Raw genomic sequence first — 72089 nt, 5'->3', positions numbered from 1 at the left:
GGGGAGTGGTGGATTTTCCTGAGTGTTCACGACAGCACTTGAAGGCTCCCAAAAAATTTCTGCGTTGCGTTCTTCAAATTCGCGGAACACGAGACCGTCAGGCCACGTCGCAGAAGCGAGGGCTTTGTGCTTCAGGTTGACATGCACACCAACTTTGAACGAGATAAATCTCATTCTGCTGACGTCTTTGCCTTTGGCGACCAGCCTCTTGACTTTGACGTCTACGACTCCTAGGCGATCGACGGCAAGCTTCGCGATTTGCGCTTCAGTGACATTCCGCGAAACACGGGAGAGGTAAAGCCAGAAACGAGGAACTTCCTCTTCAGTGGCTGTCCCATACCCTTCAGCGACTACTCCTTCCACAACATCGGCAGTTTCCTTGGGTTTACCGGTGTTATGTTGCGGCGGCATGGGATGCGGCCTTAGAGGCGGTGCAGGATTGTTGAAAAGTCGGCGGCTTCCGGAACCGCGAAACCCACCAGCACCGTGACTTGCTGACTTAGGAGTCAACGAGTTCGACGCAATGAGCTTCGCAAAGTTCGCACTTAACTCGGTTTTCAACTCGGATAGGAGTTCCGATTTGAGCTGCTCGACGATGCGATTATGGTGGCTGAGAGATAATTCCTGGCCTGCTTCATACGCGCTTTGAACTGAACGTCGATGCCGCAGGTCCACCATAAGGCTGGAGCAAGATCGGCAGAGCCAAAAGATTTGGCGGTGCGACGCAATTTCCTTCAACAGCTCTGGTTTGGCACTACTGCAATGCAAATGGAACACCGCATTGCAGAAACCCTGGCAGGAAACATATTCGTCCTTTACATCCTCCGTACACGCATGGCAGAGGATGGAGTTCTTGGAGGTGTTTGCAGTTGCAGCAGCCATAATGAAAATGACGATGATTGATCCAGTTCAAGTTGAACGCCGGCAAGTAGGCAGCTTACACACGGGAACTAGTCGCGATTCTGCTATCGGCCAACAGATGGCGCTGATTCGACAAACAAAGTGTTGGGGAGAGTGACGAGCGATCGTGTTTCTCCGGGAGCACTTTCACAACACAACACACTAACTTAAAACCGATTTAACCGACTTAACTCGCGACTAACTTAGCACACTCGAATAATTCCGATGAGATATGCACCCGAATAATAAACTCGACGAAGTTGCGCGACGAGAGTAGTTATTTTACTCAACAAAAATCGACAAAATCACAGCACTGATAATGAGATAAACAACTCACGATAAGTACACGGGAGAATCTCCATTAATAAATTATGCTAATGTGTTGGAACGTCATATTGGCGGGATTTATGACGCTTCTAATCCTCTTCATTTGACTTGTCAGCAAATTGGGCGGTGGAAAGTAGAGCAAAATATACTGGCTGACATTTTTTTTCAAAAAAATAAAAAAAATCAAATTATTCGCTCTACAGCATTGCCTTGGCGTTCTCGATTGCGAGATTCCTACTCGAAACTAGGTGTTCGAAGGCTTGATTGTTGAGGCAATTGAGCAATTCTCTACCAAAACCGGAAATGGATTTTATTTTTTGATTTGGCTCAAACTTTGTGGGGGCCTTCCCTATGACCAAATATGCTATTTTTTGTCATTGGTTCACCCATACAAGTCTCCATACAATTTTGGCAGCTGTCCATACAAAAATGGTATGTAAATATTCAAACAGCTGTAACTTTTGAGTGAATTTTCTGATCAATTTGGTGTCTTCGGCAAAGTTGTAGGTATTGTTGAGGACTTTTGAGAAAAAAATAGGTACACGGAAAAAAAATTGCAGATTTTTTTATCAACTTTTTTTTCACTAAAACTCAATTTCCCAAAATACGTATTTTTTGATTTTCGAGATTTTTTGATATGTTTTAGGGGACAAAAATCCGCAACTTTTGAGCCATAGAGAAACATGGTCAAAAAATCTGCCGCCGAGTTATGAATTTTTGAAAAAATAGTGATTTTTGGAAAAAATCGAAGTTTCATGCAAAAACAAGTTTGACATTATTTTTTAATGCAAAGTTTGATTTTAGCGAAATATTTGCAGTTTTTCAATTTTTTAAAATAGTGACCATGAGTGACCATTTCTAAAAATATTTTTTTTGAAAAGTTCAGAAAATTTGCTATAAAATTGTCTAAGAGACATTGAAGATTGGACCTCTGGTTGCTGAGATACAGCGGCTTAAAGAAAAAGAAACACGAAAATTGAAGTTTTCTAAGTCTCACCCAAACAGCCCACCATTTTCTAATGACGATATCTCAGCAACTAATGGTCCGATTTTCAATGTTAATACATGAAACATTCGTGAAATTTTCCGATCTCTTCGAAAAAAATATTTTGAAATTTTTTAAATCAAGACTAACATTTGAAAAGGGCCAAATATTGAATATTACAAAAGAATTGTTTTTGATGAAGCGAGTTGATTGTTTTGGCTCTTTCATTCCCACATTTATCGATAAAATTTTAACCGCAGCTGAAATTAAGTCACCAACTGCGAGAAATAATCTTTCAAATTATTAGAATGAACTCCAATATATTATTATTTCATCATCGCCGTTTTTGCAAACCATCTCCAATATATCATTTGGCAAGACAAAGACTATTTTTTTTGCCAAAATAAAATTTGTCTGGCATAAAACGTTTGAAGACGTATGTAATTTTAAAGCCTTGCACTCCTATGTAGGTTTTATAAATAGGCCGTGACAACCTTTTGCGGAGGTCCTTTTGGGTTTTAACAGAGGTTTATCGGGGTTCTGGGGAGTCTGTTACGACTAAGTGGTTTTAATGTTGGTTTTGGCTGATAGGTTTTATAGCGGTTGTGACAGCTTTGATAAAGCCTAAAATGTAACCTGCGAATCTTTTTGAATAGCTTAAAAGCATATAAAGCAAGAAAATGAATTCTGTTTCAATAACACTTAAAACTTGTAACTTAGATAATAAATTTAACTGTTCTTGGCGTAAAATTGTCCAAAGAATCGAATAATGCGGCCCGTATTTGAACTCATTTTCTATCGAGAAATCCTGACACATTGAGAGCAATAATATATAAAAATGTTTTCATAATTATAGTTAACCAACTATCAAAACTTTTTTGAAAACTAATTTTGAGGTTCTGTAAACTGTGTCAAATGGACTTGCCTAAACATTTGTAGTTTCAAAACGTGTCCTGGAGTAGGCGAAAAAATGTCCTTGAAAGTTTTTTTTTTTGGTAGAGCCCTTGCAAATACTTTTTAATGTTTATATCGAACCCCCTCCATCAAAATGGGATCGAAATATCAGGGGACAAAAAAATTCGAAAAAGTTAAAAATTTTAATAAAAATATAAATTAAACAACTAAAACCATTCAAATGCATATTTTTAGCATGTTCAACTCCTTTAAAAATATACTGAATTTTATGAAATACAAATTTAAAGCCCCGGAAAGATTTTTTTTTCTTTGGCAAAAAAGTTTTCATCAATACATAGATTTATTGAAAGCTAAAATGAATGCAAAACACTGAACTGGTGTAAAAACGCATTATAATACACTTTTTTCAACCACATGTTGAATCCTTAGCTTGTAATTTAAATTTTATGGTTTTGCCTCATTGAGAAAAGCCAATAAAATCACTTGAAAATGAACTTCTTAAATAGACCCACCTTCACGTATACATATCGACTCAGAATTAAAAACATAACAAATGTCTGTGTGTAGAGGAAAAAAATCAAAAGGTAGATATAGTTCCTAATATAAAGAGAATACTGAAGTTACCGTTTCTTAGAATAAGTTTGAATTAAATGTAACTTAATTGATTGAAAAAAAAAAACAATATTCTTACATTGTCTTTTAAATTATTGTCACTGTTGGCATAGAAAAAAAAACTCCCGGGTCCCAGAAATTCCCGGGAAATGGCCAAATTCAACTCTCGATTCCCGGGAAATTGAAAATCTCGAGAATCGTCACCCTCCATCTGTGTGTGTTTGGATGAGGATGAATGCGCCGAAAAATTTTCACTCAATTATCTCTGCACTGGCTCAACCGCATTATCTGTCTCATTTGATCCGTCTTGGGGTCCCATAAGTCACTATTAAATATTATTAAGTTTAGTAAAGTACTTCAAAAGCTATGATAAAAAAGACACATTTTGAGAAATGTCCGGAAGATTGTAAAAACGGGTGTTTTTTGTAAGATATTTTTGTTATATATTTTTAGAAAGGTATTTATATTCTTTTTTGAGGCCGGATCTCAGATATTTCCATGAAGCTGATGTCCGGATCCATCATGCGACCCATCGTTAATTACATAATTGAAAGGCTTTTCAAATGCGCCTTAAACATGGAAGATCTGATTACCCTATCACTTAAAAACAAATCTCTGTTATTATTTCCTGTGATTATAACAGCAAATCTGGGTCTTTCAATAACAAATAATGATCTTCTGGCGATAACAGAACATGCACTTTTTCAGATTCCACCAACTCGGGATGGCTGTTTGCTAAAATTAACATATGGCTTTAGAATCTAATTATGAGGATGGCACTAACCACCAAACGGATTATGCAACGTTTTTTTTATTGTTTTACACCCTCCCCTCCTTCACGATCCCGACCAGGGACAAAAACTTGAAAAAAATACTTTCAACGCCCTAATGCTTTACAAAAAAAAGTTTCCTTTAAATTGTTATTCATAAAACTTGGTGACTTTTTTTTTATTCATAACTTATTTTTATAAGGTCCTTTTAGGTGCAGTGACCAGGTTGGGACCGAAGATCGTTAAATAACTAATATATAACAAAAAAAAAAAAACAACTCCTTAAACTCCATACTTGGAGATCATGTAACTGACCAGGGTTACTTGGTCCAAGCGGGTCTTGCTGGTCTTGAACCTGGCGATGTACTCGGAGAAAATCCCCCACAGCTCAGCCGAACTGTAGAGTACCTCCCCGGCTTCCTTCTCCGTGGCTTAACCATCTCGGGGGCCACCTTGGCTGCTTCCTGCGGGACGAGGGCGATCCTTGGATTTTCCGTCCGGAACTGCGCCCGGCAGCGGAGGGAACTCCGCCGGCGTAAACGCCGGAACTGCTGGACTCTGCTTCTCCGCCTTCCTTGCCGGCGGTTTCGGTTTCGACGCCTGCTGGCGCCTCTGAATGAAGTCCGCACGCTTGGGGCAGCTGCGGTCCGTGGCTTCGTGAGCTCCAGAGCAGTTGGCACACCGCTTCGGCTCGGCTTCTTGGACTTTGCACTCGTCCGTCTTGTGGGGACCCCCACAGTTGTTGCACCTCTCTTTCAGGTGACAGTTCCTGGTTCCATGACCCAGCTGCAAGCAGTTCCTGCACTGGGTCACGTTCGGCCGCTTGTTCCGGTAGGCCTCCCACCGGATGATAGTGCTTGCCACAACTTTCATTGCAGAGAGCTTCTTCAGATTGGTGTATCCCTTGGGGAAGACCACAATGTACGGAGTTTCGTCCACGGTGGACTTTTCCTTCCGCTTGATGATATGCACCTCCAGCGCGTCCAGCCTGAGATCCCTCTTCAGAAGGTACTTGACCTCGTCCGGTTTCAGTTCATCAGGAAAACCACGAAGAACCACCCGATGATTTCGTTCGCTCCGCCGATCGTGGGTGTAGAATTCCACTTTCTTCTTCTTGAGTAGCTCTTGCAACTTGTCAAAATCTTTGACAGAGAAGCAGGTCACCTTGGTTCCAAATCGGGTTAGTTTGTAAATCGGTTTGAAACCATATTTACAACTTTCCACTATCGCCACGAGCTTGTAAAAATCCGTGGTGTTCTTCACCACCAAAGGTGGTTGCTTTTGTTTACCTGCCGACTGGCCGGGTGATGAACTTGTTGTTGTTGAGCAGGGTCTTCTCAACTTTTTCTCCTTCGATGCCGATTCCAGTGACCTCGCTGGACTTCTTCCGCTTCCGATTCCCGCGGACGGGACGAAAATCTTCCTCCTCGGAGGATTCCTCCACCTCCATCTGTCAAAAAATTCCAAGCACGCGAGATGACAACACGAGCAAAACACGTCTTAACTTGTCGCTGGCTGGCGACTGAATCGAACTTGGTGACTTTAATAGTCTTAGTTTATTTTACAAATTTACACCTAAAATAGTGCAAATTTATTTGATTGCGCCGAATTGACCATTTGTAACGTTACTTTTAATGCTTTATTTAAAACAGCGATTCTCAACCTTCTACTAGGCCGGTACCCCCTGCCATGTAAATCAAGTAGGCTCGGTACCCCCGTTGAGAATCGCTGATTTAAAAGATTCACAATCAAATATTTGTTCAACTGAGTTTAAAATCTTTTGATGAAAATTATATAAATTTGAGATTAAGTTAAAAGAAATTGGTTTCACCATTTCAATATAACATTTTTAGTGCCATCAAAAACAGATACAAAATTATTATTTGATTTATCAATGTTTTGTTGATTATAGGTAACAAACTTTTTGATTTTTTCAATGTATTTTGAAATCAACAATTTAATTTAAATATTTCTTCGCCATGCTCAGTACTTCTCAGTACTATTTGCTACACAACCTTTAACTTATCAACGCAACTCCGGTTTACGGTACGATACCTAAAATATTTTAAAAATTACTCGAATAAAAATGTTTTTCACATTAAAGACTTTGAAAATGCATCATACAAGAACTTGAAAAGCTAAACTAAATTATGTTTAAAAATCCGTTCAGGTTTACAAGATTAATTTCATTATCTCCCCACAAAAAATCTCAACGCAATCATTCAGTTTATTGTTGCACCCGTTGCACATTTTACTCCCACGCTGGGTTTTGCACCATTCAAAGTGATGGGAAAACTTAATTCAAAAACATAAACACAACCAAACAAACCCACATAAATTGTTTCTCTGGTGCCGGTTTCGGCTGCTGCTGCTGCAGTACCAATCATCTGCTTTTATGTGTTTGTGGATTATATTTCCAGCAACCCCCTCCTCACACAAAAAGCTCATCCTCCTCCTTCAAGTGTGCCGAAAGTTTTAATCGAATTCATAACAGAAAGTTGCCGGATTTCAGAATTTTCGTTAAAGCACCAGCATTCGCATTCGGTTGGTCTCTGGTTGAGTGGGATTTCGGATTTTCCCGAGAAGGAAGGAGATATAAAATGAATAAAAGATTTGGGATTTTCCGCCTGTTTCCGGGCGGTTTTCTTCAATGCACCGCACCGCAGTGCCTAAAGTTCTGGGTGGGGGTGCGGGGAGACGTCGGGAATTCTTTGCATAGGATGTGGTCCATTCTTGCCGTTTTTATGTGTCGGATGCTGCTGTTGGAACGGAAACGAGCTTCTTCCGATGTCGTTTTTGAGGATTTAAGAATGCAAGGTTACAATAAATTATTATGATTTTTTTTTTCAAATTAAGTGATGATTCAAACACCAGAGTTGCCAGATTATATCTCAATGTTATTTTTTGGTTAGTTGGAATCTTACCAAATGGAATTCAAATTTCGGTAGCGCAGGCATTTTGCAAACTCAGTTATTGCGAATGAGAATAACTCTAAGCGATTCCTAGAATTCCTGCAGGAGGCATCCGAAAAATCCTCGCTTTGATTTCAACTCTGGGAAGTTCGAATGTAAAGCCCTGCCTCATCAAGGGACTTACAGGTCATAAGTACCAATTTGTAGGATAAAAGGGAAGAACAAGCAATTAAAAGTTGCACGTCGCATGTAAACGGACTTGGATCTGGCCCTGCAAAATGGATATACCGGAAGCACCTTCTCGATTCTCGCTTGACCTCGACCCACAGGAGAAGCAGAACTTTTGCAGGATAAACTTATACGCATGTACACAAACACCAAAAGGATTACTGTCCAATGTTTGGGATTACTGAAAAAGTTTCCAACAATGAATATGGCATCAATAAACATGCAATTAGATTTGCACATTCTTATCTTTTCAAAGGTTGTTATAAAAATCTCATTGAAAAACAAGCACTTTTTATTCAATGTATTGGTTTATAGAAGCATTTATTTAAATTTTGTATGATGGTTTTAATCAATTAAAAAAACAAATTGTATCATATGATTTAACTTTATAAAGCAACAAAGATAATAAAACAGAAAATTTAAGCATTCAATTTTGGTATAAAAAAACGAAACTATTGGCACTACGCCCCCCGGGGCATGGCCTTCCTCTAACGTGGGATTTCTGCTCCAGCGCCTCTGACGAGACAGGAGAAACCGGGACCGACGTTTTACTTCACCATCCGATAGAAGCTCAGTGGATAAGGCGGGAATCGAACCCGCGTCTCATAGCATCATCGGGATCGGCAGCCGAAGCCGCTACCCCTGCGCCACGAGACCCACTTTGGTATAACAAATAGTGAAATCACTTAGTGGCAAATATGTTTGTCCCCTTAAGTGGTTATCCCATACAAATTCCCATAGAAAATTGAATCACTTTGCGCAAAGTGAGGACTAAACCAATCGTTCCCAAACTTTGGGGAGTTGTTTAGGACCTCAAAAGGAACTGAAAAAGTGTTTTTACCATATATTTGTGCTCAAAGTTTTTTAAGTGGCGGGCAAAATTTGAGCTCACATTAGCTTGCGGGCCAAATGTGAAAACAAATGTAATAAAAAAAATATATAACGTTATTTAATCTAATCTAATCAAATCTAACACAAACGCAGCTAGTCCGATGAACGCATGCTGGAAAGTCTTGTGATTAGATTACGCCTCAAGCACTTTTCTTGTCATTATTAATAATTGCAGTACATCCGAGAACACCCGAAAATGTTAGCATAGCATAGCATAGGTGTCTACCCGTAGCTGCTACTTCGTTATTGATCAGGACCCCCAAACATTGCTCCGTGGACCACAGATGAAAAGTAGGAACCAATCATCACCCCTTCGCAATTTTCAATGGTCCCTATCGTGCTGATCAATACCGATGCCGGCCACGACCAGAGGTAAGACACGGGGAAGTGGACGGGAATGTTAGCCGATACTTGAGTGATGGGACCGCTAAATCGACTGCGTCTCCGACAAAGTATCACATGAGTTTTGAGAGGTTAGTAAGATGGGTATGAGGTCAGGATTCACTGTGGTAGGTGATGCGACCATAAGCAATTTGTTTATCGGTTGAAATTTTAAAAATCTTAGGCAGCCGGCTGCGGAAAGATAGCTATATAGAGATTTAAATATAGTATTAATTCGACCGCGATTGTCCAGAAATTCTCCGTCGGCGTGCCTTCCGATCAACAGTGATGTAGGAAGGGCTTCATTCATTAAGATGATTTTATATCAACATATTCGTCGACGTGCCTTCCGATCATCGATGATATGGAAAGGACTTAATCCAGCAATACGACTTGCTTGTCTCAAAAAACAAAAATCGGATCGTTTCTATCGAAAACTATATAAAGAGAACAAAAAAACTCATCGGCCAACGCGCGACTAAAAAAAATGAAAAAAGAAGAAGAAGAAAACCAATCACCCCATGCACTCGAACAGCGACACAAAAGAGACGGAAAATAACACGAAAAAACAGGACTGTGCGTACCGCACTTCTGATCTCACAGAGTCCAAAACTTTAAGAATTGATAAAAACTACAAAAAAGGAAAAATATCAAAAAACAAAAATTCTTTCATTAAAAAAATCTAAAACTCTAAGATTCTAAAGTTTTACCATTCTAATGTTTAATCTTTATGTCTACAAATCCTAAAATTATTAATTACTTAAATTATTTAATTTAGAAAGTTTAAGTTAAATTATGAAATGCCGGAAAAAAAATCATACATTTTTATGCTCATCATACATTTTATAGTCATTATCAAAAATATATTCCTTGATATCAAGGATTTTTTATTTTTGGAACTGTAGCTTTATTAAATATTTTAATTTTGATGTTCTGAACTTTCCACATTTTGGATTTTCGACTTATTTTTAATTTTTAACCTAAAAATGTTGGGGTCTTTGATTTTTTTTTAAATTTCAGATTGTGTTTTTAAATATTTTGAATAATTAATTTTAAAATTTTCGATTTTTTGATTTTTCTATTTTTTTATTTTAATTTATTTTATTAAAGGGTATGTTATTGTTTGAATTAATTTTTAACTTAAACATGATTGGGTCTTTGATTTTTTTTTTAATTTCAGATTGTGTTCTTGAATATTTTGAATAATTTTTTTAAAATTTTCGTTTTTTGATTTTTCTATTTTTTTGTTATTTTTAATTTATTTTATTTAGGGTGTGTTATTGTTTGAATTTTTGATTTTATAAATTTCTGTTTTTTTTATTTTTGAATAAAAAAAGGGGTTTTTTTTATTTATTTTCCCTAAAAGAACACCCAGTTAGCAAAACCTCATCCGAGAACACCCGAAAATGTTTTGCAAAAAATACTACGTTGTGTTTACCGCAGATAGGATACCGTTTTTTTGAAATATTAATGTGAAAGTTGTGATGAGTGTAAAAATATATAATCAAATGTAATATAATGAATATGATCAATTACATTATCTATATATATAAAAAATTTCGACGGTTTTGTTCGAACGCGAATCAATTCAACACGGAACGTCGGATCGAGGTGGTTGGGTTCATATAAGTTCAAGGAAGGTTCTTACGCCAAAAAGTTACAACTTTGGCCACTCTGGAATCGATTCCGGAAAATCTGCAGATTGTATGGGAAAAGTTACGTAAAATCAAATTTTGATCACAGGAGGCTGCATAAGCAAAAAAGGTTAAAACGTCAACAAACGAAAAAAGGCAGAACGAAGTTTGTCGGGTAAGGCTTGTTTTATATAGAAAATTACCTGCATAACATAAGATAAGATGCACTATAGTCGGAAAAAAACATTATTTAATTTTGTTTAGTTGTTATCGTTGTCTAGTTAAAATCGGTTCATTCTTAGACAGCCGGCTGTGGAAATCGTAGATGAGATCATTGTGTATAACCGAATATGTATCAAGGCAAAAAAACCTCACAAAAAGTGGGAAAAACAACGACATCGTCAACAAAAAACCGAAAAGGATTCATGCTTATTGAAAATTAACCACACGGTTCCATTTTTTTTTCTAATTTTAAATTCGCCGAACCGAGCTCATAAAATATTATGAACATAAATTCTAGTGATGGACTCTTAAAGAAAATCAGAAAAAAACACAGGGAAGAAAAAGATACTAGGATAATAAAAAATAAACAACGTTATTTAAAATTATAAATCTGCATAATACATCTATTAGTTGTAGTTTTTTGAAATAGTACATATTTTTTGGACGTTTGCGTTATGGAGGATGTTAGTTTCAAAAATGAAATTTTTCCAACCGTTAAAACTGTTATTTTTAATCTAATCTAATTTAATCTAACCCTATCGCAGCCAGTCTTTCGAGGGCATCCTGGAAAATGCCTTAGGTTGATTAACGCCTAGCACTCTTCTTGTCATTATTGACAATTGCAGTGCCCCAATGCAATAAATTGCTTTGAAACATCACAAACGTTAAAACGGCTAGGCCAACTGCGTAAAGTTTACCGCAAAGATGATTCGTTGAATTGGATTGAGTTTGAGCACGAATGTTCAAACAACAACACATTTCTGAATCGACAGGGGAGTAAGAAACGTGGGGATCCCCCGCTCACGTTCCTGTTTGTAAGAGCAATAAATCCTTGGGAGCCACCAGCTAAGAAGTTTTGGTGCTCCGGGACCCTCAAGGATGGGACACTGTATTTCCACAAATGCCCTGGACACTATTTGCCGTGGTTATAGCGCTACATCTCGCTCATGTTAAAACTGTTATTTTTTAAATAAAAAAACAAAAATATTGTAGTTTTTTATGCTTCAACCAGCAGATAACAATATTATTTTGGTCACCTCTGTTTTAGTATCATTTGACACAATGTCACCTGCTCTTAGGAATGAGATTGGGTCAATTTTTAATCGATTTTCATTTAGGGCAGAGTTCATTACATTCCACCATGTTTTGGAAAAATGTTTGTTTACTATCTAAGAACGTTTGTACGTACATAATTTTAGATGTTATTTAAATTGTATTTGTTATTAAGAAATTACGAGAGGGGTATCGTTTTTTGACCTATAATCATCCCCATTGACGGTATTAGATTTTTTTGTACAGATGCCTTAGCCTTATAAGTGGATCGATCTTTGAAAATTATTTGCAAAAACAGATTTTTGGAGAATGTTCTTACCATTAAAACCCTTTCTGAAACTTGTAAATCTCTTTTGTAAAAGTTCTGCTAAAAAATAAAAACCGACAGAAAATATAAAAGAAATTAAAAAGAACGCAAGTGGCACAAGACCAAATATAAGTTCTAACCAATTTCGGCACACAATTGCTGAAAGGTATCTTTTCCTTTGCAAAATGCAATCTTTTTTTTCCCTCAGATCTCTGTTACCAAACCACAGTTGTAAGAACTGAAAAACAAATTCCCTCAAAGTAAAGGAAAGTGCAAAACTTGAGTAATAAATTAATTTTGATTATGCTGATGAGCACCAATAAATTTATTATCCTTTTAATTGAGTTTCATTCATTTCGTGGTTTCTCACTCTCCTTCGTCCCCCCATCTCGAACTGAAAATACAGGAAATTTCCCTTGCCCCACCTCTCTGAACATCTTTTTTTTTATTTGCCAAACATAACGTTCCTTGTAAAAAAAAGTAAGTATGTGAGAGAAAAGAAAAGAAAAAAATGAACAGTGTTGAACTTCTTTGAAGAAAGTACGCGAGCTGGTTGGATGGTTGCGTTGGCTTGGCGGTAATTTATAACCGAGGAAATCTAATGAATTATGAATGAATTGCGCTCGTTGAGCTCGTTCGCGTAAACGGAAAAGTGTTGTTGCGTGGCCCCCCGCGTTTGCCGAGGTTGATTTTCCGGGTGAAGAAGCCACGGGGGTGAGGTTTCCCGGCCACGAACGGAGCGGAATGTGAATGGTATTATGTCGTCTGAAGTGAGTAAATGAGTGGTGGGAGGTTGGAAGGCAGTAATGTTGTCAAATTTGACAGGTGGTTTAGGCGGTTGAGGGATTGGCTAGACCTATGGGAATGACTGTCTATTTTGAACATTTATTAGAATGGATGTTTTTTCGAAAAGTGAATTTTAAACTTTAGTTGGTTGTAGATTTTGAAAATAATAAAATTTTATAGATGACAGGAAAAGATGAAATGGTGAGGTTTTTTGCAAATCAGATTTTACATTTTCATATCTTTTATCAATACAAATTCTTTGAATATTACCATTATTTTTGAAAGGTTTTGAAATTGCGATAAGTCATGTTTAAAGCAAGAACAAGAAACTTTGGGAAGAGAAAAGTCTCATAAGATGGTTAAGTATTTTTTTCATATTAATATCGAACCAACTTTAAAAATAACACATGACCTGCCACAATCCCACAAGCCCCAAACAAAGACCAACATCATCTTTAATGCTCGCAATCCTTCCAGTAAAAATCAAGTACGCTCCAAAAATCACCTCCACGAGAACGCATAACGCACAGATCAAATAAAACTCTTCGAGTTGATGCTGTAAGCTCCATTTTACGAGGATTCCTCCGGCTCCCCTCCCAACTCTTCAACCAGCTCAGACATTTTTGAAGCAACCCTCTTTTACGATGCACAACCACCACCTTCACCACTTTGCATTCACAACCGTCAGAGGGGAGTGAAATAAAAATCGTTAAAATCACTTGAATTCGAGAGCAACATTGCGGCTGTCTGACTTTTAAACTGCTTCGCCAAAATTGTGCAAAATCAAGACACATTAGAAGTTGAAAAAAAAGACAACTGAAAACGAAAAGACACAAAACCGCACCAAGGTCGAAATTTTATGAACATCGGAATGGGTGTGCTGCGAGCGCTGGCAAACAGAACATGTTCCGGTTATAAACATTTTAAAGCAATGATCTTAAAGTCGGTAAAACTGGCGGAGAGTTGACTCTAGGAACAAAGAGTTGAAGTGCGACACAATTTTATGCTTGCTAAATTTGATGAATTTCTCAATAGCTGAAAGTTAAATACCGGCAAATTAATTTTAAATATTTTTATTACACAATTCAATTTGATCACATTTAGAACCCAAATTTGAAGCACCAAAGACGTACGCACAACCCTCCTAAACGGGCGCCAAACGCAAACTGACAGCATTTCCTTTGCAACGCGAGCTTTGGGGGTTTCGTTTCCAAGAAGGAACGTGCATTCGCACGAGGTCGTGGAGGTAACACGTGATGGGAGAGTCCTCATTGTGAGAGTGTGAGAGAAAAAATGGGAGAGCTTGAGATTTTGTTTTGTTTCGTGTGGAAGTGCGTTACTGGTTCAAACAGCCGAATGTTAGATGTAGAGAAAAACAGTATTCATTTCCAACTTGTTCAAATTGTTTTTTGTGATTTAAAAATATTTTGAACTCAATTTTTCGACAAATGTGATTTGATCAAGACAGTTGAATGATTAGAAGGAACAAAAAAAGATAACACATTTTGTAAAATTATACACCTGAGGTTTCTGAAAAAAAAAAAAAAACACTGAAAGAAAAATACACGCCTATTCTATGAGATTTTTCAATGAATATGCTTTAAAGTTAGATTTTAAGGTGATGTCACGATTTTTTTTTCGTTCAAATTTTTTGAGGAAATAGCCTAAGTCACAAAAAAGTCTCATAAATATGTTTACCGGAAAGCTCGTCCAATTTCTTATAAGTTTGTCTTTGATAGCATTTCAATTGGATGTACAGTATGTAAAAAAAGTATTTACACCCCTTGAGCACTATGCACATTTTGTGATGAAACATGTAAAAAATTTAAAGTTTGACAGGAACCTAGTACTACGTTTTGTTCAGAAACTCATGCCAAACATTTTGCTACAAACAGCTCATGAAAAGATGATTTCTATAAAAAGTTATATAACAAATACTATTACGAAAATAAAAAAGGTGCAAAAAAAGTTTGTACACCTTTCGAAAAATTAACATAAATAATGTTATTTGTTGACAAATCACCATAAATCCAGTCTCCCAACTCCAAATAGGCATCCTTGACTGATTAAAAAAATAATTTGGATTGAATATAAAGTTTACTAACTACTTAGTATAAAAGTTTATATAACTCTGGAAATTCTATATAAAACTTATCTAAACTTAATTTTGCAAACTTTTAATTCAACTAAATGTCAATATATTACCATAGAATTGCTAAATAAACATTTTGGAGTGGGTATAACACCGTTTTGGGGGTATTTGTATCGATAGAATAGATTTTTCGTTGGAATTTCGTACCAACCCGGAATTACGTCGTCGGAAAATCCGCCGGCATTCGAACCGGTCCAAAATTCTTAAGTCAACCTATGTGGCATCGGAAAGGACATAAAATTTCCGATCTTTTGATACCCATACATCTAGGTTTTCTATAAAACCCACGTTTTTAAATACCTGGGCAAAAAGTAAGTTTGATCCACGAGAACAAAAATTACGAAATTCCATACATTTTTGGCAGATTGCTCAAACAAAACCATAACAACGTTTTTACCTAGGTATTTAAAATCGTGGATTTTATAGAAAACCTAGATGTATGGGTATCAAAAGATCGGAAATTTTATGCCCTTTCCGATGCCACATAGGTTGACTTAAGAATTGTGGACCGGTTCGGATGCCGGCGGATTTTCCGACGACGTAATTCTGGGTTGGTACGAAATTCCAACGAAAAATCTATTCTATCGATACAAATACCCCCAAAACGGTGTTATACCCACTCCAAAATGTTTATTTAGCAATTATATGGTAATATATTGACATTTAGTTGAATTAAAAGTTTGCAAAATTAAGTTTAGATAAGTTTTATATAGAATTTCCAGAGTTATATAAACTTTTATACTAAGTTGTTAGTAAACTTTATATTCAATCCAAATTATTTTATAAATCAGTCAAGGATGCCTATTTGAAGTTGGGAGACTGGATTTATGGTGATTTGTCAACAAATAACATTATTTATGTTAATTTTTCGAAAGGTGTACAAACTTTTTTTGCACCTTTTTTAGTTTCGTAATAGTATTTGTTATATAACTTTTTATAGAAATCATCTTTTCATGAGCTTTTTGTAGCAAAATGTCTGGCATGAGTTTCTGAACAAAACGTAGTACTAGGTTTCTGTCAACATTAAATTGTTTAGATGTTTCATCACAATATGTGCATAGTGCCCAAGGGGTGTAAATACTTTTTTTACATACTGTATGGACAAACAGACATAGGGTACACTCAACCCCCGGTGGTTGGTCACTTTTTCGTTTGACACTTTTTTAGTTTGTACCCCGTTGGTTGGTCAAAGTCAAACTAAAAAGTGATGAACTGTCACTTTTTACACGGCGCTCTCGCACACTATCAAAACAAACGTTTGTTAGTGTGTGTGAACTCCGTGTAAAAGGGGTGTCAAACTAAAACGTGACCCCGTTCGTTTGACAACAGTTGGTGTCAAACCATCGGGGTTTGAGTGTAATTCTCCGCCAACTCACACAGCAGTTGCCCCGACCCTTCTTCGATTTGCGTGAAACTTTGTCCTAAGGGGTAACTTTTGTCCTTGATCACGAATCCGAGGTCCATTTTTTGATACCTCGTGACGGAGGGGCGGTACGACCCCTTCCATTTTTGAACATGCGAAAAACGAGGTGTTTTTCAATAATTTACAACCTGAAACGGTGATGAGATAGAAATTTGGTATCAAAAAGACTTTTTATGTAACATAGGACGCCCGATTTGATGGCGTACTCAGAATTCCGAAAAAATGCATTTTTCATCAAAAAAAAAAAAACACTCAACAAGTTTTAAAGACTCTGTCATTTTCCGTTACTCGACTGTAAAAAATTATCGAGCATGTCATTTTGTGGGAAATTTAATGTAGGGGAACTATACCCTTTCTCAGCCTATTTCTATTATCGGCCTATCAGCACTTTGATCATGAATTACAGCTTTCATAAAGTGTGTTTGACTGTTCCAAAGCAATAAATAGCTCAAACAAAAGTGAGCAAGCAACTCTCCATTGTTGATACATCTGAAAATGTTGATTTTATGGCGGAAAACGGCAAAAGTGATGAGAATTGGTCGAACGGCTTAGAGTGATTAAAATGGGCATATTTCCCCTACTTTTCGAATCTACATTGACCCAGAAGGGATTTTTTTTCATTTAGAACATTTTTTTTCATTTCGTGTTTTTTCTAACATTGTAGAGTCATTTTGTATAGTGTAACAATGTTCTACAAAGTTGTAGAGCAGCCAATTACAAAACTTTTGATATGTACATGAGGAGTTTGCTTATAAACATCACGAGTGATCGCGACTTAACGAAACAAAGTTTTGGAAAAGTTGGTCGTCGTTGATCATGGCCGTTCATGGTCACCCGCGACAGACACGGATGACAAAACATAGAGAAACGCAAAAAGTGACAAACTTATGCGAAATTGGTCGAGCTTTCCGGTTAAAAATCAAGTCCGTCTGAAAAATCAAGTCTGTCATATAGAATATGCCCAAACCCACCAAAAAACCTATTTGTTCAACATTTCTCAACATAGGACAATGGTCAATATAAAAACTTTTATGAATAATTGTCTGGAGAATCAATTCCCACTATCGGTTTTTAATAATTTTGACGTTTAGACCACTTTAAAAAAAACAGTTTTAGTAAATGATTTTTGTATTTTTTTAGGAGAGACATACCATCCTGCATTTTTTGTAATTCTTTTTGTAACATCTTAGGCTATTTCCCCAAAAATTATGAACGAAAAAAATCGTAACATAACCTTAAAATCTAACTTTTATACATAAGCATTGAAAAATCTCATATAGGTGGCATGTATTTTTCTTTCAGTGTTTTTTTAGGAAGCCCGTCCAATTTCCTATAAATTTGTCTCTGACCACTTTTTGATACGATGCAACGGCTTCGAGATACAGTAATTTTTAATTTGAAAAATACAAAAATATTTAAATAACTTACGCCCTTCTCAAATGTTATTTTTGAGTTCAATTGGCTCCATACACACAAAAATGGCTTATATAGGCCTAGGATAACATGTCTACAAAGTTGCATTGAAATCGGAGAGGGTCGGGTACAAAAGTACCAGAAAAATTCCCGATTTGTGCTGGAATTGCTCAACTATGTCTTCAAAATGTTCCAATTTATTTATCATTATCTGACATTTTATTAGCATATCGTCGCCATCGTGCTAACTTGTCGTACGTGCATTTTGGGCCAAATTGAGTTAAGAACGCCATTTTGTGCAGCTCACAATGCCTCACCTTTTGACCTTCACAGATCCCCAAAATTCGATTTCAATCCTGAGATATTCACCAAAAACCGAAAAAACTCCGTGCATTTTTGTCACTTTACATATGAAAGTAGTTTCAATCTTGTCGTGCTATCTTGTCACTCCATGAAAATTGATGTAAGTGCGACAATAGGCCAAAGGGATTTCAGTCCAGGAAAGTCAGGATGCGTTTGTCGCACGTACAAGCTAGACTACCGTAAACATTTGTAATTATAACTTGGGACTCTAGCAACCAACTTCAACCAAACTTTGGGACAATGCACAGAATGGTGAGCCAAACAAAACGTGTTTGTTATTGTTTACATTACGTGCTCTCGTTTTTGAATATTCAAGGTCAAACATTAAAACGCGTTTTTCTCGGAACGTCAAAATGGCGGGTGCGACAAGATAGCACGACGACGTCGATATTTTGAACATTTTATTAGAGTTTAACTAATTTATTTATTTTATTTAATAGTTGAAAAAACTTTTTTCTTTATTAAAATACAGTCGACTCTCTGGTTGTCAATATCCAAGAGACCCTCGAGGAAGAGAAGCATCAGTTTACAGAACGCTGCAGAATGAAGACTCGATTGAAATTTGTTTTTTCTTACTAACCAGCTATGGAAGAGAATCATGGCAACGTCCAGCAAACAAAAACAAAGAAATGTCAAACTCCCTTCAAAGCTTCGATTCTCAAAGAACAATGTCCACGCAAGCCATGAGAAAGTGAAATTATTGACAACCGAAATAGATGTTTAAACCAAATTGAATCCAAGGGACCGTCGAGGAAGAGATCCTTCAGCCAGAGAGTCGACTGTATATCATTCACAAATTCTTCAATAGATTGCTGTTATCCAAAATAAACTTTGCTGACGAAATTGTTAGAGTTTGAAAAAGCTCAAATGACTGAATGAAAAATGCATTTTTCTACAAAATTAGATAAATCATGGTTATGTTACATCGAGCAAACTGTAGATGGAATCTTTGTGAAAATACATCAAATTTCACTTATTTTTTTTAAGTTTAGTAAGTTGTTCAAAACTGTTAAATATCTGTTGTAACTGATAATTTCATTAAAAACATATTATACTGGCCATGTTCACAAAAATGTCCCATATGCAAAACGGCATGTTTGTCCCATACATTAGGTTACGTGTTAAGGTTTTGCGAAAAAATCTGGATTCCTCCCGATACTTTGTTTATTTGAAGCAATCTACGGTCAGGGCCAGTATACAACTCTTCAAATCATAACAAATCTTGAATTTAATTGGTTTCAGCGCTTGAAGTCATTACTTTGTTGAACATATTCACTCCTGGAATGAATCAAAGATTGTTTACATCTGTAAGAAAAAAGTGATTCAAATTTTTGGACCTCTTCTAAAACAGGAAGTAAAAGAAAAAAATGCCGGCTGCCGGTTGATATATCAATTAAAAATTCACAAAACCAGCATGAAACGATAATTGCAATGTGATTCTTTTCGATAAAAGGGCTATAAAGTTATACTCTTCTGCACTAAATGGGTTCTAAAAAGTTGAACTTTCGTGTACTTATATCGAAAAGTAATACTTTTCAAAAAAAATTAAACTTAATTAATAGATAGACTTGTCCTAAAATTTCAGCTCAAACTTTTCATTTGGCCGTCACAATCATATCGTCGCCGTCGTGCTAACTTATCGTACGTGCATTTTGAGCCAAATTGAGTTAAGAACGCCATTATGTGCAAAATGCCTCACCTTTTGACCTTCACAGATATCCAAAATTCGATTTCAATCCTGAGATATTCAACGAAATCCGAAAAATATTCCGTGCATTTTGTCACTTTACATATAAAAGTAGTTTCAATCTTGTCGTGCTATCTTGTAACTCTCTGAAAATTGATGTAAGTGCGACAACTGGCCAAAGGGATTTCAGGCCAGAACGCGTTTGACGCACGTACAAGTTAGACTACCGTAAACATTTGTAATTGTAATTTTTATTTATTCAAGGTCAAACATTTTTCTCGGAACGTCGAAGTGGCGGGTGCGACAAGATAGCACGACGACGTCGATGTTGTCCCAAAATACTACCTTCTGTCTCCCAGACCCAGTCGGCCTGGTTTCTAGATGAAAAATGTGTAATCACGCCTTCTATCGAATGGGGAAGTAAAACTTTAGTGCCGGCCTTAGTTGTTGCTAGGCTGTAAAGTCTTTTCGGCTCCGGTGGAATCGCTGGTGACGGTTGGACTTGCAATCCTAAGGTTATCAGTTCGAATCCAGGGATGAAAGGTTCCTTGGAGTAAAAAGCCTTCAGACTCCTTCGAGCAGAAACATGCAATAGAGCCCACAAAAGAACTCGGAGTTGTTAATGATGATGGTGTGTTTTTGGTTCAATCAAAAACGTCAATGTTCAATGTCAAACATTTGAACACGCTTTCGTGAAATGTTAAATAAATATATTCCTTGATAAATACCTCAATTGCGCTGTTCTGTATTTGTTTTACCCAAAACACATTTTATGAATGGTTTATCGGTTTCTCTTATCAGCTAAACTGGCTCGTGAAACTAGCATAATCATGTTGATACCCTTTGATTGGATTTATATTGTCATATTACACGCTTGACAACACTCTTATCTGGAACCATACCTATTTACAAGCTCTTATCATTTCTCAAGTCCGGGACCGTGGTGTAGGGGTAAGCGTGGTTGCCTCTCACCCAGTCGGCTTGGGTTCGATTCCAGACGGTCCCGGTGGCATTTTTCGAGACGAGATTTGTCTGACCACGCCTTCCGTCGGATGGGGAAGTAAATGTTGGCCCCGGTCTAACCCAAAGGGCTAGGTCGTTAGCTCAGTCCAGGTGTAGGAGTCGTCTCCCTGGGTCCTGTCTTGGTGGAGTCGCTGGTAGGCAGTTGGACTAACAATCCAAAGGTCGTCAGTTCGAATCCCGGGGTAGATGGAAGCTTAGGTGTAAAAAGTGGTTTGCAATTGTCTCAACAATCAAGCCTTCGAACACTTAGTTTCGAGTAGGAATCTCGCAATCGAGAACGCTAAGGCAATGCTGTAGAGCGAATAATTTTGATTTTTATCATTTCCCAAAAAATGAGCAACAGGTATAAATGAGCAGTCAGGCTCCAGATTACCTTAATTCACAAGTAGTCCAGCGCAGTGTTCAAACATGAACCCAACGTACGATCGTGAAACCAAAGTTTGGAGTGGCCCACATCAACCTCCGATCCTGAATCCGGAGGCCAGCTTCGGCCAGACGCTGTTCGCCATGATGGGCCTCAACCCGGACAAGGTGATCCAGATCGACGTGGATACGGGACGGTCAATGACCTGCGGTGAGATGCGGCTGCGGGCGATCCGTGCGGCGCAGAATCTGATGGCGCTGAGACTTGGCCAAGGCGATATGGTCTCGATGGCTTGTGCCAACAGTGAGAATCTGGTGCCGATGGCTCTGGGACTGCTGATCAACGGGATGCCGTTCAATCCGTTGGCTCCGGGGTACGGGTTGGACGATATGGCTCACATGATGGAGATTACCCAGCCCAAGTTGGTGTTTTGTGATGCGAACAACTACGAGTTGACCATGAAGGCGGTTGAGTTATCGGTCAAGATCAAACCGCTGATTTATGTGTTCGAGAGTGATATGGAAAACGTAAACAAGGCTGAAGATCTGCTGAAGGAAACGGGGCGTGAACAGCTGTTTTTGTAAGTAATCACTCTTTGTTTGGCAAGTCATTAGTGAAGATAACCGTTTGTCAAATTTCAGACCACCTTATCTTGGAGACTCACGGAAACAGCTTGGAATTGTGATGTGCTCATCAGGGACGACAGGCCTTCCCAAAGGAGTGTGTCTCAACCATGCTCAGCTGATAGCAATTTCTGCAACTTTGTTAGGGTTCAAGTTTGAGTGCATGTTGAACTTTAGTCCCATATACTGGTCATCGGGATTGTTTACAATGCTAACGAGTTTACTTGCCTGTAGTACGAGGTTAGTCACGAGAAGTCCATTTAATGCAGATTTGTGCTTTGACCTGTTGGAAAAGTACCCGGTTGACCTCATATACACGCCACCATCGTACGCAAACATGCTGATTGTACACCCTCGACTAAAGAGCGTGAATTGGACACACATGAAGGTGTGGGTCTTTGGAGGTAGTTTCTTATCTCCTAAGGTTCGAGACTCCATTGCTGCTAAACTACCGAATGGAGTGACGACGAATTATTATGGAAATTCTGAGATTGGAGGATTTGCAGGCGACCTCGTGAAGCAGAAACCGCATTCAGTGGGAACATTGCTGACTAATATCAAAGCAAAGGTTGTTGATGATGATGGTGAAGTATTAAGCAATGGTGAACAGGGTGAGCTGCTGGTGAAATTCTGCGAAGACTTCTCCGGATATTACAACAACTCAAAAGCTAGTGCCGAAAGCGTAGACGCTGATGGTTGGTTCCGGACGGGAGATATTGCATACTTTGACGAGGAGGGATTCCTGTTTTTGGTTGATCGTAAGAAGGATCTGCTTAAATATCGGAACTATCAGATTGCTCCGGCGGATTTGGAGGGCCTTATCGGTAAGATCGATGGGGTTGCTCAGGTGTGTGTGGTTGGACTGCCAGATGAAGATGAATCGTCCGATAAGGTTACAGCGGTTGTAGTTAAGGCCGATGGAAGTAACCTCACTGAGGAAAAATTGTTGGAAATTGTACATGGAACAGTTGCGGACTACAAAAAGCTGAGAGGAGGTGTTTACTTTGTGTCGGAAATTCCACTTACTTCAACAGGCAAACCGCTCAGGAGGAAGCTGAGAAACGATTTAATAGAAAGATTGAAAATGTAATCACCAGTTGATTCGATATCGCAAGTACCAAATAAAGTTTACACAAGTATTAGTTTTGAAACTGTGGTTTTATTTGCTGCATTAAATTATCTCTAACCTTTCTTCGCAGTGGTTTTCCAGCAGAAGAAAGAGGGATTTCCGACACGAAGTAAACACCTCCCCTCAACTTTTTGTAGTCTGCCACTGTACTATGCACGATTTCTATTACTTTTTCCTTAGTTAGGTTACTACCACCAGTCTTAACGATTACGGCCGTTGTCAAATCAGACACTCCATCTTCATCCAGTAATCCAACCACTGCAACGTCTTTAACTCCATCGATCTTTCCGATCAGTGCCTCCATTTCCGCCGGAGCAATCTGATAGTTTTGATACGTTAGTAAATCCTTCTTACGATCCACCAAAAACAGGAATCCTTCATCGTCGAAATATGCAATATCTCCCGTTCGGAACCAGCCTTCGGCGTCAACGCATTCAACGCTGGCTTCTGGGTTATTGTAATAACCAGAAAAGTCTTGACTGAATTTTACCACCACCTCACCTTGCTCTCCATTACAAAGATTGTTACCATTGTCGTCAACGATTTTAGCTTTGACATTCGCCATCAATGTCCCAACAGACAATGGTTTTTGCTTCATAATGTCTGTGGCAAATCCTCCAATCTCAGTGTTGCCATACCCGTTCATGGTTCTTCCATTCGGTAGAAGAGCAGCGATGGGGTCTCGAATCTTTGCTGGTAGGAAGCTTCCACTAAAGGCCCACAGTTTGATGCTTGAGAAGTCGACAGTCTTCAGTCGAGGATGAATCAACAGTATATTTGCGTACGACGGTGGTGTGAAAATGTAGTCCACTGGATACTTTTCCAGCAAATCAAAGCACAAATCTGCACTGAAAGGACTTCTTGTGATTAGCCTTGTGGTGCAATTCAGGAGCGACATGATCATAGTGTAAAAACCGGACACCCAAAACAAGTAACTGAAATTAAGATAGTAATTGAACTTGACTGTTGCAAACATTCCTCCAGCGATTGAGATAAGTTGAGCGTGGGAGACGCACACTCCTTTCGGGAAGCCTGTTGTTCCAGACGAACATATTACTACTCCAAGTTGCTTTCGCGAATCTCCGAGATAAGGCGGACTGAAATTGCAAAATCGTTATCTTTTTGAAACAAACTTCAAAGAGTTAACAACTTACGAGAACATCAGTTCGCGACCCGTTTCCTTCAGCAGATCTTCAGCCTTGTTAACATTCATCGATTCACACTCAAACACGTACACAAGCGGTTTGTTCTTCACCACCAAATCAACCGCCCTCATTGTTAACTCGTAGTTACTCACATCACAAAACACCAACTTGGGCTGGGTAATCTCCATCATGTGAGCCACATCGTCCAGCCCAAACTCCGGAGACAACGAGTTGAACGGCATCCCGTTGATCAGCAGTCCCAGAACCATCGGCACCAGATTCTCACTGTTGGCACAAGCCATCGATACCATGTCTCCTTTGCCAAGTCCCAACGCCGTCAGATTCTGCGCCGCACGGATCGCTCGCAGTCGCATCTCACCGCAGGTCATTGACCTTCCCGTGTCAACGTCGATCTGGATCACCCTGTCCGGGTTGAGACTCAGTATGGCGAGCAGCGTCTGACCGAAGCTTGCTTCCGGGTTCAGGATCGAGGGCTTGTGTGGACCACTCCATACTTTGGTTTCGCGGTCGTACGTTGAGCCCATATTTGAACTAGGTGAAACACTTTTTATGAATGAATGGAAGCAACAAGTTGATAACGCATTTATATTATGGCCGAAGATAAGTGGATCGTCTTCAGTGTTTTTAAAGCTTTTGAGTACTTTTGAAGTGTGTCAACGTGATGATTCTTGGTTTGTATTTGAACTGTAGATGCTAGGAGCTTGTCAAACTAAGTGTTTGGTTTGTTGTAATGATACAGCAAAGTACAAGACCAAAGTTCAAACTTTATGAGGAAACGGATACAATTTTAAGCTACTTCATATTGACAAACTGATGCTTTTGGTGTTGTGATATTTTTGATAGTGTATTTGTTTACGTTCACCATATCACTCTCAAACACATAAATCATCGGTTTGATCTTCCCCGATAACTCAAATTCCTGCATGGTCAAGTCGTAGTTGTTTGGATCACAGAACACCAACTTAAGCTGGGTCATATCCATCATGTGAGCCATATCATCCAACCCATACCTGGGGGCCATCGGGTTAAACGGCATCCCGTTGATATCTCCCAAGAATCATCGACACCACACCCAAAGTTAAAGAACGAGGGGATTGTCCTCACGAAAAGAAACGTGAGGAAAGTGCTATTTTGCAAGAGTATAGTCCTCTTGCGTGTTCATTCGTTCATTGAAACAGTTCATCCTATTGAGTGGCTTATATGGACAAATGACCGTCACTTAGTCACCGAACCATCGTGGCCCATACGGCAATGGCACGGTTCAAAATGCCTAAGGCCTTGGGTTCGAGTCTCGGTACCGGTACTTTTTTTTATCGATAGATGATCTTTTTTGAAGATGAGCCCATGAGTAAAGTACTCTCGGTAATTTCGGGATATATCCTCTCCGTACGCACACAGTGCCATTTTACTTCCGAATCGTGTTCTTTATCCTCTCGTATGCCGATGCCCAGTTCTGGGTGCAGGTTCTCTCTTGCCAAGTCCCCGTCACCGTCAAATTCCGCGCGGCACGGATCACTCTTATCTGCATCTCACCGCAGGTCTTCGACCTTCCCGTGTCTACGTCGATCTGGATCACCTTGTTCGGGTTTAGACTTATCATGGCAGGCAGCGTTTGGCCAAAGCTGACCTCCGGGTTCAGGATCGAGGGGGTTGTTGAGCTCATATTTGAACTCTGTGAGGAATCAATGAAAAGAAGTTACAGCTCGATGCGGTGCGTATGGCACGAGATAATAACTCTCTCACGGAGATATGATCGAAGATAAGTAGATCACAATGCGTGTTCCACAGCTCTGAGCATATTTTGAAGTGTCTCGACGTGTTTATTCTGCAAGCCGAGACTGTAATAATGACTATCATACTTATACTTTCATACTTATCAGAGGCTATCAGAGATAACGAATGAGATTTTTTAACCCTGTTGCCAATGCTCAATGGACTTAAATTAGGGAAAACCTGTTACTCAAGTCGTTAAACAAAACGTGCTTTGGTTTTATTTGAATTAGGAACCCGAGCAGACAGCAATCACTTGGGAATAACATTTTTTGATATTGGAAAATACTAGGCCAATAACATGTTATGTTATTTATAACAAGATTTTTTATTCGTCGATATAATTTTGTTGTTATTGGATTGTTGTTGTAATAACAGACTCATAACACTTTAAGTTATTCTGCGAATAAATCTTTGTTATTATTTTATGTTATTTTAACAACTAATCCGATAATCCCAATAACAGTTGGCGTTATTCTTCCATAGCAAAAAAAAGTTATTCCAAAGTTGTTTTGGCTTTCAACCAATATCAGACCAATAACAAATTTCGTTATGATAACATAAACTGTTATTAAACTCTTATGCAAGAATGGATTTTTCAAGAAAATTACTTAACACTTTTTGTTATTTTAACAGTATTTGTTATTGGAATGACATGAATTTTGTTATTACCGTCTGCCCGGAAACATTATTTCATAAGACTTAACTCTTTTGCCGCCCACAAATCAACATATGAGTGATTCTCTAAAGTAGTTTCGATGTTTAGTTTATTGTAAGTTTAAGTTAGTTTTAGGTTAGTTTACGTTTTCTTAACATTTTTTTTCCACATTGTACCTAATGTTACAAAAATGATAAATCATATACTTTTAAAGTTATGAAAATGAACAGTTTTTAAAACACGAAAAGCAAACTAAAGCAGAAGAGCAACAGCTAACCACTTATTATGTAAACCTAATGTAATTATTATAAGAAAGATTCAATAAATTATATTTAATTAAAAAAAAAATTAAAGTAGTTTTGATTTTTTTTAAGATCTCTATTTTTGTTTTTTTAAGGAATGTTTGTCCACCGACAAAATGGGAATGTGAATATTTGAAAATCTGTATCATAAAAAGGGGCTTTTCTGATGGATTGTAGGATGGAGTTGTAGGTTATATGATTAAGACTTTTCATCATATATAGGTGCTCAAAAAAAATCTTTACTTGACGTAGTCCTTTGCAAATATTTTTTGAAGTTTATGTCCCTCGACTCTGACCAAAATCAAGGTAGTGGAGCAAGAGAATATGTATTGAAATAACAAGCCATGGTTTCAAAATTTCGGGACCCGTGGTGTAGGGGTAAGCTTGGTTGCCTCTCACCCAGTCGGCCTGGGTTAGATCCCAGAAGGTCCCGGTGGCATTTTTCTAGACGAGATTTGTCTGACCACGCCTTCCGTCGGATGGGGAAGTAAATGTTTGCCCCGATCTAACCTAAAGGGTTAGGTAGATAACTTAGTCCAGGTGTAGGAGTCGTCTCCCTGGGTCCTGTCTCTGGGTCCTGTCTCGGAGGAGTCGGTGGTAGGCAGTTGAACTCATAATCGTCAAAGTTCGTCAGTTTGAATCCTGGGGTGGATGGAAGCTTAGGTGTAAAAAGAGGTTTGCAATTGCCTCAACAATCAAACCATCGGACACCTAGTTTCAAGTAGGAATCTCGTAATCGAGAACGCCAAGGCAATGCTGTAAAGCGAATAATTTGAGTTTTGATTTTGGTTTCAAAACTTGGATAAACAAAGTTTTATAAAAGGCTTCATCCATAAAGTACGTCACGCTAAAATCTGCCAAAATTTACCCCCTCCCCCCCACGCTTTTTCTATACTTACAACACGCAATGTCACACTTGCTCAGACCCCCCCTCCCCCCCCCCCCCTAGAGCGTGACATACTTTATGGATGACGCCAAATGCATTTTTCACTAGTTTTGTTGTTTTGCAATCGTTTGGTTTCAAAATATATAATTATAAAAGAATAATTTTTTTCTTGCGAAAAAAACTATTTGCGGTATACGGGTATGACCTAACCTTAACAACTACAAACAACATTCGCTGTCATCACCAAGTCACCGCTTGACACTGCCAGAGCGCCGCGGGAAAAGTTACACTTTGCACGCAGTCAATTATCGTTTTTATCGAACGGCCACGTGTCATTCTTCCGCGCTGTAAACGACCTAAGGCTGCGAGAAAAAATGCATCGCATTCTGAATCGGTTCACTGAAATAGACTAGATTTTTTTAGTTGGTGCACTTTTTATGAACCCGCAAAGGTCAAACGGGATGTGGTTGCACAGTGTGATAGAAAAAGAATGTGAGACACTTTTGCTAATATTTGATTTGATAATTAAAGAAAAAAATGCTAAAGCTGAAGAATAATGTGGAAATACCTCTACCACGTTTAAATGCTCATGAAATTTTAAAATTTATTTTGGATCATTTGTAATTTAAATTTAAGTCAAAGTTTAAATAAACATTTTCCTTTAACCCAATGCAGCTCACTTGACCCACGAAAATGACGTGAGGCCAAAAAAAATGCACAAACAGCAAACATGGCCTGCGGATCACCGCACAGTTTGCCCGTTGGTGGCGTCATTCATTGCCCCCACTTTTTTGTACTTTTTATTTTCAACCCACCGGGCTAACCGGAAATGCCTTTTGTTCCTGATTTTCCGCATTCCGCCTGTGGCACGGGCAGTTAGTGCAGCAATTTTTGTGCGGGAGGCTGCATGGCTAAAATGGCCAGTTTGGTTTGCTTGCGTGCTGATGGGCTAGTTGAGCGCGAAATAAAAATAACGGATCTAAAATAGGGGGAGGGAGTTCAACGAAACGGGGGGCGATGCGCCCTTCGAACTTATCTTGACACTGGCCTGCGGGGTGGTGTGACATTTCCAGTTGGTTTGAGATTAGGAGAGGTATTGGTTTTCTTTCTTTAAAAGTTGACAAACATGATGTTTTCCAAGAACTTGATTTTTTTGGTTTCAATATAAATTATATGTCCAAAAGTTTTGGTCAAAATCAATGCAACGTATTTTTGTTTATTATATTTACAATAAAACATTGAAAATTCGTCAAGCATGGTGAAACAAACTTTTTGGGGGTTGGTGTAGGGGTGACTTTGAGTCAAAGTTGCTTTGACCAAGTAACAGCATTTTCAGTGTTGTAGAAATATCATACTTAAAGTTCTCAGCGAATACAATCATCATTCTCGAAATTCAATCTCCCAACTTTCGCTGCCTTTCTTTCCGTCGCGAGCATCTCAACACCATAAAATGCCGGTATCTATCTCTATGTTGACATTCTCTTTTTCTCTTTCATTCCCACATTCACAATCATCCCCCCTCAACAGAACGTGCCCATAAAACAAAATTTGCCTGTTTTGGAGAAAACAAAAAAATCTTCAGTGAGTGTGAAAAGAGAAGGAGTGGTAGAAAAAGAATGCTCATAGAGAAACATGGTCAAAACATCTGTCGCCAAGTTATGATTTTGCCTTCCTTACTGAGGTAAGGCTATAATCCTGCTCTAAAAATGAACTTCGTATAAAAACGTCGTAGACCCACCTTCATGTATACATATCGACTCAGAATCGAAAACTGAACAAATGTCTGTGTGTATGTGTGTGTGTATGTATGTATGTGACCAACAAACTAGCTCATGTTTCTCGGCACTGGCTGAACCGATTTGACCCGAACTTGTTGCATTCGACTTGGTTTAGGGTCCCATAGATCGAGTTTTATACAGATTGAAGTTTCGATAAGTAGTTCAAAAGTTATGTATAAAAATGTGTTTTCACATATATTTGGATCTCACTTAACTGTATGTAAACTATGTCCAGGTCCATCATCCGACCCATCGTTGGTTAGGTTATCAAAAGACCTTTCCAACGAGTCTAAAACATTGAAGATCTGGCAACCCTGTCTCGAGATATGGCCACTTAAGTGATATTGATGTACTTTTTTGAAGCCGGATCTCACTTAAATGTATGTAAACTAGGTCCGGATCTACCATCCGACCCATTGTTGGTTAGGTTATCAAAATACCTTTCCAACGAGTCTAAAACATTGAACATCTGGCAACCCTGTCTCGTGATATGGCCACTTAAGTGATATTGATGTACTTTTTTGAAGCCGGATCTCACTTAAATGTATGTAAACTATGTCCGGCACCATTATCCGATCCAACGTTGGTTAGGTTATCAAAAGACCTTTCCAACGAGTCCAAAACATTGAAGATCTGGCAACCCTGTCTCGAGATATGGCCTTTTAAGTGATACTGATGTACTTTTTTGAAGCCGGATCTCACTTAAATGTCTGTAAACTATGTCGTATCCACTATCCGTCCTATTGTTGTTTAGGTTATCAAAAGACCTTTCCAACGAGTGCAAAACATTGAAGATTTGGCAACCCTGTCTCGAGATATGGCCACTTAAATGATATTGATGTACTTTTTTGAAGCTGGATCTCACTTAAATGTATGTAAACTAGGTCCGGATCTACCATCCGACCCATTGTTGGTTAGGTTATCAAAATACCTTTCCAACGAGTCTAAAACATTGAACATCTGGCAACCCTGTCTCGTGATATGGCCACTTAAGTGATATTGATGTACTTTTTTGAAGCCGGATCTCACTTAAATGTATGTAAACTATGTCCGGCTCCATTATCCGACCCATCGTTGGTTAGGTTATCAAAAGACCTTTCCAACGAGTCTAAAACATTGAAGATCTGGCAACCCTGTCTCGAGATATGGCCACTTAAGTGATATTGATGTACTTTTTTGAAGCCGGATCTCACTTAAATGTATGTAAACTAGGTCCGGATCTACCATCCGACCCATTGTTGGTTAGGTTATCAAAATACCTTTCCAACGAGTCTAAAACATTGAACATCTGGCAACCCTGTCTCGTGATATGGCCACTTAAGTGATATTGATGTACTTTTTTGAAGCCGGATCTCACTTAAATGTATGTAAACTATGTCCGGCACCATTATCCGATCCAACGTTGGTTAGGTTATCAAAAGACCTTTCCAACGAGTCCAAAACATTGAAGATCTGGCAACCCTGTCTCGAGATATGGCCTTTTAAGTGATACTGATGTACTTTTTTGAAGCCGGATCTCACTTAAATGTCTGTAAACTATGTCGTATCCACTATCCGTCCTATTGTTGTTTAGGTTATCAAAAGACCTTTCCAACGAGTGCAAAACATTGAAGATTTGGCAACCCTGTCTCGAGATATGGCCACTTAAATGATATTGATGTACTTTTTTGAAGCCGGATCTCACTTAAATGTATGTAAACTAGGTCCGGATCTACCATCCGACCCATTGTTGGTTAGGTTATCAAAATACCTTTCCAACGAGTCTAAAACATTGAACATCTGGCAACCCTGTCTCGTGATATGGCCACTTAAGTGATATTGATGTACTTTTTTGAAGCCGGATCTCACTTAAATGTATGTAAACTATGTCCGGCTCCATTATCCGATCCAACGTTGTTTAGGTTATCAAAAGACCTTTCCAACGAGTGCAAAACATTGAAGATTTGGCAACCCTGTCTCGAGATATGGCCACTTAAATGATATTGATGTACTTTTTTGAAGCCGGATCTCACTTAAATGTATGTAAACTATGTCCGGCACCATTATCCGATCCAACGTTGGTTAGGTTATCAAAAGACCTTTCCAACGAGTCCAAAACATTGAACATCTGGCAACCCTGTCTCGTGATATGAGCATGAGCATGAGAGACCACCCATGGTTGTCCTTCTCCGTTGCTGAACAGGACCATAATATCCCATCAGCACAACCGGTCACACGCTTCAACGATCAAATGATGTTTCCCTTATCAACAGCATGCATGAATGCGCTGAAAAGATAAAACATCACGATCATCAAAACTAGAGCCGGTGCGAATAGGAAACAGTCATTGGCCACCAACGGCGCCCGCCATGTCAGTTTGTAGATCTCGAGGGAACGGGACGGGAATGTTAGTTAGCACAGGCTGCTACCAAGGGTGGGTTCTATACGATATCCACACCCCCGCGTGTGCCGGAAAACTACTTCTACTTGGGATTTTGTTAGTGGGTAAGGGTAATGGCCAGGATTCAACATAGAGGATGATGATGCGACCCAATAATCAATAAATTTTGTTTAATGGTGTGATGTATTATGCATTCTCAAGGCAATCAGTCGGAGCATGCGGATGAGACTATTCCCGGTTATTTGGTGTTAAGTTTAGCATAAATGATTCAATCTTAGACAGCCGGCTGTGGAAAGATAGAATCAAAATTGTGTGTAATTAAAAGGTGAAATATTATACTCAGCGTAACACATTTACGTAGAGTTGACCTGAGACTATTTATACTTTTAAGTTTTTATAAGATGAGCGACCAATTAATTACTGATGAGTTATGAGTTATCTGAAGGACTTGAACAATCGCGTTGAAACAATATTTGTCACCGTGCTTTACGAGCTATAATGCTAAAAGGTGATTTCGCGGGAAACGAAAGGTCAAATATAATTTATATTATGCTAACGCAGTTAAAAACGAATCTTCCCATGAAACAATCGCGAATCATAGAACAAAGAAACCCGACTGACTAACGAGAAAGACGATCGCGATATTTGAACTTTACAATCTAACTAAGAAGAAAAAAAGCCACGTCAATAGAAAGGAATAGACAAACATACAGGTGACCACAAAACGGACTGCCTCGACTGTCATCGTGACAACCAGAGCAAGCCGCACATTCACACACACACACACACGCACACACTCACCCGACAAAATCACCGACGACGAACGACGCGAAAAAAAACATGCAACCCGACGGACAGGCATCGCAAAACGGACTGGCTCAACTGTCATTTTTTCAACCAGAGCCAGCCGCACCTTCACACACACACGCACGCACTCACCCGACAAAATCACCGACGACGAACGACACGAAAAAAAACATGCGACCCGACGGACAGGCATCGCAAAACGGACTGGCTCAACTGTCATTTTTCAACCAGAGCCAGCCGCACCTTCACACACACACGCGCGCACTCACCCGACAAACTCACCGACGACGAACGACGCGAAAAAAACATGCGACCTGACGGACAGGCATCGCAAAACGGACTGGCTCAACTGTCATTTTTCAACCAGAGCCAGCCGCACCTTCACACACACACGCACGCACTCACCCGACAAACTCACCGACGACGAACGACGCGAAAAAAACATGCGACCTGACGGACAGGCATCGCAAAACGGACTGGCTCAATTGTCATTTTTCAACCAGAGCCAGCCGCACCTTCACACACACACACGCACGCACTCACCCGACATAATCACCGACGACGAACGACGCGAAAAAAACATGCGACCTGACGGACAGGCATCGCAAAACGGACTGGCTCAACTGTCATTTTTCAACCAGAGCCAGCCGCACCTTCACACACACACACGCACGCACTCACCCGACAAAATCACCGACGACGAACGACGCGAAAAAAAACATGCGACCTGACGGACAGGCATCGCAAAACGGACTGGCTCAACTGTCATTTTTTCAACCAGAGCCAGCCGCACCTTCACACACACACACGCACGCACTCACCCGACATAATCACCGACGACGAACGACGCGAAAAAAACATGCGACCTGACGGACAGGCATCGCAAAACGGACTGGCTCAATTGTCATTTTTCAACCAGAGCCAGCCGCACCTTCACACACACACACGCACGCACTCACCCGACATAATCACCGACGACGAACGACGCGAAAAAAACATGCGACCTGACGGACAGGCATCGCAAAACGGACTGGCTCAACTGTCATTTTTCAACCAGAGCCAGCCGCACCTTCACACACACACACGCACGCACTCACCCGACATAATCACCGACGACGAACGACGCGAAAAAAACATGCGACCTGACGGACAGGCATCGCAAAACGCACTGGCTCAATTGTCATTTTTCAACCAGAGCCAGCCGCACCTTCACACACACACACGCACGCACTCACCCGACATAATCACCGACGACGAACGACGCGAAAAAAACATGCGACCTGACGGACAGGCATCGCAAAACGGACTGGCTCAACTGTCATTTTTCAACCAGAGCCAGCCGCACCTTCACACACACACACGCACGCACTCACCCGACATAATCACCGACGACGAACGACGCGAAAAAAACATGCGACCTGACGGACAGGCATCGCAAAACGGACTGGTTCAACTGTCATTTTTTCAACCAGAGCCAGCCGCACCTTCACACACACACACGCACGCACTCACCCGACATAATCACCCACGACGAACGACGCGAAAAAAACATGCGACCTGACGGACAGGCATCGCAAAACGGACTGGCTCAACTGTCATTTTTCAACCAGAGCCAGCCGCACCTTCACACACACACACGCACGCACTCACCCGACATAATCACCGACGACGAACGACGCGAAAAAAACATGCGACCTGACGGACAGGCATCGCAAAACGGACTGGCTCAACTGTCATTTTTCAACCAGAGCCAGCCGCACCTTCACACACACACACGCACGCACTCACCCGACATAATCACCGACGACGAACGACGCGAAAAAAACATGCGACCTGACGGACAGGCATCGCAAAACGGACTGGCTCAACTGTCATTTTTCAACCAGAGCCAGCCGCACCTTCACACACACACACGCACGCACTCACCCGACATAATCACCGACGACGAACGACGCGAAAAAAACATGCGACCTGACGGACAGGCATCGCAAAACGGACTGGCTCAACTGTCATTTTTCAACCAGAGCCAGCCGCACCTTCACACACACACGCACGCACTCACCCGACAAACTCACCGACGACGAACGACGCGAAAAAAACATGCAACCTGACGGACAGGCATCGCAAAACGGACTGGCTCAATTGTCATTTTTCAACCAGAGCCAGCCGCACCTTCACACACACACACGCACGCACTCACCCGACATAATCACCGACGACGAACGACGCGAAAAAAACATGCGACCTGACGGACAGGCATCGCAAAACGGACTGGCTCAACTGTCATTTTTCAACCAGAGCCAGCCGCACCTTCACACACACACACGCACGCACTCACCCGACATAATCACCGACGACGAACGACGCGAAAAAAACATGCGACCTGACGGACAGGCATCGCAAAACGCACTGGCTCAATTGTCATTTTTCAACCAGAGCCAGCCGCACCTTCACACACACACACGCACGCACTCACCCGACATAATCACCGACGACGAACGACGCGAAAAAAACATGCGACCTGACGGACAGGCATCGCAAAACGGACTGGCTCAACTGTCATTTTTCAACCAGAGCCAGCCGCACCTTCACACACACACACGCACGCACTCACCCGACATAATCACCGACGACGAACGACGCGAAAAAAACATGCGACCTGACGGACAGGCATCGCAAAACGGACTGGTTCAACTGTCATTTTTTCAACCAGAGCCAGCCGCACCTTCACACACACACACGCACGCACTCACCCGACATAATCACCCACGACGAACGACGCGAAAAAAACATGCGACCTGACGGACAGGCATCGCAAAACGGACTGGCTCAACTGTCATTTTTCAACCAGAGCCAGCCGCACCTTCACACACACACACGCACGCACTCACCCGACATAATCACCGACGACGAACGACGCGAAAAAAACATGCGACCTGACGGACAGGCATCGCAAAACGGACTGGCTCAACTGTCATTTTTCAACCAGAGCCAGCCGCACCTTCACACACACACACGCACGCACTCACCCGACATAATCACCGACGACGAACGACGCGAAAAAAACATGCGACCTGACGGACAGGCATCGCAAAACGGACTGGCTCAACTGTCATTTTTCAACCAGAGCCAGCCGCACCTTCACACACACACACGCACGCACTCACCCGACATAATCACCGACGACGAACGACGCGAAAAAAACATGCGACCTGACGGACAGGCATCGCAAAACGGACTGGCTCAACTGTCATTTTTCAACCAGAGCCAGCCGCACCTTCACACACACACGCACGCACTCACCCGACATAATCACCGACGACGAACGACGCGAAAAAAACATGCGACCTGACGGACAGGCATCGCAAAACGGACTGGCTCAATTGTCATTTTTCAACCAGAGCCAGCCGCACCTTCACACACACACACGCACGCACTCACCCGACATAATCACCGACGACGAACGACGCGAAAAAAACATGCGACCTGACGGACAGGCATCGCAAAACGGACTGGCTCAACTGTCATTTTTCAACCAGAGCCAGCCGCACCTTCACACACACACACGCACGCACTCACCCGACATAATCACCGACGACGAACGACGCGAAAAAAACATGCGACCTGACGGACAGGCATCGCAAAACGGACTGGCTCAACTGTCATTTTTTCAACCAGAGCCAGCCGCACCTTCACACACACACACGCACGCACTCACCCGACATAATCACCGACGACGAACGACGCGAAAAAAACATGCGACCTGACGGACAGGCATCGCAAAACGGACTGGCTCAACTGTCATTTTTCAACCAGAGCCAGCCGCACCTTCACACACACACACGCACGCACTCACCCGACATAATCACCGACGACGAACGACGCGAAAAAAACATGCGACCTGACGGACAGGCATCGCAAAACGGACTGGCTCAACTGTCATTTTTCAACCAGAGCCAGCCGCACCTTCACACACACACACGCACGCACTCACCCGACATAATCACCGACGACGAACGACGCGAAAAAAACATGCGACCTGACGGACAGGCATCGCAAAACGGACTGGCTCAATTGTCATTTTTCAACCAGAGCCAGCCGCACCTTCACACACACACACGCACGCACTCACCCGACATAATCACCGACGACGAACGACGCGAAAAAAACATGCGACCTGACGGACAGGCATCGCAAAACGGACTGGCTCAACTGTCATTTTTCAACCAGAGCCAGCCGCACCTTCACACACACACACGCACGCACTCACCCGACATAATCACCGACGACGAACGACGCGAAAAAAACATGCGACCTGACGGACAGGCATCGCAAAACGGACTGGCTCAACTGTCATTTTTCAACCAGAGCCAGCCGCACCTTCACACACACACACGCACGCACTCACCCGACATAATCACCGACGACGAACGACGCGAAAAAAACATGCGACCTGACGGACAGGCATCGCAAAACGGACTGGCTCAATTGTCATTTTTCAACCAGAGCCAGCCGCACCTTCACACACACACACGCACGCACTCACCCGACATAATCACCGACGACGAACGACGCGAAAAAAACATGCGACCTGACGGACAGGCATCGCAAAACGGACTGGCTCAACTGTCATTTTTCAACCAGAGCCAGCCGCACCTTCACACACACACACGCACGCACTCACCCGACATAATCACCGACGACGAACGACGCGAAAAAAACATGCGACCTGACGGACAGGCATCGCAAAACGGACTGGCTCAACTGTCATTTTTCAACCAGAGCCAGCCGCACCTTCACACACACACACGCACGCACTCACCCGACATAATCACCGACGACGAACGACGCGAAAAAAACATGCGACCTGACGGACAGGCATCGCAAAACGGACTGGCTCAATTGTCATTTTTCAACCAGAGCCAGCCGCACCTTCACACACACACACGCACGCACTCACCCGACATAATCACCGACGACGAACGACGCGAAAAAAACATGCGACCTGACGGACAGGCATCGCAAAACGGACTGGCTCAATTGTCATTTTTCAACCAGAGCCAGCCGCACCTTCACACACACACACGCACGCACTCACCCGACATAATCACCGACGACGAACGACGCGAAAAAAACATGCGACCTGACGGACAGGCATCGCAAAACGGACTGGCTCAACTGTCATTTTTCAACCAGAGCCAGCCGCACCTTCACACACACACACGCACGCACTCACCCGACATAATCACCGACGACGAACGACGCGAAAAAAACATGCGACCTGACGGACAGGCATCGCAAAACGGACTGGCTCAACTGTCATTTTTTCAACCAGAGCCAGCCGCACCTTCACACACACACACGCACGCACTCACCCGACATAATCACCGACGACGAACGACGCGAAAAAAACATGCGACCTGACGGACAGGCATCGCAAAACGGACTGGCTCAATTGTCATTTTTCAACCAGAGCCAGCCGCACCTTCACACACACACACGCACGCACTCACCCGACATAATCACCGACGACGAACGACGCGAAAAAAACATGCGACCTGACGGACAGGCATCGCAAAACGGACTGGCTCAATTGTCATTTTTCAACCAGAGCCAGCCGCACCTTCACACACACACACGCACGCACTCACCCGACATAATCACCGACGACGAACGACGCGAAAAAAACATGCGACCTGACGGACAGGCATCGCAAAACGGACTGGCTCAACTGTCATTTTTCAACCAGAGCCAGCCGCACCTTCACACACACACACGCACGCACTCACCCGACATAATCACCGACGACGAACGACGCGAAAAAAACATGCGACCTGACGGACAGGCATCGCAAAACGGACTGGCTCAACTGTCATTTTTCAACCAGAGCCAGCCGCACCTTCACACACACACACGCACGCACTCACCCGACATAATCACCGACGACGAACGACGCGAAAAAAACATGCGACCTGACGGACAGGCATCGCAAAACGGACTGGCTCAATTGTCATTTTTCAACCAGAGCCAGCCGCACCTTCACACACACACACGCACGCACTCACCCGACATAATCACCGACGACGAACGACGCGAAAAAAACATGCGACCTGACGGACAGGCATCGCAAAACGGACTGGCTCAATTGTCATTTTTCAACCAGAGCCAGCCGCACCTTCACACACACACACGCACGCACTCACCCGACATAATCACCGACGACGAACGACGCGAAAAAAACATGCGACCTGACGGACAGGCATCGCAAAACGGACTGGCTCAACTGTCATTTTTCAACCAGAGCCAGCCGCACCTTCACACACACACACGCACGCACTCACCCGACATAATCACCGACGACGAACGACGCGAAAAAAACATGCGACCTGACGGACAGGCATCGCAAAACGGACTGGCTCAACTGTCATTTTTCAACCAGAGCCAGCCGCACCTTCACACACACACACGCACGCACTCACCCGACATAATCACCGACGACGAACGACGCGAAAAAAACATGCGACCTGACGGACAGGCATCGCAAAACGGACTGGCTCAACTGTCATTTTTCAACCAGAGCCAGCCGCACCTTCACACACACACACGCACGCACTCACCCGACATAATCACCGACGACGAACGACGCGAAAAAAACATGCGACCTGACGGACAGGCATCGCAAAACGGACTGGCTCAACTGTCATTTTTCAACCAGAGCCAGCCGCACCTTCACACACACACACGCACGCACTCACCCGACATAATCACCGACGACGAACGACGCGAAAAAAACATGCGACCTGACGGACAGGCATCGCAAAACGGACTGGCTCAACTGTCATTTTTCAACCAGAGCCAGCCGCACCTTCACACACACACACGCACGCACTCACCCGACATAATCACCGACGACGAACGACGCGAAAAAAACATGCGACCTGACGGACAGGCATCGCAAAACGGACTGGCTCAATTGTCATTTTTCAACCAGAGCCAGCCGCACCTTCACACACACACACGCACGCACTCACCCGACATAATCACCGACGACGAACGACGCGAAAAAAACATGCGACCTGACGGACAGGCATCGCAAAACGGACTGGCTCAATTGTCATTTTTCAACCAGAGCCAGCCGCACCTTCACACACACACACGCACGCACTCACCCGACATAATCACCGACGACGAACGACGCGAAAAAAACATGCGACCTGACGGACAGGCATCGCAAAACGGACTGGCTCAACTGTCATTTTTCAACCAGAGCCAGCCGCACCTTCACACACACACACGCACGCACTCACCCGACATAATCACCGACGACGAACGACGCGAAAAAAACATGCGACCTGACGGACAGGCATCGCAAAACGGACTGGCTCAACTGTCATTTTTCAACCAGAGCCAGCCGCACCTTCACACACACACACGCACGCACTCACCCGACATAATCACCGACGACGAACGACGCGAAAAAAACATGCGACCTGACGGACAGGCATCGCAAAACGGACTGGCTCAACTGTCATTTTTCAACCAGAGCCAGCCGCACCTTCACACACACACACGCACGCACTCACCCGACATAATCACCGACGACGAACGACGCGAAAAAAACATGCGACCTGACGGACAGGCATCGCAAAACGGACTGGCTCAATTGTCATTTTTCAACCAGAGCCAGCCGCACCTTCACACACACACACGCACGCACTCACCCGACATAATCACCGACGACGAACGACGCGAAAAAAACATGCGACCTGACGGACAGGCATCGCAAAACGGACTGGCTCAACTGTCATTTTTCAACCAGAGCCAGCCGCACCTTCACACACACACACGCACGCACTCACCCGACATAATCACCGACGACGAACGACGCGAAAAAAACATGCGACCTGACGGACAGGCATCGCAAAACGGACTGGCTCAACTGTCATTTTTCAACCAGAGCCAGCCGCACCTTCACACACACACACGCACGCACTCACCCGACATAATCACCGACGACGAACGACGCGAAAAAAACATGCGACCTGACGGACAGGCATCGCAAAACGGACTGGCTCAACTGTCATTTTTCAACCAGAGCCAGCCGCACCTTCACACACACACACGCACGCACTCACCCGACATAATCACCGACGACGAACGACGCGAAAAAAACATGCGACCTGACGGACAGGCATCGCAAAACGGACTGGCTCAATTGTCATTTTTCAACCAGAGCCAGCCGCACCTTCACACACACACACGCACGCACTCACCCGACATAATCACCGACGACGAACGACGCGAAAAAAACATGCGACCTGACGGACAGGCATCGCAAAACGGACTGGCTCAACTGTCATTTTTCAACCAGAGCCAGCCGCACCTTCACACACACACACGCACGCACTCACCCGACATAATCACCGACGACGAACGACGCGAAAAAAACATGCGACCTGACGGACAGGCATCGCAAAACGGACTGGCTCAACTGTCATTTTTCAACCAGAGCCAGCCGCACCTTCACACACACACACGCACGCACTCACCCGACATAATCACCGACGACGAACGACGCGAAAAAAACATGCGACCTGACGGACAGGCATCGCAAAACGGACTGGCTCAACTGTCATTTTTCAACCAGAGCCAGCCGCACCTTCACACACACACACGCACGCACTCACCCGACATAATCACCGACGACGAACGACGCGAAAAAAACATGCGACCTGACGGACAGGCATCGCAAAACGGACTGGCTCAACTGTCATTTTTCAACCAGAGCCAGCCGCACCTTCACACACACACACGCACGCACTCACCCGACATAATCACCGACGACGAACGACGCGAAAAAAACATGCGACCTGACGGACAGGCATCGCAAAACGGACTGGCTCAACTGTCATTTTTCAACCAGAGCCAGCCGCACCTTCACACACACACACGCACGCACTCACCCGACATAATCACCGACGACGAACGACGCGAAAAAAACATGCGACCTGACGGACAGGCATCGCAAAACGGACTGGCTCAACTGTCATTTTTCAACCAGAGCCAGCCGCACCTTCACACACACACACGCACGCACTCACCCGACATAATCACCGACGACGAACGACGCGAAAAAAACATGCGACCTGACGGACAGGCATCGCAAAACGGACTGGCTCAATTGTCATTTTTCAACCAGAGCCAGCCGCACCTTCACACACACACACGCACGCACTCACCCGACATAATCACCGACGACGAACGACGCGAAAAAAACATGCGACCTGACGGACAGGCATCGCAAAACGGACTGGCTCAACTGTCATTTTTCAACCAGAGCCAGCCGCACCTTCACACACACACACGCACGCACTCACCCGACATAATCACCGACGACGAACGACGCGAAAAAAACATGCGACCTGACGGACAGGCATCGCAAAACGGACTGGCTCAATTGTCATTTTTCAACCAGAGCCAGCCGCACCTTCACACACACACACGCACGCACTCACCCGACATAATCACCGACGACGAACGACGCGAAAAAAACATGCGACCTGACGGACAGGCATCGCAAAACGGACTGGCTCAATTGTCATTTTTCAACCAGAGCCAGCCGCACCTTCACACACACACACGCACGCACTCACCCGACATAATCACCGACGACGAACGACGCGAAAAAAACATGCGACCTGACGGACAGGCATCGCAAAACGGACTGGCTCAATTGTCATTTTTCAACCAGAGCCAGCCGCACCTTCACACACACACACGCACGCACTCACCCGACATAATCACCGACGACGAACGACGCGAAAAAAACATGCGACCTGACGGACAGGCATCGCAAAACGGACTGGCTCAATTGTCATTTTTCAACCAGAGCCAGCCGCACCTTCACACACACACACGCACGCACTCACCCGACATAATCACCGACGACGAACGACGCGAAAAAAACATGCGACCTGACGGACAGGCATCGCAAAACGGACTGGCTCAATTGTCATTTTTCAACCAGAGCCAGCCGCACCTTCACACACACACACGCACGCACTCACCCGACATAATCACCGACGACGAACGACGCGAAAAAAACATGCGACCTGACGGACAGGCATCGCAAAACGGACTGGCTCAATTGTCATTTTTCAACCAGAGCCAGCCGCACCTTCACACACACACACGCACGCACTCACCCGACATAATCACCGACGACGAACGACGCGAAAAAAACATGCGACCTGACGGACAGGCATCGCAAAACGGACTGGCTCAATTGTCATTTTTCAACCAGAGCCAGCCGCACCTTCACACACACACACGCACGCACTCACCCGACATAATCACCGACGACGAACGACGCGAAAAAAACATGCGACCTGACGGACAGGCATCGCAAAACGGACTGGCTCAATTGTCATTTTTCAACCAGAGCCAGCCGCACCTTCACACACACACACGCACGCACTCACCCGACATAATCACCGACGACGAACGACGCGAAAAAAACATGCGACCTGACGGACAGGCATCGCAAAACGGACTGGCTCAATTGTCATTTTTCAACCAGAGCCAGCCGCACCTTCACACACACACACGCACGCACTCACCCGACATAATCACCGACGACGAACGACGCGAAAAAAACATGCGACCTGACGGACAGGCATCGCAAAACGGACTGGCTCAATTGTCATTTTTCAACCAGAGCCAGCCGCACCTTCACACACACACACGCACGCACTCACCCGACATAATCACCGACGACGAACGACGCGAAAAAAACATGCGACCTGACGGACAGGCATCGCAAAACGGACTGGCTCAACTGTCATTTTTCAACCAGAGCCAGCCGCACCTTCACACACACACACGCACGCACTCACCCGACATAATCACCGACGACGAACGACGCGAAAAAAACATGCGACCTGACGGACAGGCATCGCAAAACGGACTGGCTCAATTGTCATTTTTCAACCAGAGCCAGCCGCACCTTCACACACACACACGCACGCACTCACCCGACATAATCACCGACGACGAACGACGCGAAAAAAACATGCGACCTGACGGACAGGCATCGCAAAACGGACTGGCTCAATTGTCATTTTTCAACCAGAGCCAGCCGCACCTTCACACACACACACGCACGCACTCACCCGACATAATCACCGACGACGAACGACGCGAAAAAAACATGCGACCTGACGGACAGGCATCGCAAAACGGACTGGCTCAATTGTCATTTTTCAACCAGAGCCAGCCGCACCTTCACACACACACACGCACGCACTCACCCGACATAATCACCGACGACGAACGACGCGAAAAAAACATGCGACCTGACGGACAGGCATCGCAAAACGGACTGGCTCAATTGTCATTTTTCAACCAGAGCCAGCCGCACCTTCACACACACACACGCACGCACTCACCCGACATAATCACCGACGACGAACGACGCGAAAAAAACATGCGACCTGACGGACAGGCATCGCAAAACGGACTGGCTCAACTGTCATTTTTCAACCAGAGCCAGCCGCACCTTCACACACACACACGCACGCACTCACCCGACATAATCACCGACGACGAACGACGCGAAAAAAACATGCGACCTGACGGACAGGCATCGCAAAACGGACTGGCTCAATTGTCATTTTTCAACCAGAGCCAGCCGCACCTTCACACACACACACGCACGCACTCACCCGACATAATCACCCACGACGAACGACGCGAAAAAAACATGCGACCTGACGGACAGGCATCGCAAAACGGACTGGCTCAATTGTCATTTTTCAACCAGAGCCAGCCGCACCTTCACACACACACACGCACGCACTCACCCGACATAATCACCGACGACGAACGACGCGAAAAAAACATGCGACCTGACGGACAGGCATCGCAAAACGGACTGGCTCAATTGTCATTTTTCAACCAGAGCCAGCCGCACCTTCACACACACACACGCACGCACTCACCCGACATAATCACCGACGACGAACGACGCGAAAAAAACATGCGACCTGACGGACAGGCATCGCAAAACGGACTGGCTCAACTGTCATTTTTCAACCAGAGCCAGCCGCACCTTCACACACACACACGCACGCACTCACCCGACATAATCACCGACGACGAACGACGCGAAAAAAACATGCGACCTGACGGACAGGCATCGCAAAACGGACTGGCTCAATTGTCATTTTTCAACCAGAGCCAGCCGCACCTTCACACACACACACGCACGCACTCACCCGACATAATCACCGACGACGAACGACGCGAAAAAAACATGCGACCTGACGGACAGGCATCGCAAAACGGACTGGCTCAATTGTCATTTTTCAACCAGAGCCAGCCGCACCTTCACACACACACACGCACGCACTCACCCGACATAATCACCGACGACGAACGACGCGAAAAAAACATGCGACCTGACGGACAGGCATCGCAAAACGGACTGGCTCAATTGTCATTTTTCAACCAGAGCCAGCCGCACCTTCACACACACACACGCACGCACTCACCCGACATAATCACCGACGACGAACGACGCGAAAAAAACATGCGACCTGACGGACAGGCATCGCAAAACGGACTGGCTCAATTGTCATTTTTCAACCAGAGCCAGCCGCACCTTCACACACACACACGCACGCACTCACCCGACATAATCACCGACGACGAACGACGCGAAAAAAACATGCGACCTGACGGACAGGCATCGCAAAACGGACTGGCTCAATTGTCATTTTTCAACCAGAGCCAGCCGCACCTTCACACACACACACGCACGCACTCACCCGACATAATCACCGACGACGAACGACGCGAAAAAAACATGCGACCTGACGGACAGGCATCGCAAAACGGACTGGCTCAATTGTCATTTTTCAACCAGAGCCAGCCGCACCTTCACACACACACACGCACGCACTCACCCGACATAATCACCGACGACGAACGACGCGAAAAAAACATGCGACCTGACGGACAGGCATCGCAAAACGGACTGGCTCAATTGTCATTTTTCAACCAGAGCCAGCCGCACCTTCACACACACACACGCACGCACTCACCCGACATAATCACCGACGACGAACGACGCGAAAAAAACATGCGACCTGACGGACAGGCATCGCAAAACGGACTGGCTCAATTGTCATTTTTCAACCAGAGCCAGCCGCACCTTCACACACACACACGCACGCACTCACCCGACATAATCACCGACGACGAACGACGCGAAAAAAACATGCGACCTGACGGACAGGCATCGCAAAACGGACTGGCTCAATTGTCATTTTTCAACCAGAGCCAGCCGCACCTTCACACACACACACGCACGCACTCACCCGACATAATCACCGACGACGAACGACGCGAAAAAAACATGCGACCTGACGGACAGGCATCGCAAAACGGACTGGCTCAACTGTCATTTTTCAACCAGAGCCAGCCGCACCTTCACACACACACACGCACGCACTCACCCGACATAATCACCGACGACGAACGACGCGAAAAAAACATGCGACCTGACGGACAGGCATCGCAAAACGGACTGGCTCAACTGTCATTTTTCAACCAGAGCCAGCCGCACCTTCACACACACACACGCACGCACTCACCCGACATAATCACCGACGACGAACGACGCGAAAAAAACATGCGACCTGACGGACAGGCATCGCAAAACGGACTGGCTCAATTGTCATTTTTCAACCAGAGCCAGCCGCACCTTCACACACACACACGCACGCACTCACCCGACATAATCACCGACGACGAACGACGCGAAAAAAACATGCGACCTGACGGACAGGCATCGCAAAACGGACTGGCTCAATTGTCATTTTTCAACCAGAGCCAGCCGCACCTTCACACACACACACGCACGCACTCACCCGACATAATCACCGACGACGAACGACGCGAAAAAAACATGCGACCTGACGGACAGGCATCGCAAAACGGACTGGCTCAATTGTCATTTTTCAACCAGAGCCAGCCGCACCTTCACACACACACACGCACGCACTCACCCGACATAATCACCGACGACGAACGACGCGAAAAAAACATGCGACCTGACGGACAGGCATCGCAAAACGGACTGGCTCAATTGTCATTTTTCAACCAGAGCCAGCCGCACCTTCACACACACACACGCACGCACTCACCCGACATAATCACCGACGACGAACGACGCGAAAAAAACATGCGACCTGACGGACAGGCATCGCAAAACGGACTGGCTCAACTGTCATTTTTCAACCAGAGCCAGCCGCACCTTCACACACACACACGCACGCACTCACCCGACATAATCACCGACGACGAACGACGCGAAAAAAACATGCGACCTGACGGACAGGCATCGCAAAACGGACTGGCTCAACTGTCATTTTTTCAACCAGAGCCAGCCGCACCTTCACACACACACACGCACGCACTCACCCGACATAATCACCCACGACGAACGACGCGAAAAAAACATGCGACCTGACGGACAGGCATCGCAAAACGGACTGGCTCAATTGTCATTTTTCAACCAGAGCCAGCCGCACCTTCACACACACACACGCACGCACTCACCCGACATAATCACCGACGACGAACGACGCGAAAAAAACATGCGACCTGACGGACAGGCATCGCAAAACGGACTGGCTCAATTGTCATTTTTCAACCAGAGCCAGCCGCACCTTCACACACACACACGCACGCACTCACCCGACATAATCACCGACGACGAACGACGCGAAAAAAACATGCGACCTGACGGACAGGCATCGCAAAACGGACTGGCTCAATTGTCATTTTTCAACCAGAGCCAGCCGCACCTTCACACACACACACGCACGCACTCACCCGACATAATCACCGACGACGAACGACGCGAAAAAAACATGCGACCTGACGGACAGGCATCGCAAAACGGACTGGCTCAACTGTCATTTTTCAACCAGAGCCAGCCGCACCTTCACACACACACACGCACGCACTCACCCGACATAATCACCGACGACGAACGACGCGAAAAAAACATGCGACCTGACGGACAGGCATCGCAAAACGGACTGGCTCAACTGTCATTTTTTCAACCAGAGCCAGCCGCACCTTCACACACACACACGCACGCACTCACCCGACATAATCACCGACGACGAACGACGCGAAAAAAACATGCGACCTGACGGACAGGCATCGCAAAACGGACTGGCTCAATTGTCATTTTTCAACCAGAGCCAGCCGCACCTTCACACACACACACGCACGCACTCACCCGACATAATCACCGACGACGAACGACGCGAAAAAAACATGCGACCTGACGGACAGGCATCGCAAAACGGACTGGCTCAATTGTCATTTTTCAACCAGAGCCAGCCGCACCTTCACACACACACACGCACGCACTCACCCGACATAATCACCGACGACGAACGACGCGAAAAAAACATGCGACCTGACGGACAGGCATCGCAAAACGGACTGGCTCAATTGTCATTTTTCAACCAGAGCCAGCCGCACCTTCACACACACACACGCACGCACTCACCCGACATAATCACCGACGACGAACGACGCGAAAAAAACATGCGACCTGACGGACAGGCATCGCAAAACGGACTGGCTCAACTGTCATTTTTCAACCAGAGCCAGCCGCACCTTCACACACACACACGCACGCACTCACCCGACATAATCACCGACGACGAACGACGCGAAAAAAACATGCGACCTGACGGACAGGCATCGCAAAACGGACTGGCTCAACTGTCATTTTTTCAACCAGAGCCAGCCGCACCTTCACACACACACACGCACGCACTCACCCGACATAATCACCGACGACGAACGACGCGAAAAAAACATGCGACCTGACGGACAGGCATCGCAAAACGGACTGGCTCAATTGTCATTTTTCAACCAGAGCCAGCCGCACCTTCACACACACACACGCACGCACTCACCCGACATAATCACCGACGACGAACGACGCGAAAAAAACATGCGACCTGACGGACAGGCATCGCAAAACGGACTGGCTCAATTGTCATTTTTCAACCAGAGCCAGCCGCACCTTCACACACACACACGCACGCACTCACCCGACATAATCACCGACGACGAACGACGCGAAAAAAACATGCGACCTGACGGACAGGCATCGCAAAACGGACTGGCTCAATTGTCATTTTTCAACCAGAGCCAGCCGCACCTTCACACACACACACGCACGCACTCACCCGACATAATCACCGACGACGAACGACGCGAAAAAAACATGCGACCTGACGGACAGGCATCGCAAAACGGACTGGCTCAACTGTCATTTTTCAACCAGAGCCAGCCGCACCTTCACACACACACACGCACGCACTCACCCGACATAATCACCGACGACGAACGACGCGAAAAAAACATGCGACCTGACGGACAGGCATCGCAAAACGGACTGGCTCAATTGTCATTTTTCAACCAGAGCCAGCCGCACCTTCACACACACACACGCACGCACTCACCCGACATAATCACCGACGACGAACGACGCGAAAAAAACATGCGACCTGACGGACAGGCATCGCAAAACGGACTGGCTCAACTGTCATTTTTTCAACCAGAGCCAGCCGCACCTTCACACACACACACGCACGCACTCACCCGACATAATCACCGACGACGAACGACGCGAAAAAAACATGCGACCTGACGGACAGGCATCGCAAAACGGACTGGCTCAATTGTCATTTTTCAACCAGAGCCAGCCGCACCTTCACACACACACACGCACGCACTCACCCGACATAATCACCGACGACGAACGACGCGAAAAAAACATGCGACCTGACGGACAGGCATCGCAAAACGGACTGGCTCAATTGTCATTTTTCAACCAGAGCCAGCCGCACCTTCACACACACACACGCACGCACTCACCCGACATAATCACCGACGACGAACGACGCGAAAAAAACATGCGACCTGACGGACAGGCATCGCAAAACGGACTGGCTCAACTGTCATTTTTCAACCAGAGCCAGCCGCACCTTCACACACACACACGCACGCACTCACCCGACATAATCACCGACGACGAACGACGCGAAAAAAACATGCGACCTGACGGACAGGCATCGCAAAACGGACTGGCTCAATTGTCATTTTTCAACCAGAGCCAGCCGCACCTTCACACACACACACGCACGCACTCACCCGACATAATCACCGACGACGAACGACGCGAAAAAAACATGCGACCTGACGGACAGGCATCGCAAAACGGACTGGCTCAATTGTCATTTTTCAACCAGAGCCAGCCGCACCTTCACACACACACACGCACGCACTCACCCGACATAATCACCGACGACGAACGACGCGAAAAAAACATGCGACCTGACGGACAGGCATCGCAAAACGGACTGGCTCAACTGTCATTTTTCAACCAGAGCCAGCCGCACCTTCACACACACACACGCACGCACTCACCCGACATAATCACCGACGACGAACGACGCGAAAAAAACATGCGACCTGACGGACAGGCATCGCAAAACGGACTGGCTCAATTGTCATTTTTCAACCAGAGCCAGCCGCACCTTCACACACACACACGCACGCACTCACCCGACATAATCACCGACGACGAACGACGCGAAAAAAACATGCGACCTGACGGACAGGCATCGCAAAACGGACTGGCTCAACTGTCATTTTTCAACCAGAGCCAGCCGCACCTTCACACACACACACGCACGCACTCACCCGACATAATCACCGACGACGAACGACGCGAAAAAAACATGCGACCTGACGGACAGGCATCGCAAAACGGACTGGCTCAACTGTCATTTTTCAACCAGAGCCAGCCGCACCTTCACACACACACACGCACGCACTCACCCGACATAATCACCGACGACGAACGACGCGAAAAAAACATGCGACCTGACGGACAGGCATCGCAAAACGGACTGGCTCAATTGTCATTTTTCAACCAGAGCCAGCCGCACCTTCACACACACACACGCACGCACTCACCCGACATAATCACCGACGACGAACGACGCGAAAAAAACATGCGACCTGACGGACAGGCATCGCAAAACGGACTGGCTCAACTGTCATTTTTCAACCAGAGCCAGCCGCACCTTCACACACACACACGCACGCACTCACCCGACATAATCACCGACGACGAACGACGCGAAAAAAACATGCGACCTGACGGACAGGCATCGCAAAACGGACTGGCTCAATTGTCATTTTTCAACCAGAGCCAGCCGCACCTTCACACACACACACGCACGCACTCACCCGACATAATCACCGACGACGAACGACGCGAAAAAAACATGCGACCTGACGGACAGGCATCGCAAAACGGACTGGCTCAACTGTCATTTTTCAACCAGAGCCAGCCGCACCTTCACACACACACACGCACGCACTCACCCGACATAATCACCGACGACGAACGACGCGAAAAAAACATGCGACCTGACGGACAGGCATCGCAAAACGGACTGGCTCAATTGTCATTTTTCAACCAGAGCCAGCCGCACCTTCACACACACACACGCACGCACTCACCCGACATAATCACCGACGACGAACGACGCGAAAAAAACATGCGACCTGACGGACAGGCATCGCAAAACGGACTGGCTCAACTGTCATTTTTCAACCAGAGCCAGCCGCACCTTCACACACACACACGCACGCACTCACCCGACATAATCACCGACGACGAACGACGCGAAAAAAACATGCGACCTGACGGACAGGCATCGCAAAACGGACTGGCTCAATTGTCATTTTTCAACCAGAGCCAGCCGCACCTTCACACACACACACGCACGCACTCACCCGACATAATCACCGACGACGAACGACGCGAAAAAAACATGCGACCTGACGGACAGGCATCGCAAAACGGACTGGCTCAACTGTCATTTTTCAACCAGAGCCAGCCGCACCTTCACACACACACACGCACGCACTCACCCGACATAATCACCGACGACGAACGACGCGAAAAAAACATGCGACCTGACGGACAGGCATCGCAAAACGGACTGGCTCAATTGTCATTTTTCAACCAGAGCCAGCCGCACCTTCACACACACACACGCACGCACTCACCCGACATAATCACCGACGACGAACGACGCGAAAAAAACATGCGACCTGACGGACAGGCATCGCAAAACGGACTGGCTCAACTGTCATTTTTCAACCAGAGCCAGCCGCACCTTCACACACACACACGCACGCACTCACCCGACATAATCACCGACGACGAACGACGCGAAAAAAACATGCGACCTGACGGACAGGCATCGCAAAACGGACTGGCTCAATTGTCATTTTTCAACCAGAGCCAGCCGCACCTTCACACACACACACGCACGCACTCACCCGACATAATCACCGACGACGAACGACGCGAAAAAAACATGCGACCTGACGGACAGGCATCGCAAAACGGACTGGCTCAACTGTCATTTTTCAACCAGAGCCAGCCGCACCTTCACACACACACACGCACGCACTCACCCGACATAATCACCGACGACGAACGACGCGAAAAAAACATGCGACCTGACGGACAGGCATCGCAAAACGGACTGGCTCAACTGTCATTTTTCAACCAGAGCCAGCCGCACCTTCACACACACACACGCACGCACTCACCCGACATAATCACCGACGACGAACGACGCGAAAAAAACATGCGACCTGACGGACAGGCATCGCAAAACGGACTGGCTCAACTGTCATTTTTCAACCAGAGCCAGCCGCACCTTCACACACACACACGCACGCACTCACCCGACATAATCACCGACGACGAACGACGCGAAAAAAACATGCGACCTGACGGACAGGCATCGCAAAACGGACTGGCTCAACTGTCATTTTTCAACCAGAGCCAGCCGCACCTTCACACACACACACGCACGCACTCACCCGACATAATCACCGACGACGAACGACGCGAAAAAAACATGCGACCTGACGGACAGGCATCGCAAAACGGACTGGCTCAATTGTCATTTTTCAACCAGAGCCAGCCGCACCTTCACACACACACACGCACGCACTCACCCGACATAATCACCGACGACGAACGACGCGAAAAAAACATGCGACCTGACGGACAGGCATCGCAAAACGGACTGGCTCAACTGTCATTTTTCAACCAGAGCCAGCCGCACCTTCACACACACACACGCACGCACTCACCCGACATAATCACCGACGACGAACGACGCGAAAAAAACATGCGACCTGACGGACAGGCATCGCAAAACGGACTGGCTCAACTGTCATTTTTCAACCAGAGCCAGCCGCACCTTCACACACACACACGCACGCACTCACCCGACATAATCACCGACGACGAACGACGCGAAAAAAACATGCGACCTGACGGACAGGCATCGCAAAACGGACTGGCTCAATTGTCATTTTTCAACCAGAGCCAGCCGCACCTTCACACACACACACGCACGCACTCACCCGACATAATCACCGACGACGAACGACGCGAAAAAAACATGCGACCTGACGGACAGGCATCGCAAAACGGACTGGCTCAATTGTCATTTTTCAACCAGAGCCAGCCGCACCTTCACACACACACACGCACGCACTCACCCGACATAATCACCGACGACGAACGACGCGAAAAAAACATGCGACCTGACGGACAGGCATCGCAAAACGGACTGGCTCAACTGTCATTTTTCAACCAGAGCCAGCCGCACCTTCACACACACACACGCACGCACTCACCCGACATAATCACCGACGACGAACGACGCGAAAAAAACATGCGACCTGACGGACAGGCATCGCAAAACGGACTGGCTCAACTGTCATTTTTTCAACCAGAGCCAGCCGCACCTTCACACACACACACGCACGCACTCACCCGACATAATCACCCACGACGAACGACGCGAAAAAAACATGCGACCTGACGGACAGGCATCGCAAAACGGACTGGCTCAATTGTCATTTTTCAACCAGAGCCAGCCGCACCTTCACACACACACACGCACGCACTCACCCGACATAATCACCGACGACGAACGACGCGAAAAAAACATGCGACCTGACGGACAGGCATCGCAAAACGGACTGGCTCAATTGTCATTTTTCAACCAGAGCCAGCCGCACCTTCACACACACACACGCACGCACTCACCCGACATAATCACCGACGACGAACGACGCGAAAAAAACATGCGACCTGACGGACAGGCATCGCAAAACGGACTGGCTCAACTGTCATTTTTTCAACCAGAGCCAGCCGCACCTTCACACACACACACGCACGCACTCACCCGACATAATCACCGACGACGAACGACGCGAAAAAAACATGCGACCTGACCAAGAGTGTGCCACTTCAGGTTTTCGGCACGGTTCTGGCACGGCGCCAGCACTTTTGAGCCCCGAGCCCACTTTTTTGCAAATCTGGGTAACTTTTGTTGAAAGTGTAAATCATTTGACGTTTTCTTACGTCAAGCACGGTTTCGGATTTTGTTTGTTTGTTTTTGCTTTTTCGGTTTTGTGACTGATTCTGGCCGGAAGTGGAATGTTTTTGGGATTCTGCTAGTGCTGAATTTTGGTGTAAGCGAAACGAGTCGCTTCCCACTGTTTCTTGTATAATTTTCCTGTTGTGGTCCGGAACCAATTTCATATTTTTCCAGTGCCACCATCGCTGTTTTTTGACGAGAACTTGCAGAGATGGAGCAGCTGCAATTTCATTTCACGGAGCTGGAGAAACAGTCCACGCTGTTCAACTCGATGCGGTTCATGATTGGGGACATAACACTGCCGGATACGCCAATCGCAAGAAAAACAAAATTTGCAAGCACGCGTGGCTGACCGATCATAAGCTGGGAATGTCCGAAGGGAACACTTAGACGTCGAGACGCCTCAAGAACAGCGCTTGTGTTCGTTCTTTAACGACTTGGACTCGCGTCGAGCAGGTCGCTCGCAGGGTGAATTCTGCTTGCCGTCACAGATTAACCGGCTGTGGGGAAGGCAACTCGGAATCTGCGGGCAACATTTTCGAAGACACGCTGTGGGAGAAGGAAAAAGAACTGTTCGAACGATTGAGCTTCGACGATCGACCAATGATCTTGACGAGGCGGACAAATCGACCTCGATGATAATGTCCCACTTGACGACTTTGACTACAGTCTAGGTCGTAAGTCAATCGTTGATAGCGCCTTGAGCTGGAGAAGACGATCGAGGTGTGTGCTGAATCAAGTCGAGTTTAAACCTTCGTTAAGCCATCTGCACGTGTTCCTGATCAACATCAGCAGAATCCGATGCGAAACCGGGAAGCGCACGCAAGACCAAGCTAACGACCCACGTGACGGTAAACATGCGGATCTCGCGATGTGCCTCAGACGTCTGCGCCATTCCCACGCAGTCACGGCCATTCTCATTCATCGTGAAGGACGATTTCATCCAACCTCCGTCGGGTTGTGTGACGCCCACAAATGGACCTGCACCGCCGATCTGCTGAAGTCGATCGCAGCGGTACGAAGTTCTAGCGTCAGCAAAGAGTGGACCACGGCGTGGGAGTTACATTTTCCGCACGAAATCCACATTCCGGGAAAGCTTTCTTCGCGCCAGACGCTAATGCCACCGGTAAGTACACCAAACATTAATCGATTTTGAATTTGTAGGTTAACGTAATTTTAATTCCGCAGATCCGATCAAGCGAGAATTCGTACATTGACGACGACTTTAGCCAGGGCCAGCTGCAGCAGCTGTTGGTCGATCACGCAAACTTTTTAGATATAGCCGATCACAGCATCTACCCGGAGCAGACGATTTACGATACGAAAGAAGATCCGCAAGAAGGCAGCAAAGGGGACCAAGAAACCACTCCTTGGTGGTCCGGAACGTGCTGGCTACGACGGTCTCTAGATCAACTATTGTACGGGTGGTTCCGCAGGAAGTTCCGCGAGTTGATACGGTGCTGAAAAATATTGAGAACGCAATTGAAGAACCTCGTGAAGATCATGGACAATTAGAGGTTGAGGAGCTTATTGATTCGCTACCCGGGACGATGGTTCCGTGGTTTGGCCCCGTCGGGGAATCAGCAATTCGATCGGCACCGAGTGTGGGTGCTGTGCCACTTGAAGTAGGGAGCGCTGAGGGTCGTGAGATGAAACGTATTCCCCCCACCTCCATGTGAACAAGTATTCATACAAATACAAATTTTTGTATGGAGCGTGGACAAACCTGAATCATATTTTATGGATGGACCCTACGGTGTAAAGAAAGGAAATATGTAGAAAAATAAAAAAGTTTTACCAAGTATAAGGTTTATCAATAAAACCGACAGGGCGGATTGCAGGTTCTCAACAATACGGCGCCCGATCCGATGATCAAGAAAATGATGGCGTCTGGTGGGACCGTGATCAACTTTAAGCGCGTTTCCACGTTCGGGTTCTACGAGTAGGTATGAGTAAGTTTTGTAGCTCTGCTCGATGACCACAAGAAAGAGGCTCAATCGGTGAATCGGACCAGACACAATGTTCGGAGACGACGAAGCTTTCTGCTTTATTTTTAGCATTCTGGACCAATTCTAAGGCATCCTGACGGGTTGCGGCGAGGGAGCGGTGCTGGTGGTGGCGGCGGCAGTGGCCGAGGAGGTGGCATATCCGGCAAAACGAATCAGAACGCAAGAGGAGTAACTCAAACGTTCCGAGACGCACGCGGTCCTGCAAGGTGTTGCCCAAGGCGGGATTTCCGAGTCCGCACTATTGCGAAATCGTGTCATCTTAAAACGTCCTCCCCTTCACCCCCGTTATACAATTGTAAAAGAACATGGCACATGGATTATACAATAAATAGAACTAAAAACCTGCCAGACCCGCCAGGACCTAAGTGTCACTATCGGATTCCGACAAGAATATTAATCCAGTCGCAGGAGATCCCGTTCCGGTTCAGCTGCTTCTCCGGCGAAATAAAGCTGCTGATACTGACTCAATAAGAACGGGCGTATCAGAACGTCACTGTCCGTGGCCATTACTATCCACTATCAGGTCCAAATCTCCTCCACCGAATTTTTACGACCATTTTCGTCCTGTATTCAACCAAGTTCGAGTCCGTCATCGAGTGGTCAATATCGCAATATTTGCTTGGTACTTTGCCGCAGGCGTGGTTGGCGGAGGTGCTGTAGTTGCCGCCGTCGTCGTCACTCTTGGCGTTTGAGCACTCGAGCAGGTAATCCAAGTTGCAATCTGCACCTGCAAGTCGCGCAAGACCGTTGTGGTCTCCTCATTGCAGTTCTCCTTCCCTTGGCTGACGATTAGTCCGGGACACTTGCTCGCACAACATTGGCAGATCTTCTTCTGATCACCAAACGTCTCAAAGTTGTAGTTGAAGGTGAGCTCTTAGCAATGGCGGAGAAAAGAGTAAGAAGAGTCAGTTGTAGAAAGTGTTTTACCGGGATTTTGAAGAACTTACCGCCTTGAGATCCTTGAGGGCAAACAGCCCCACGGATTAGCTTCCGCCGACCTTCCACATCATCATCTCGCAGTTGGGCTTTCACGAGTGGTTGATGAACTGGGCCAAGTTGCAATTGGGCCCCGCGTCGGTCGTCAGCTTCGAGTCCACCGTCAGAAAGTAGACATTTTTGTCCTTTTGCTCCTGCTTTTGCTTTATCCGCCGCGTCAACTCCTTATTGTTGATCACTTCTCGTACTCGATCACAAACTGACCATGGTGGATGTCCTTCTATACGACCAGACCCCGCTTGTTGGGTATCCGTTGGGCCGCCAGTGCCGGGTACTGCTCCCGTTCGAAGCACTGGTTCTGGCAACTTTCGCCAGCTGGACAAATCTTCGGATTGCCCTTCACGAGCACCGCACGCTTGATGCAGTTCGAGTCTAGCCCGCACGGGTCCGTGTTCGACGATTTGCACTCACAGATTGAATCCTCCTGTTGAAATAGAACAGACATAACAATTGATACGGAAAACCATCCCCTCGACAAACTCACCTCCTCGTCTCCGGCCGCGTTTTGCCCTCTCAGCGAAGCAACATACTTGTAGGACTTGAACATCACGTACATTGGCGATTCCAAGGCGTAATTTGGTTGTGCCTACAGCCGTTCGAAAACTTGCCGTGCCAAGCGCAGTGCCTCGTTGTACCACTCCATCATGTCCGACCGCTTCTGGCTCGCCCTCGTGATGGAGGTAGATTCACCTCCGGTTAATACACCCAAAGTCGTGCGTGTCGAAGAAGTGCACGTAAATGTCCATTTGCTCGTGTTTCCGCCGGAACACTAAGTCCAGGACCGCTGGCGGAATATTTGGCCCAGACGATCTCATCGTACAGGTGCAGTCGGCCGGATTCGAACTCTCCACCTTCCGGCGGGTTGAACTGGAGGCACTCGAGGCTGTAGGCCGTCAGACAGGTTTTGCAGCAAATGATACTTCCGCCCTTGCAGCACAGGAAACTCCAGTTGACGTTGATTGAGCACTGCTCGAGTAAGTGCTTAGGGCAGATCGTGGTCGACGTGGTCAGCAGCTGGGATCCGACGGGCACCGCTTGGCATCCGGGTGGTCCGAAAAAAAAAACGCGTTCAATCTTCGCAGGAAAAAAATGTGTTTGGTTTTGTTTTGATGTTTTTGGCTGACAGTGACAGCTGTTGTGCGATGCACGCTAAATTGATTTCCAAAAATCGGCTACTTTTCAATCAAAGTTCCAGACACGGTTCCAGCTCGGTGCTGGCTCCGCGCTCGAGGTTTCAGCACCGAGCTCGAGGTTCCAGCTCCGGCAGAACCGAAGTGTCACCCCCCTAGGACCTGACGGACAGGCATCGCAAAACGGACTGGCTCAATTGTCATTTTTCAACCAGAGCCAGCCGCACCTTCACACACACACACGCACGCACTCACCCGACATAATCACCGACGACGAACGACGCGAAAAAAACATGCGACCTGACGGACAGGCATCGCAAAACGGACTGGCTCAACTGTCATTTTTCAACCAGAGCCAGCCGCACCTTCACACACACACACGCACGCACTCACCCGACATAATCACCGACGACGAACGACGCGAAAAAAACATGCGACCTGACGGACAGGCATCGCAAAACGGACTGGCTCAACTGTCATTTTTTCAACCAGAGCCAGCCGCACCTTCACACACACACACGCACGCACTCACCCGACATAATCACCCACGACGAACGACGCGAAAAAAACATGCGACCTGACGGACAGGCATCGCAAAACGGACTGGCTCAATTGTCGTTTTTCAACCAGAGCCAGCCGCACCTTCACACACACACACGCACGCACTCACCCGACATAATCACCGACGACGAACGACGCGAAAAAAACATGCGACCTGACGGACAGGCATCGCAAAACGGACTGGCTCAATTGTCATTTTTCAACCAGAGCCAGCCGCACCTTCACACACACACACGCACGCACTCACCCGACATAATCACCGACGACGAACGACGCGAAAAAAACATGCGACCTGACGGACAGGCATCGCAAAACGGACTGGCTCAACTGTCATTTTTCAACCAGAGCCAGCCGCACCTTCACACACACACACGCACGCACTCACCCGACATAATCACCGACGACGAACGACGCGAAAAAAACATGCGACCTGACGGACAGGCATCGCAAAACGGACTGGCTCAACTGTCATTTTTTCAACCAGAGCCAGCCGCACCTTCACACACACACACGCACGCACTCACCCGACATAATCACCGACGACGAACGACGCGAAAAAAACATGCGACCTGACGGACAGGCATCGCAAAACGGACTGGCTCAATTGTCATTTTTCAACCAGAGCCAGCCGCACCTTCACACACACACACGCACGCACTCACCCGACATAATCACCGACGACGAACGACGCGAAAAAAACATGCGACCTGACGGACAGGCATCGCAAAACGGACTGGCTCAATTGTCATTTTTCAACCAGAGCCAGCCGCACCTTCACACACACACACGCACGCACTCACCCGACATAATCACCGACGACGAACGACGCGAAAAAAACATGCGACCTGACGGACAGGCATCGCAAAACGGACTGGCTCAACTGTCATTTTTCAACCAGAGCCAGCCGCACCTTCACACACACACACGCACGCACTCACCCGACATAATCACCGACGACGAACGACGCGAAAAAAACATGCGACCTGACGGACAGGCATCGCAAAACGGACTGGCTCAACTGTCATTTTTTCAACCAGAGCCAGCCGCACCTTCACACACACACACGCACGCACTCACCCGACATAATCACCGACGACGAACGACGCGAAAAAAACATGCGACCTGACGGACAGGCATCGCAAAACGGACTGGCTCAATTGTCGTTTTTCAACCAGAGCCAGCCGCACCTTCACACACACACACGCACGCACTCACCCGACATAATCACCGACGACGAACGACGCGAAAAAAACATGCGACCTGACGGACAGGCATCGCAAAACGGACTGGCTCAACTGTCATTTTTTCAACCAGAGCCAGCCGCACCTTCACACACACACACGCACGCACTCACCCGACATAATCACCGACGACGAACGACGCGAAAAAAACATGCGACCTGACGGACAGGCATCGCAAAACGGACTGGCTCAACTGTCATTTTTCAACCAGAGCCAGCCGCACCTTCACACACACACACGCACGCACTCACCCGACATAATCACCGACGACGAACGACGCGAAAAAAACATGCGACCTGACGGACAGGCATCGCAAAACGGACTGGCTCAATTGTCATTTTTCAACCAGAGCCAGCCGCACCTTCACACACACACACGCACGCACTCACCCGACATAATCACCGACGACGAACGACGCGAAAAAAACATGCGACCTGACGGACAGGCATCGCAAAACGGACTGGCTCAACTGTCATTTTTCAACCAGAGCCAGCCGCACCTTCACACACACACACGCACGCACTCACCCGACATAATCACCGACGACGAACGACGCGAAAAAAACATGCGACCTGACGGACAGGCATCGCAAAACGGACTGGCTCAACTGTCATTTTTTCAACCAGAGCCAGCCGCACCTTCACACACACACACGCACGCACTCACCCGACATAATCACCGACGACGAACGACGCGAAAAAAACATGCGACCTGACGGACAGGCATCGCAAAACGGACTGGCTCAATTGTCATTTTTCAACCAGAGCCAGCCGCACCTTCACACACACACACGCACGCACTCACCCGACATAATCACCGACGACGAACGACGCGAAAAAAACATGCGACCTGACGGACAGGCATCGCAAAACGGACTGGCTCAATTGTCATTTTTCAACCAGAGCCAGCCGCACCTTCACACACACACACGCACGCACTCACCCGACATAATCACCGACGACGAACGACGCGAAAAAAACATGCGACCTGACGGACAGGCATCGCAAAACGGACTCTCTGGCAACCCTGTCTCGTGATATGGCCACTTAAGTGATATTGATGTACTTTTTTGAAGCCGGATCTCACTTAAATGTCTGTAAACTATGTCGTATCCACTATCCGTCCTATTGTTGTTTAGGTTATCAAAAGACCTTTCCAACGAGTGCAAAACATTGAAGATTTGGCAACCCTGTCTCGAGATATGGCCACTTAAATGATATTGATGTACTTTTTTGAAGCCGGATCTCACTTAAATGTATGTAAACTATGTCCGGCACCATTATCCGATCCAACGTTGGTTAGGTTATCAAAAGACCTTTCCAACGAGTCCAAAACATTGAAGATCTGGCAACCCTGTCTCGAGATATGGCCTTTTAAGTGATACTGATGTACTTTTTTGAAGCCGGATCTCACTTAAATGTCTGTAAACTATGTCGTATCCACTATCCGTCCTATTGTTGTTTAGGTTATCAAAAGACCTTTCCAACGAGTGCAAAACATTGAAGATTTGGCAACCCTGTCTCGAGATATGGCCACTTAAATGATATTGATGTACTTTTTTGAAGCCGGATCTCACTTAAATGTATGTAAACTAGGTCCGGATCTACCATCCGACCCATTGTTGGTTAGGTTATCAAAATACCTTTCCAACGAGTCTAAAACATTGAACATCTGGCAACCCTGTCTCGTGATATGGCCACTTAAGTGATATTGATGTACTTTTTTGAAGCCGGATCTCACTTAAATGTATGTAAACTATGTCCGGCTCCATTATCCGATCCAACGTTGTTTAGGTTATCAAAAGACCTTTCCAACGAGTGCAAAACATTGAAGATTTGGCAACCCTGTCTCGAGATATGGCCACTTAAATGATATTGATGTACTTTTTTGAAGCCGGATCTCACTTAAATGTATGTAAACTATGTCCGAGTCCATCTTTCAACCCAACGTTGGTTAGGTTATCAAAAGACCTTTCCAACGAGTCTAAAACATTGAAGATCTGGCAACCCTGTCTCGAGATATGGCCACTTAAGTGATATCGATGTACTTTTTGGAAGCCGGATCTAAAAAATAGATGAAACTTGTGTACAGCCATTGTTGTGAGGAAGGCTCCAACCACATAGGTGGATTAAGTTAGTTTTTTGAAAAAATAGTGATTTTTGGAAAAATAAATTCGACGTAACTTTTAGTGTAAAATTGAATTTCCAATCGAAAAGTACTTAACAGATTTTTCAATAAAGGGCTCTGTTTTTAAGATATAGCCACCGAAAGTTTGATTTTAGCGAAACATTTGCAGTTTTTCGTTTTTGAAAATAGTGTCCATGAGTGACCATCTCTAAAAATATTGTTTTTGAAAAGTTCAGAAAATTTGCTATAAAATTGTCCAAAACCTGTACCTCTAGTTCAGCGGCTCAAAGAAAAAGAAACAGGAAATCTCACCCAAACAACTTACCATTTTCTAATGTCGATATCTCCGCAACTAATGGTCTGATTTTTAATAATAAAGCATTAATTTTCCGATCTTTTCGAATTTTTTTTTTTAAATTAAATCAAGACAGCATTTTAAATGGGCGTAATATGCAATGTTTAACCATTTTAAAATGTTAGTCTTGATTAGCATTAGCATTAGCATTAGCATTTGGAGGACGCCCCACCACCGGAAGGCTCCACAACGCTTATCCCACTGTTTGGTCTGGTTGTGTTAGACCCTCATCCGGAACAATAATCCAACACGGGAGATACCATGTCTTCATCTTTTGATGAGTGTGTAATACAGCCCAGGGCATAAGGGGGTCCACGCCGGGTCCAAGCTATCCTCAGGGAAATGAAGGAATGTTAGTAAACACCTATCTAAAGTGCGCAGGGACCCCTACGTCACCTTAGTGGTATAGATGTTTGTAGGGAGGTTTTGGACTCAATGTTAGTAGGAGAGGTAGAACCCTAGGATATACCCCGAAAGGTATTGCGGGCGAATCAAGTAGAGTTAGTTTTTTTTATTATTAAACAGTACAGATTGCACAGTGTAAAAGATGCATGATTTATAGATATTCTATTTAAAGCAACGGCAGAAACAACGCGACGAAGCCGTGCATGAATAAATTGACTGTTGTATTACTAAACAAATCATTTTCTCCGGTAAAAGCAATGTTGATTAAACACAGTTTTAAGATATCTGCTATTAAACTCAAGCTATCGACTGTAAAAGTAAAGAGAAGTTTATATTTTCCTTTAAATTATTATATGTTTAAGCGAAATTCGAGGTTGTAAATGATTTAACGCATAATTAGAATCTTGATTTTAAACTTTTACAGCGATGCAGAGGAAACAAAAAATATTTATTTGTTTGTTTTATTTAATAAAATGTAAGAGTTAGAAGTTAAAGTTTAACGACCGATTCAAAGGCATACTTAGTTAAAATTTAAATGTTTGTGTAATGGGATTAATCAACATATTTAATATTTTTTCAATAAATACAATAATAATGTATATCTAATAAAAGAACGCAAAAAAAAACAATCAAAAAATCAAGAGTAAAGAAAAAGGAAAGGTCTCACCCGAGTTCTACAGATTATCCGGTCATCTGGTGATGTGCAATCCTCTGCCGATGATCAAAAAACATTGTAGGAGCCAGCACGCCAGCACTACTGTGGACCAGTCCATCGTTCAGCCATCTCACCTCCACAAGTCTAGCAGGAAAGCTTGTCCCTTTCACTCATTGAACACGTCAAACGTCCGGCAACATCCTTGCGGATAGAAACCCAACCCTCTAACACAACACTCTCCCCCACGCACTCGCTGTGTGAAAATCCGATTCCGGTTCCACACCAGGTTCAGCGACGAATGCAGCAGTTCACTAACACTCGCGATGTCAAAGCTGCTAAGATTCTTCAAAACAATATGAGCTTTAGTAACAGCGATCAAATTAGACTCCATGTGAGAAAAACACTACTTGATTTCTTTCCCAGAAGCAGATTCTACAACTACGCCAATTTTAGACGAACCAGACGAACACAATTTTCTCACTTGACAGTCTCAACACCCGTTGCCACTTTACTCATTTTTCGGCACCTCTCTCTGTTTATTTTTGGATTTCGTTCCCGAAAAATAACCCCTCGGTTTGTACTAAATGCCGCCTGACATCTCTAAATGTATCCAAGGCTTGGTTTAACAGTACTAATTCTTCTCGCTCACTCATCTTCCGGAGGGCGTAGCCCAACTTTTTGAGGCTACCTCTTGCTGGTGAGAGGCTTCCAAAAAAAGCAAAATTCCGGCACTTTTCGCGAAAAAACATCAGACTCCAACCACTCCCACCATAAAAACTACCTCAGCGAAGACCACTGCCACCGAAACTCGCACAAACTCCCAAAAAACAGCGAAAAACGACCGAACCGACGACCGCAGCAAAACACGACCACTCGCGATCAGACTAATGGTACGTTCCTTTTAAAATGTTAGTCTTGATCTGAAAATTTTCAAAATATTTTTTTCGAAAAGATCGGAAAATTTCACGAATGTTTTATGTTTAAACATTGTAAATCGGACCTTCAGTTGCTGAGATATCGACGTTAGAAAATTGTGGGTTGCTTGGGTGAGACTTGGAAAGCATCAATTTTCCTGTTTCTTTTTCTTCAAGCCGCTGTATCTCAGGAACTAGAGGTACAGGTTTTGGATAATTTTATAGCAAATTTTCTGAGCTTTTCAATTTTTTTTTTACCATGGTCACTCATGGTCACTATTCTTCAAACTTTCGGTGGCTATATTTTGAAAACAGAGCCCTTTATCAAAAAATCTGTAATGTACTTTTTGATTGGAAATTCTATTTTACATTAAAAAAATACGTGAAATTTGGTTTTGCATGAAATTTCGATTTTTTCCAACTATCACTATTTATTTCAAAAATTCACAACTCGGCGGCAGATTTTTTGACCATGTTTCTCTATGGCTCAAAAGTTGCAGGTTTTTGTCCTCTAAAACATAAAAATCTCGAAAATCAAAAAATTACATATTTTGGGAAATTGAGTCAACAATACCTAAAATTTTGCCGAAGACACCAAATTGATCACAGCTGTTTGAATATGAACGTATCATTTTTGTATGGACAGCAGCCAAAATTGTATGGAGACTTGTATGGGTGAACCAATGACACAAAATAGCTTCTTTGGTCATATGGAAGGCCCCCACAATGTTTGAACCAAATAAAAAAATACAAAAAAAAAATGGTTGAAATCGGCCGAATTCGTAGATAGTTGCTCAGGTTTATAATCTCTTTCCAACCAGTTTAAATAAATGTGAAAATTACTCAGTACGATATAAAGTATAAACAGCCGAGCTTCCGTGGCCGTGAGGTTACGGGTTTCGCCTTGTAAGCGGAAGGTGATGGGTTCGATTCCTGTCTGGCTCGGCAAAGTCAGATCCCTTCAAAGAGTAATTCTACTCACTGGGAATACTGACCGGTAGGGGATGGGTTTCGACTAGCGGCGTGCTGGGTTTCCAATCCAGAGGTCGTGAGTTCGATTCTCGTACCGGGATGATGAAGTTTAAAAAAAAAAATTCAAAGATATTTTTAAAATATTTTAAAAGCGTTTGTTTCAGTGTTTGCAAATATAACTTAAAAAAAAGAAGGTATTATTTGAAAAGGCTTATTTTTCATGTTAATTGTACCGTGTCAGCGAAAGTGTTGAAAAAAAGCCTGTTTTGGTTACCACATGAAAAGCTCAGGCATTGAATTTCAGTTCGATTTCATCCGAGCTTTCAGACAAAAATAAGTATCCGAAAAAAATCCGATAGTTTTATAACTTTTTTGAGTTAAAGATGGCGAAATATCTGATACCGTGTTATTGTTATTTGTTTTTAGAAAAAAACGGATTATTGGAAAGCCTGACATTTCGTGCTTTCCATTTCATTAGGGCACAACAATAGTGTATCCCTCTCTCACCTTATGCAAACTGTCATTTGAGTGAAAGGGATACACTATTGTTTACAAAAGTTTTGTGCCCTTTTGAAATGTTAGGCTCCATTTCTGTTTTATCCCGTTTAAAATGAAAGGTATTTAGATTTTTCTCTCACTTTCCCCCAGACTGCATCTAAAGGATTGCTGTCACCACGCAGCACTGCACTAGCAAAAAAGAGAGAAGTTGAGAGTGTAAGAAAGAGAGCGCCTATGGTTTGGTGTCGAGCGGCTGTTTGAGTGATGAGTTTGGTTTCGTTCGTTTCAACTTCATGTGAGTTCACTGACGGTCGCTTCGGAATGACAGCATTTATATTTCGTTGTTGATGATGAAGGCTGACTGAGAGCACTTTCAAATTTCGTTTAATCATTATCAGTTACCGTTCTCCTTTCTTGTTTTGACCGGAGAAGGACTGTAAAAACCATGAGGGGTTGTTTAACATTTAATTTTGTTCAAAAATCATAGAATATTTATCATATTTGGATTAAATGTAGCATTCACTCGTTAGTATTTCAGTTATCTGGGAACAATTTATTAAATTCTAAAAGCAGTGACTAATAATTTTATTTTTGATTGCAGTTTAACCAAAAACATATTTGAAAAATATTATTTCAGTCTTATAAAGAGATACAGCCAAAAATGCTTACTCAAACACTATCAAAGAGCTCACACACTAGCTCACAACGTGGGTGAATACAGTATTTTTTTTGCCTTGCACTCCAAACTCTTGGCCGAGATGTGAAACAGTGTGCGATAAAAATTACCCTTTTGTTGAAATGTCCAACTGCAGCAGCGACAACTGGACCATGGAAAGTGTAAAGTAATGCTCACACGCACACAAATGGTAGCCATTGTGAAAATGGGGGTGAATTGCATATTGTTTGCTGTGTGCACTTTGTATTCGCACTTTTTTGGGGGGGTTGGAGAACGAATGGCTGTGAAAGGTCATAATTTTATTGCGTTTTGTGTGTGTGTGTGTTGACTTTTCTGCGTGTTTTTCTTTTTGTTCTGGGAAAATTGTGGTGGATTTTGGCTTTGTTTGGATGTTGTAAATGGTGAAATCATTTACAGAGCGGATCGGGTGGAAAATTTTGTTCATTTTGTATTTGCTGAGTTGTGATTTATTGCCCAGAAAATTATTTTGGAACTTATTCGTTTTACTGATTTATTGACAAAATAAAATTTACTAAATCATTACAAATTTACTTCATTTTGTATTGTAAATTTGTATCAGTGCAAATGTTTCATCAATTGATCAAGTTTAAAACAAAGCATTTTGATTTTAATTACACTATTTGATTTCATTTGTTACAAAACTTTCCCTCTTATCAGCAAGCCTTCAAGCCAAAACCATTTCCCCAAGCCATTTAGACTGGCTTGCAGCATAGTTATGAGCTAAATTATCTTCGCAAACGGATTCTCAGAGGCCCCACACGGGAAGGCCCAACCAGGCTTAGAAACCGCGAAAGGAATGGCACTGCGTTGATAAAATAGTCCTTCGAGAGGTACATTCTCTTAATATTCGAAAAGTGGGCTCTTGTGAAGAATTTCAGCAACACCCCCCCTCCTTTCAACCCATTGTGGAGGGGTAGAAAATATGCTTCTATGCTAAGCTTTCGAGCGCGTCTCTAAATTGCTCGAAGGGAACTCAAATTCCTTCGTTTTCCGCAACAAAGGACCTTTGGGTACTTTGGGGTGATTTTGGTTATTGAGTTATTTATACTTTTTTTAAATGTAATTTGCAAAAGTCCAAAATGGAAAACGTTAAGTTCAAGGTAAAGTTAGAGTTAGAGTTAGAGTTAGAGTTAGAGTTAGAGTTAGAGTTAGAGTTAGAGTTAGAGTTAGAGTTAGAGTTAGAGTTAGAGTTAGAGTTGATAAGAGTAGGGAAGAATAAAGCATAGAAAATAATAATAAAGCAGCATCACTCTACGGTTCCTCCCTACCACAAAACTAGCAGCAGCAGTTTTAGTCCACGGCGAAAATGAGAAAATTATGACAAATTTTCGCAAAAGCAGCACACAAATTGCCTCGGGTGCTTTTCCGAAAATATTTCGCTGGAGAAAATTTTCGCACAAAAATGTTGCCTCTGTTGGAGTTGCTTGAGCTGGTGGTGACTCAATCCTTTCCATCACAGTCAGCAGCAGCTCCTCCACACCACGAGGAACAAACCACAGCTACATTGTGTGAGGCCGTGTGTGTGTATGCACTGTTATCTGGAGAAGTTCACAAAGCTCAGGAATCAGCGAGGGAGCCGCGCAAGTTCCGAAGGCGGAAGAAGCAGATGCTGCTGCTGCTGGAAGAGGGAGAGTTGAAGGAGGGAAAACATCTGGTTGAGAAATTTGCAAACGGGCCAGAATTTTAGCGAAACCAAACTAAATGTTTGACTTGAGGAAGTGCAAATGTTGCCAACAGAGGAAAAATAAGTAAAAATTAAAAAATACATACGAATTAGACAATTCTCACGACGATTTGATGTTGTTTTTACAATTAAAAAAAGCAGACAAATGTATTTTGGCTTGTTTTCCGGTAATTGGATTCCTTTTTTTATATTTTCAAAATCGACAAAGTTATTTCCAATTTTGAAGATTTTTTTTTGAAAAAGTCTTTTAAAAATTCAAGAAATTTTGATTCATGAACTTAAGACTGAAGTTAAGACTGAACATTTCAGCGATTGATTATCCAAAAATCTCTGCCAGCCCTGCAGTATACCAAGAGATCGTTACAATGATGATGTAACTCATAACTATAGTGCCAAAAGTGTGAACCAAGAGGGAACTCCATGGCTGTTCGGTGTGATTATGACTACTTTTGAATGTAGTTGGAGACAAAACCGACCCCAAACTGCACAAACAGCAGCTGCGCCCATCCTTGGTTTGAGGAAACAAGCAAAAAAAGAAATAAAGTTTTTTCCCTCTGGTTGTGGTGCATGTATGAGTGTCATGTCATATTTGTAATGAGTTGCAGCAGCAGTTTTTGGAAACAAAAGATTTCTACCCTCGTTTTAAAAGGTCTTGTGCAAAGTGACTTACAATGAGTTACAATGAGAACTTTGTATTTAAAAGAATAAAAAAAATCTTAACAAAGAACCATTTATCGTTAACAGTTGAGTTGCCACAAAGTACATCGCAAAACGGGGTTTATCGCTGGCACTGCCATTCAATGCACCAAAAATGTCCAACACACAAACTCAATTTCGGGTTCGGTACTTGGAATGACACAAACACACACATTCGTAGTTCAATTACCGGGAAACTCCATTTTCCAGGTCGTTCGGGTCAGCGGCGACGTTCGACGACGTTGTGGAGGACGGTTTCTCAGCATGGCAATACAATTGCCATAAATTACGACATCTAATAAGGGTCCGTCCAGCGCGTGGAATCCGGGCAACGTTGGTTGGTGGGAATGGATTTCTTGGCTCTGTGCGAACACACACACACGCATACCACGTTCATTCCTTGTGACCACAGCGACCAGTTAAATGGAACTTTTTATTTTGAGGAAAATCTAGGATTTTCCGCCGGGGCTGTACATTTTCTTCTAAATGCTGGAATCTGAGCTTACTCATAAGCCGCTGCTAAGGAATAGGAAAATATTGAAATATTGGAAGAAAAATTTCTATTTCATCCTAATTTTAACTATCTAATATTTCATTTGAGGATGGCTCTACACAGTAAAAATATCATGGTAATTTGACATAGGGAATTTTTGATTGACTTTGTGTCTGAAAAAAATGAAATTTAATTCGAAAAGATTTACGAAGTTGACTTTATAGCTGTCAGCCACCTTTGCTAGTACCAACCACTAGGTCTTCTTTTTCACTACAAGGACTTCGTCGCCCTTTGATTTTGTTTATGTGGATCATTTCAATCTATGAAAAATGACGAAAGGGTTGTGCCGTTAAGTTTAATCCAAGCATAACAATATAAACGGACCAAACAAGGTGGTTCGCGATTCGTTACGATTTTCCAATTTTTCGATTTCTCTGAAACGACGCAACATTTTTGCAATCTTTTGAAAGCAATTTGTAGATTTTGTGCAGATCTACAAAATGCTTTTTGAAGCTTGCAAAAATATTGTATACATAATATTGTATATATAATATTGTATATAAAATATTGTAGTTTAAGAGAAATCGACGAAATAAAAATCGTATTGCCACTGCGTAAAAGAGTTTTCTCTGTACAAATCACGATTGGATTAAGTAACGTTTTTCAAGTCCAATCTGAAATCTTTCTTTTAAATTGCTGAGAAAATTCCCTACCTGTTTTAATAGTAGTTTATGCAACAAGTTGCAAAAAGAGGATTTTTTCAGCACGAGTCGTACATTTATCCAACGAGGTTCACCAAGTTGGATAAATACGAAGAGTGCTGAAAAAATCAAGTTTTGCAACGAGTTCCATACAACATTTTTTGCAATTCCAAAAAACACACACTGAGTGAAATTTTATGTCAAATTTTCATGTATTTTGTCAATAAATCGTTTATATCAAAAAAATGTTGAAAAGTGTTACTTTTCGAAACAAGTGCTGAAAAGTTCAACTTTTCAGCATTTATTTTGAAAACTGTTGCTATTCGATTCTGTTATTTTTGGTACAAAAAAGTAGGCTATTTCGTCGTTCAAGAATGACAGGAAAAGTAAGTAGTTTCACGACGGAATTGCAAAAAATTAATTATCTGACCTTTGGTTACTGTGATGTGCAAATATTTTTAAGTGCTACTCAATGAGCCTTAATTTTTAAATTGATGATGTCGTGGAAACTATTGATCCGATTTCAATTAAAAAAAACTAAACTTTTCTAAAACAGTTTCTGGGCAACATGGCTCAGTCGGAAAATTCTAAGATATTTGACAGGTGAAATTCAGTCCCATATCCATTCCATTTGTTGTTTTCACTAATTGAATAAATTATGTTGATAAACTTTTGATGAAAACTTGCTTGCTCACTTCCTACTGAGATATAAATTACTTGATTTCAAGTGAAAATGCCTTTCGCAAACTGTTACCAAATATTACTGTTCCAAAATTAGGTGTCGATGGAATAACGATGAAAAAAACATAAAAATATTTATAAAGTGTAAACGGTGCACGTCTTCAAATTAAAAAAAAAATCTATCTTTTTTGGAAAAAAAAAACATTTTTTTTAAACTGAAAAAAAACATTACTTGGCTGAAATAAAAACGTCTGTCACGCACTATTGCCCAAAACTTTGCGCTTTTGGTCCATGAAAACATATTGAAAACAATTTTGATCGAAGGGGTAAAATTTGTCAAAATAGATTTTTTGCTCAAAAATAAAAAAAGGATGTTTTTCCGTGTCCTCATTTTGTTCTGAAAAATTCTAATCAAGCTAATTATAACCTACAACTTTGTCGAAGACACCAAATCGATTAGAAAATCTCATCTTCCGTTACGGGTTGTTTACATTTTCATAGCACTTGTGTATGGACAGCTGGACAGCAAAATGGCTTATTTGGATGTAAGGAATTAATAAATAAAACTACTAAAAAATAACTAAATATCAATTTGCAAAAACGTAGATAATTGATCAGTTTCAACTATTTTTCCAGGAAAATGAAAATTGTACGTTCTAAGTAAAATTGATCCTCGGAAACAAAACACAATTGAATACACATTTCGACATTTTTGAAGATGATGTCATTAACTACTTCAATTTTGTCAAGTTAATATAGATTTGGGCTCCCTGAACATCCTCCAATTGAAAGAAATGAATTTTAGTGAGAGAAATTCCAATAAATAAAATTGTATAAATGTAT

The 72089-nt window shown here is 44.1% G+C and overlaps 4 protein-coding genes and 1 pseudogene across 5 annotated transcripts in view; 2 read left to right on the top strand and 3 right to left on the bottom strand.

The window, feature by feature from the left end:
• LOC120414754 (uncharacterized) overlaps positions 1-882 on the bottom strand; it is a 1023-nt gene extending 141 nt beyond the window's left edge. Inside the window, exon 1 of the mRNA XM_039576070.1 lies at positions 1-882. This exon is cut by the window's left edge and continues 141 nt beyond it. Within this exon, the coding sequence (XP_039432004.1) occupies positions 1-882 (882 nt within the window).
• Positions 883-21260: 20378 nt separating this feature from the next.
• On the top strand, positions 21261-23122 carry LOC120414769 (probable 4-coumarate--CoA ligase 3). The gene is made up of 2 exons (XM_039576082.2): positions 21261-21928; positions 21990-23122. Exons 1-2 carry the CDS (start codon positions 21393-21395, stop codon positions 23059-23061), a joined length of 1608 nt encoding a protein of 535 aa, XP_039432016.1. The 5' UTR covers positions 21261-21392; the 3' UTR covers positions 23062-23122.
• LOC120414768 (uncharacterized) lies at positions 22973-24835 on the bottom strand. Its single transcript, XM_039576081.2, has 2 exons — positions 24255-24835; positions 22973-24197 (listed from the first exon to the last, which is right to left on the bottom strand). Exons 1-2 carry the CDS (start codon positions 24788-24790, stop codon positions 23111-23113), a joined length of 1623 nt encoding a protein of 540 aa, XP_039432015.1. The 5' UTR covers positions 24791-24835; the 3' UTR covers positions 22973-23110.
• Positions 24836-54458: 29623 nt separating this feature from the next.
• On the top strand, positions 54459-56017 carry LOC120414777 (uncharacterized). 2 transcript variants are annotated; one of them, XM_052708494.1, is made up of 3 exons: positions 54459-54525; positions 54606-55557; positions 55620-56017. In XM_052708494.1, the coding sequence occupies exons 2-3, from the start codon at positions 55303-55305 to the stop codon at positions 55893-55895; spliced, it is 531 nt and encodes a 176-aa protein (XP_052564454.1). In that variant the 5' UTR covers positions 54459-54525; positions 54606-55302; the 3' UTR covers positions 55896-56017. The 2 variants fall into 2 exon arrangements, with proteins under 2 accessions (XP_052564454.1, XP_039432024.1); XM_039576090.2 differs by lacking the exon at positions 54459-54525 and having other exon boundaries at positions 54549-55557.
• LOC120414753 (histone-lysine N-methyltransferase NSD3-like) lies at positions 54543-64426 on the bottom strand (annotated as a pseudogene).
• Positions 64427-72089: the final 7663 nt, after the last annotated feature.

This window comes from Culex pipiens, chromosome 2 (assembly GCF_016801865.2).
Source record: "Culex pipiens pallens isolate TS chromosome 2, TS_CPP_V2, whole genome shotgun sequence".
NCBI classification, from domain to species: domain Eukaryota; kingdom Metazoa; phylum Arthropoda; class Insecta; order Diptera; family Culicidae; genus Culex; species Culex pipiens.
The sequence above is the reverse complement of the archived record's forward strand: the minus strand, read 5'-3'. Positions and strand labels throughout refer to the sequence as shown.

Excerpts from the sequence above, each read along its gene's own strand:
- LOC120414769 (XM_039576082.2), top strand. The coding sequence starts at position 21,393 with ATGAACCCAACGTACGATCGTGAAACCAAAGTTTGGAGTGGCCCACAT. Across the intron at positions 21,929-21,989 it reads GGGCGTGAACAGCTGTTTTT|ACCACCTTATCTTGGAGACT; the intron begins GTAAGTAATCAC and ends GTCAAATTTCAG.
- LOC120414768 (XM_039576081.2), bottom strand. The coding sequence starts at position 24,790 with ATGGGCTCAACGTACGACCGCGAAACCAAAGTATGGAGTGGTCCACAC. Across the intron at positions 24,198-24,254 it reads GGTCGCGAACTGATGTTCTC|TCCGCCTTATCTCGGAGATT; the intron begins GTAAGTTGTTAA and ends TTGCAATTTCAG.
- LOC120414777 (XM_052708494.1), top strand. The coding sequence starts at position 55,303 with ATGTGCCTCAGACGTCTGCGCCATTCCCACGCAGTCACGGCCATTCTC. Across the intron at positions 55,558-55,619 it reads GCCAGACGCTAATGCCACCG|ATCCGATCAAGCGAGAATTC; the intron begins GTAAGTACACCA and ends TTAATTCCGCAG.